At 34.1% G+C, this 70,235-nt stretch overlaps 1 protein-coding gene and 1 long non-coding RNA gene across 2 annotated transcripts; both read left to right on the top strand.

The window, feature by feature from the left end:
- The first annotated feature begins 20,600 nt into the window (after window positions 1-20,600).
- LOC111509478 (hydroxyacyl-coenzyme A dehydrogenase, mitochondrial) lies at window positions 20,601-24,937 on the top strand. Its single transcript, XM_023165237.2, has 3 exons — window positions 20,601-20,788; window positions 22,650-23,226; window positions 24,627-24,937. The coding sequence occupies exons 1-3, from the start codon at window positions 20,675-20,677 to the stop codon at window positions 24,863-24,865; spliced, it is 930 nt and encodes a 309-aa protein (XP_023021005.1). The 5' UTR covers window positions 20,601-20,674; the 3' UTR covers window positions 24,866-24,937.
- A 30,186-nt stretch (window positions 24,938-55,123) lies between these two features.
- On the top strand, window positions 55,124-58,121 carry LOC111509481 (uncharacterized). Its single transcript, XR_002722645.2, has 3 exons — window positions 55,124-56,084; window positions 56,600-56,679; window positions 57,963-58,121. It is a non-coding gene; the product is annotated as an uncharacterized lncRNA (long non-coding RNA).
- Window positions 58,122-70,235: the final 12,114 nt, after the last annotated feature.

Below are 70,235 nucleotides of genomic sequence, written 5' to 3'. Positions count from 1 at the left end.
AAATCACGTCTACATTCTCATTGAGATATGCAACCTTCTGCTGCCGGTGAAGATAGGCATCCACAGTCAATGTCTTGGAGCCTAAATGAAATGACAAGACAAGTGTGGTGTCGTCAGCAAAACAATATATTGGATTATCCGTTTTTTTCAATGAGTCGATGATATACAATGAAAAATAGGTTGAAGAGAATGTGGATCCCTGGGTTATACCAGCATTGATGGTGAAATTATTCGAGTGGTATCTATTGACGTCCACTTGCAGGAAACGTTCTTTCAGGAAGCTGGACAGCCATATACAAAAATGATCCGACAAGTAATAGCATCGAAGTTTGGCCAGCAAACCATCACGTCACATATGGGCAAATGCTTTAGAAATATCAAGCGCAACAGCTCCTGATTTTCCATTTTTCCTGATTCCGTTATCGGGTGACATACGCGCACTTTCCAAGTAAGGTGATGGCACTTGCCTTTCAGTGGAAGCTGCAGTTTTACATCGAAAAAGAATATCGTTGGACAGTTGATGTAGAAGCTGGATTCTGGAACGGACGGCCTTTGGGAGCCTTGTTTGTTATAGGCATTTGTTGACTCAGCAAAAAAATATATAAAATAAAATAATTAAAAATGTTTTCATGTCAAACAGTTTTATTGAAAAAAAAAGATAACAATGATGTAGATAATGTACTGAAAACTAAAAAATAATTCGGACGATCCTAGGTAGCCCACATCACACCACTCTCCTCAGCAATTCACAGTATTGATCAGATAAAATCGTTGGGCGAAGCGTAACCAGAGTAAATAGCTAAATACTGCGCTCAGCGATTTTATTATTTTTTCATCTGATTAATACCAAAGATTGCTGAAGGGGGTGGTGTTTTGACTGCTACCTAGAACCTTACGGATTATTTATTGGTATTTAGTACATTATCTCATTATTATCTTTGTTTTTTCAATAAATCCGTTTTACTTAAAAAATGTTTTACTTATATTATTTTCAAGTTTCTAGTTTCTAATTTTGCTACTCAATTCTTCTCATACTCGGTTCTTTTAGTGCCTCAATATTACAAGGTAATATGTAGTTCTCCATTTTGTAGCTGTGTCCGTCTTGAATTTGTATACTTTTCAAAGTGTACTACTCTTCTACTAGTCGAGTCCTTTCATCTGATACCTATATTGGGGTAGTTGTGAAACAATATGTAATCCGCCGGTTAGTAGCTGCATCCAACTTAGATTAACGATGATACAGAATTCGTATTGTCATCAAAACTGAATGTGTGTACGAGTACCAAATATAATATCAATGTCAGCAGGAAGGGAGTCAAACTTCAATTACTAAATTTGACCCAAACAAACAGGACAAACTATATAAAACCGTTTAATTAACAAGTAACTGGGTGCTAACCATCCATCCAATTTTCATCAAAACATATTTTAATATAGATTTCAACATACTATTTGAATGTTGAGGGTTCTATCCGGAATTCATACATATTCGAAATTGTTTTACATGTGAGTCATCATGGCAGTTTCGCATTTTTGTTATTAAAGAATAGTGTTATGAATCATTATTACTGAGACACGAAGCGGAGAGAGGATTATGAATTCAATGGATTCATGTAGTTATTCACGAAATAAACTTTCATATTATTTATTTGATACAGTTTTAAGTACCATACTAGGGTTTATACGAGGACTGTTACGAAAAAAACACGAACATTTTGAAAAAGTGGCAATTTGTTTCTTACCAATTGACCCAGTGATTCTCTAACTTCTTCAACTAGTCTGAAAAATATGTCTTCTGGAGGTCTCCTGTGGCGGAGCAAACCTCCTTATTCAACCCAAATTTCTGGCCAGCGAGTGACTTTTTCGAATTCAGAAACAAAGTGAAGTCGCACAGGACAAAATCTGGAGAATACGCTCAATGGAGCATCTGTTCGTAGCGACGGCGAAGGTGTGAGTTGGTGCATTGTCTTGGTGAGAGTGCCCTTTTTTCTTCGTCAAAAAATGTGGCCGTTTTTTTGCAACGTCGAATGGGTCAAATGATTCGACATCGTAGAGTCTTCTGGCCATTTTATTCTTTTACAGGTAGCCGATGTAGATCACACACACTGTTTCGACCGTTCTTTGGACTCTGGTGGACTCCAGTGGTTCCATGTTTTGTTAACGGTTACGCTTAGCACCTAAACAGTGCAAACATTCCTCTGAATTGGTCTCACTGTTGCATTTGTTGTCAAGAGTGTGCAAACACGGCACCTATCGTGCCAATAGCTTTGTCATTCTCAAAATTCAGTACAGTATATGTCCCAAGGGGTCTCCAGAGGTGCCTATTGTCTCAGCTATCACGCGCACATTCCATCTGCCAATGCAAGATCGAGGATTTTTGTTACGTTATCATTCGTGGTAGCCGTTATCGGGGTACCTGGGTATGTCTCATCAAAAATCGACGTGCGACGGCTTCGAAAATCTTTAAACCTTTTTTTGATAGTAGCCATGAAAGAGAAACTTTTACCGTCCACAGTTTCTGAGTTTTCTTTGAATTCGCTGCGCGGTTTTCCTTTCAAAAACAAGAATCGAATCACCGACCGATATTGCTCTTTTTCCATTTTTTGAAATCCGCGGACACGCCTGCTTTCACACACGATCAACACGAAACAAGCCCGATTCAGCTGAAATTTTGACAGTAGCCATCAACAAGAATGTATTACACACGGGAGGTGAGACAAAGTTCTAATTGGACCGCTTTGATATAAAAATATTACGTCAAAAAACTGATAACGATAGGGAAGACAAACGATTAGATTGACTTGTTCTAAATCTGGTTTTTCTTTAATCAGCTGTCGCCCACATACGAACGACAACTCTCAGAAGTTGAGAAATTTGTGCGAGCTGAGGAATAACGAGGTCTTACCTTTAAACGTGTGATTCTTAACACGGTTGCAGAATCATTCCAGCTTCAACCAGATAAATTCTCTCGAGAAAAATATCTGGTCGAGGCGGCAATCGAACCCACGGCCTTCCGATCGTGAGTCGGGCGCACTACCACCGCGGCCAATTCCACAACATAAGAAAGCACTAAGTTGAAATGTATTTCAGGAATGCGAAAAAAAATCTGTGAAATATTTTGGAATAATTTAAAATATTTAGAGTTTTTTATCTAGAAGATTTTTTCTTGTTGCCAATTTTCATGCTGCACTTTCAAGAAATATTTATCTAACTACATCAGAATCATTCGAAAATATAATAGAGATATGTTGGTATGTGACCCTCGGTTATATTATAAAAAGGGAACAGAAATTGAGAAGTGTGGCATTTATGAACTGAGATGAAGTGACTTCTTCAATAAATGAGCTATTGAAACTTGTGTATCAGATTTCATGAACCAAAAAATTTCAGAATCACTTTAGAGACCATGCAATGAAGGACAATCTTTTGAAATTGATCATTACATTAACATTCTCTGAAACAGTTATGGAGTTTGTGTTATGTTCTCGTTCATTTTGGTGTTTGGTCATACAGTTCTATTCCTTTTTTTTTTTAAATTCTTTGTTTTCCGCAATTTTAGAACTATTCTAACAAAACTTTGTTATTCGTCTCAGTTCGATAGAGCTTCGCTCTTCGAGTATTTTTTACAGCAGTATTCTGGATTTATACTGAACTCTGACAAAAACGAAGAAACAGAAATATTCAGAGAATCCATTATTATTGGATTTCCTTTCGTATTAAACTTCCATTAAAAAGAAGCAGTGGGTTCGGTTTCGCGTAATTCCAGATTTTATATTTAATATTCTCCGAGAGTAACAGTAACTGAATGTCGGATTCTGCAGAGAAATCTGAAACAAAGAAAAGAAAATCAAGAAGCCATTGTAATCTGGCGAATATCAGTGCTCGGTGGTTTAATAACCAATTACAGTCAATTTACTTGAGCTTTGTGACAATCCAACCGCAAGATCTTGTTAGGGTTTCTCCGTAAATAGTGGCTTTAGAGATTTTCCTCTCACATGCACTATTTGAGTGATTTTTGCGACAAGTTCTGTTTCTGATAGTTTGTTATATAAAGAGTACTGAAAATTAAAATTTTTATATTCAAGAAATAGTCTATAGCACAAAGTGGAGGTAATTAATCAGAATAAGAGCGACATTGTTTTGATTCTGATTTGAATTATTTTTTCATTTTTTTATCTGATAATTAATTCCATAAGGTAGTATCGCCACATCCGTCGGTGAAATTTAAAGTAAGTAAAAACAATATTCAGTTAACTAGTCGTTATTACTTAGAAACCTCTTGCTATTTTTAATCATAGGGTATGCTTTCGAATTGTATTTAAAATCAAAAGAGGGTTCCAAATGCCAAAAGGACATAGCAAAAGTAATTGAAGCATATTTAGAAAAGAAAAAGAAGTATGAAGCGATCATAATTTAGTAAATCTTCAACAGTAAGTGAATGAAATGGTGACAAATCACTCCAAAGTAAATTCCCCTTATTGATCCTCCAGTTTCGTATGGATTATTTCACGCAGCTTCACCAAATTCAATACTATAATCTGAAAGTCTCTTATTTTTTTCTTTTTGTTATATACGGAAACATAAAGATCACGAGTTGCCACACTCTTAGTCAAAATTGATGATGATTCAGCCGAAATATCTGAGTCAGTTGTATCTTTTCTCTTCGAAGTTGTAGGGGACTAGGATAACTAGTTGTCTGTTGGATGCGTAGTTGTTATGTTACAGTCGTTTGAGTGGGTTGATGTGAGTTTTTTTATGAAAATGGACAAAATCGAGTATACAGCTGTTATTAAATATTTGTTTTCCAAAGACAATATGTCTGCGCGAATCAAAAAAGAGTTCGATTCTGTTTATGGGGATTCTGCACTATCACTTAACACAATTGAATTTTGGGCATTGCCGTAAGAGCTTGGGGGACGATGAACGGTCAAGACGTCAAAAACTGCATCTGTCAACGTAAACAATGCCAAAGTTCACCAAATGGTGCTAAACGTCCGCCGAATTGAAGTAAGAGAGATAGCAAAGATAATGAACATGTCAAAGAAACGTGTGTGTCACATATAAAATCAAAATCAAGGCATGAGAAAGTTGTCAGCGCGTTGGATGCCCCGTTTGCTTACGTTAGATCAAAAACGTATACGAATGAATATTTCCAATGCTTTGTTGGTACAGTTTAGGCGGAATAAACCCATGTTTTGGAACCGATTAATCACTGTAGATGAAACTTGGATACACTCTTATACGCCCGAAACCAAAATGCAGTCCAAATAGTGGATTGCAAAGATGGAATCGGCTCCAAAAATGCAAAATTTGTTTTTTTTTTGGCTTAAAAAGTGATGGCTACTTCCATGAAGTTATTTCAATTGATTATCTTCAATAAGAAAAAACCATCACAGGGGCATACTACGCACTTGCGGAAAAACGGCAACATTTTCAGAAAAAGAAAATCCTGTTTCACCAAGACAACGCACCGTGACATTCCATCATGTGGAAGTGGCATTCAGACCACCTGCCAGGATATCTGATTTCATTTTCAATGCCAAAGATAAGGTGGACAAGTTGGAGAAATCTGAAGTTTATAAGCTCAAGTGTCCGGAGTGTAATAGTGTTTATGTGGGACAATGTGGTCGAAATTTCCAAAAACGGTATGCTGAACATGAAAGGTCCTTCAGACTAGGAAAAAATGATTCGACGTTTTTAAACCATTCCTTGGCATGCAACCACAAGTTTCCGAATCTAAACGATACGGAAATTTTGCACTATGCATTAGAAACCTTGGAAATTCGCAAGCATAAACATTGAGGGTGCAACCTGTTAAATGATTAAATTGATTTAGTTTACTCACCGGTTTTCAAATTGGCACATTCGCTGTAAATTGAGGTACTCAAGCACTTAAGCCAAGTACCTCTATTAGTACCTACAGGGGTGGATTATAAGAGATAATGTAATGAACCATTGTTAGTTTATTGTATAAGTTTGAAAATGTCCTTGAAGGATGAAACTGCAGTAGCGTTAGTTATAAATAAAAGTGGTAAAAAACATAGACAGTTTCAACTTTCTTTTCTTCATTATGATTTCCTACCACGTAGTGACGGCTACATCCATCAATTTACTATTAGGATATATATTAAAATCATGTGGTTACCAAAATTTGATAAAATATACTGAAAAACTGAAATGTAATGCAAAACGTAATGAAATGAAGAATACAAAAAAGCACTACGGATGTTGACAAAGTAGATGTTCAAAATATTCACCGCGAACGTCTTGGCTACATCCTAATCTCAAATCTGTTTAAAAATCAGATCTGTTTATCCGTTAACCAGCTGTCGCACCCCCATGAACAACAACTCTCAGAAGTCGAAACTTGTGCGAGCTATAGATTAACTAGGTCTTACCTTTAACGTGTGATTCCTAACACGGGTTGGATGATAGCAAGTGAAGATCGATCGTTCAGACTAGTGCTTGAACTACCGACCAACACGGCAATCAATTCGAGGGAGTGAACAAAGCACCCACACCGAACCGCTTGGCTACTGACCGACCTAATGAAACTGTGTTCTAACATTATTTAACATATCAGGCGTGACCTACCTAATGGCAAGAGTTATTTGTTCTTTAAAGTCATTCATATCTGAAGGTTTAGTTTTGTACACATTGCTCTCTACATATCTCCATAAAAAATCTAATGATGAAAGATTAGGCGATCACGCTGGCCATTCATTGGATCCTCGCCTCCCTATCCACCGATAGGGAAATGTATCTAGGTATTGCCGGACATTAACTTGGTAATATAGTGGTGCTCTATCCTGCTGAAACCTTATCGTATTCACTGGAACTTGAGGATTTCCTGTACCAGGATATAAATTTGCTAAACTTGAAATAACATCATTTTGAAATAGTGTCAAATTATTATCGCTATTCTAGTTGCCCTCAATGAAAAAGGGACCGATGATATGGTTTCCTACAATCCCTGCTCACACACGCATTACCCTTTTGAGAGTATTGCGTGTGTTCATCTCTCATCCAGTGAGGATTTTCCGTTGATCAGTAGCGGCAATTTTGCCGATTAGCATGACCGTTAAGAGACGAAGTATACTCATCGGAAAACATAACGTCTTCTAATTGGATGATATTGATATCCAACATGCCGAACATATTTTAAACATATATGTCCATCATTTGCTCACAAAAATAAGTTCTTTTATGAAAATTGTCTTCCATGAGCTCATGAGTAGTATTATTTTATAGGTATGCATTTTCTCTTTTAATGTTTACTATCGATGTATGGCTAACATTGAATGTAGTGAATGCCTGTTTACTCGATGTATGTGGGTTTTCCTCAAACTCATCTAATTTGAGGTCATTACTCATTGCATTGGCAGCTGTTTTTTTTATCTGCCCCACATGACCAGGCTCGTGAAACTGCTTTTCTATTTTGCTTATTGTTCCTTGAGATATGAGCGGTAAATTAGGAAATTTCTCATGAAATAGGCGAGCTACTTCCTGTTGTGTTCGGGTTTTATCTCCATAACAAATCATTTGTACAACTGTTATTTTATGCATTTTCGTTTATCTGACCATTTGTAAGGCTTGAAGTTAACGAACTTTGATCTTAAATTAAAATAATGACAACTAACGTTGTAACCTAAAAAACAAGCTGACAAATCGTTCAAAACTAACGTTGCCACGGCAAATATTTATAGTTTTTTAAAGGATACCATTCAAAAAGAACATTGCTATAGTTTTTGCTTACTTTCTTAATATCAATACCTCAACATGAATTAAGTTTTGAGTATATTGCAATAAGTTTTGAGTGACTTTATCGAATTTCCTTAACCACATGATTTTAATTTATTTTATCCTTGTTGTTGCAATGAACTTGAAAGCGATAACATTTTTTAATAGAAAATGAAGAGACCTTTTGAACAATATATCACAAGCCTATACTTCCCTTTGAAAAATTGTGGTTTGTACCAGTAATTCCACGGGGGTTGAAGGTAGGGGTGGCATTTTTACGTTGAAGAATGTCAACACTACACACTGTACGTAGTACGTCGTAGATAGTGTTGAAATCGTAATTATTCTCCAAAAGGTGGCATGCATAGGTGAAATTGATCTTCTTCAGTTCAAAATTTTTTTATGTTTGGAGATTCTCGTTTTCAAATTCCTTGAACTCCTCCCTATATAAATTTTTGGGCATGACTGACTTGATGTTTTTATATGTCTACTCAAGAAGTTATTAGGCTTGAATGCTATGTTAATATTTTGTTCATTTAGTAGTATTTTTACTATATCTGATGTTTTTCCAGTATATGTGAGTGTCTCGCAGGTGCCAGCATTATATATTATTATGAGGATATACCTGGTTAATAGCTTGTTTGAGAAGTTTTATCAAGGATGTGATGAATTACATACGGGTTGGAGTTGTTATTCACTGAAATTTGTTTTCTCAGATATGATGATACATCATTGAAAAGGTGAAATCTGGTGAAAGTGTAATTTATTTTCGAATTCTTCCAAAAATGAAGCCAGAAAAAAATAAGAACCATTTTTCGATATTTATGTTTTTTCCGGATATCTCCGGATATACTCGCAATATCAGAACTTTCTGAACGGCATATTGTATAAGTCAGGCAAATGCGCAAGTTTGCCCCAAATTATCCATCTTCGTATCTCTCATAGTTTCCGAGATCCCAATGGTGAGGATAGAATTTGAAACACCCGGTATGTATTGAATTTTCTGGAGATAGGTAGGTAGGTGGGTCTATAGTGAGTGGGTCTATTCGACCCTCCACCGCACACCTATTCACACCCGGCCAAATAAACCTAGCTTCTTAACGAAGCCGATTAGTTTGTATGGTGAGTGGTCTTTCAGGTCAGATGGTGAGAGTGCGGATCTGCCGAACTCAAAGAACCCGATTCGGTCCCCAGTGGGGCAGGCACAAAGTATATGCTCTGCAGTTTCATCATTTTCCTGACAGAGGCGACACACACTGTCTTCTAACAGTCCAAGTCTCTGCATGTGATGATTCAAATGACAGTGACCTGTAAGAAGGCCTATTAGACATCGTAGTTCATCTCTACTGTAGTCCAACAACTGTTCGGAATCAAGCTTCGGAGAGTGAATAAACGCATTGGAGTGACCCAATCCTGGAAGATTCTGCCAGAAGTCCATAACTCTTCTTGCCATCCAGGTTCTGGTCCAACGAAGCCGCTTGCAGCACCCTCCTTTGCAAGAGAGTCAGAAGCTTCATTGCCTTCCAGGCCAGTATGCCCAGGAATCCAAACCAGAGACAATCTGTTCAGTCTTCCTACCAATTTAGACGTTCCTCGATAGGAGCCAAGAGCTAGATATAGGTGTGAGTTTTGTTTTGACATTTTATTCGACCACCTACTTGATTGAGGCATTGTACTCTGTTTGGAATGACAAAGTGTTGAATTTCAAAGTTCGTGCGAGCATTGGTTCACCTAATAATTTTTGAAAATCACCCTTTTACTTCACTATGAACGTATTTTCAAAAACAGTAACATAACAGGATAAGTGGGTGATTGTCTCTAATAATGGTACACTCTAAAATGGTCGTTATCAAAATCAATAATCTGTCATCTGTCAATAATATGTGAGACGATTAGATTTACATAGTCGATAGAAAGGGAAATCGAGTCACTTATTAGTGATTACACAAACCGAAATTGCCGAAAATATTGAACAGGCAATTTATTTGTGTAGAAAATAAAACTGTTTTTGACAAAATCGATATTTATGTACTGATTGTACTGAATATCATGCTTCAGTTGGTGTTCTATGAATTATTCTTTGATAAAACTGATTCCTACACCAACTTATATTCGTTCACGAAAATATCAGATCATTGAACTGATAGATTTTATTATTATTATAATTATGCGCCAAATGAACGCCTGGAACATCGCTGCGGTCATTGGATCAGACTACGTAAACATCTTGATCTTCCCAAACCTACCGAACTCATTAATCTCACTGGCAACAAAGGGAATCTGTTTAACTTCAACAAAAAGCACATCTGCGATATGTACTTGGACGGTCTCCAAACAGGCGAATAGTCCGATTCCCGTATTTTCCTTTGCCCTCCTACTGAAATAAGCTCCTGCTATTTCTGCTATAACGTTCAGGATATAGGCGAAGCGCCAACGAGGCGGGAACGCATAACTTTGAATGTGTTTTATGTTCGGGAACACCGAGATTTCTAACTGACTATCTTTGATCGTCTTTGAAGTTTATTTCCGGTATAATGTATGAACGAAGATTTGCGTGTTACATGTAGGTAGGTGAAAACATAGGATGATGTATCGGAGGGATTTTTTTTCAATATGCACGAATAATTTACACGGTTTCCAAAATTAATTGACGATATCAAATAATCAATTTGTTTGAAGGTGATTGACAATGTTTCATGATGGATTTCATTAGTTTGGACTTCCATTGTCATCACTCGAATTCGATTTTGGATCTAACAATTGAATCGCTGTGAATTAACCTGGCCTGAAATCTTTTAAATTTTTAATTTAATTTTATTTATTTCTTGTTCAATTTGTTTCATTTTCAATTGTATTATATTTCACTATTATTTCATTTCAGGTTTTCTGCTTAATATAATTGTTTTTTTCTCAGCTATTCATTTTTATTCTTCTTCTTTAATTTTTAATTTCTTCTTTTTCAGTTCTTTCAGGGATTTCGAATCATTTTATATAATATCAGACAATGGAAGTCCGAGCTAATGAAATTCTAATAATAAATTAATATTTTAAGCTCTCAACCAATATAAGAAAAGAAATGGAAAAAGTTATACTTGATTTCTATTATTATGTAGACATTCAATTTAGCAGGGGAGCCCACGATGCAAAATGGGGATTTACTTGAGCGTCATTGAGAAATATTAGGTTGCAAAGCTTATATGATAAATAATATATACCTTTCCATCGGTGAGGGAAGAGGCTATAGATTTTTATTGAGTTATTTCCTTCAAAACAAAAAAAAATTAGCTACGCTCGAGAATGTCGAAATGACGTTATTTTTTCACAACTTTGCTGCCCTCCCCTCTCAAATTGTCAGATTACTGGAATATACACTTTTTAGCAGGTAATTAACTCACTCTACCTTAATCTGACGCGCTCGAGAATTTCTGATAATCAATTTTTTCTACTAATATGATCCTTTATCCCTCACAGGCGGCCTTATATATGGGGCTCATAATTGGTGGAGGTACTTAACCGGTTACCCTGTATATAATTCTGTCGCGCTTCAGTAAATTCAGAAATCCCCGCTTGGGCTACCCTATTAATTAATGCAGAAAAATTATGTGACGCTCTTAACAGAGAGCGTCATTGGCATTTGTGCCAATTTACGTTGGATTATAATCGCTAGACTTCAAATTCATCTGGAAAGATGATCGTGAGAAGCTAATTATATTTATTATTCATTTTTAAAACGCTTAATATTCAGACATTCACTAGATCCAATAAATCATGTATAATTTTATGTTAGCTCCTAAATACTAGTCACTTCTATTTATTCTGTAGTTACATATAGTGTGGTGTATCACATCAAACTTTGGAGTCTAGTATGAAGGAGCGAAATCATCAAATATGCAATATATAACACATGGGCTTTTTTTGAATATTATTTATGCAGTTATGCATAATGATATTCAGATTCCGTAAAATAAATACTTTCTAATAATATATGAATATATGGGTATATTTTGAGCTGTACGGAAGTTCACAAACAAGGTCAAAAAGGTGATCTTTCCATTTTGTTATGAAAAAGAATGAAACATATATATTTTCTTAAATTGGATAATCACTTGAAAACAATCTTCTTTTCTAACACTGAGTGAAACGAAATTAATCAAAAAACTTTTCGTCATATTTCTCACTGAATGAAGTGATTTCTCCTTGAGAAACTTTTTTTCTAAAATATTGGACTGTCTAAGTAACAATTCGGAAGTGATATCAAAATAGTTTAAAAAAATATATCATTTTCTATACTGAAGTAGTCTACCAAAATCTTCAAAATTGAAATTTTGGAGTAAAAAGAACCAGTACTAGTCCTTTGATTGGTACAGAATATCATCTTGACCAACTTTTACTACAAGATTATTTTCACCGATATATGACAAGGTCAATGAAATGACTCCTTCCGTAAGGAAACATTTTTCGATAAGTGGGAAAGTCCAGGTCAGTCTATATCACCTGTGAATAGGCGACACTTGTCTCTCATGTATATCTCGAGACTAATGATACCCATACTGTGTGTGAAGTGTGTGATACTTTCTCAATTGTCACTTATATTTCAAAAAAGTTTTTTCTATTTTCCAAACAGGGAATAACGCATGATATCCTATCTCCAATTTACAATTCATTAGGACCTAACAGTCCTAACAACACTGAAAAAAACATAGACATTCCGAATATTATTCTAGGAAAGAACTTATCAATACAATCATGTTCAAATAACTAAATATAACCACCAGGTATATAGATACCCATGCATTTCCATATTTGAGAAAGAGCTTTTCACGGAAAAATCAAATATATAATAAAATATTGGGTGATACTTTAAAAAAATCAAGATAGTAATGTTTTGATTTTCAAAGTATTGGTGAACATTTTTTTGTGAAGTTATTATATACAATTTCAAAACATTTTGGACGGTTGAAGTAATCCATTATTAGTTGTTAAATTTGAAAAAACTTCTCAGCCTTTCTTAAAAATGGCAAAAATAAAATTTGATTGCAATATTTCGATCAAATTATTGACTTTATTACAATATGCTTGTACTGGGTATTTTATTCAGGACAAATATTTAATAACCACACATCTTGATCTCAAAGCTCGATGTGACACACACTCTCCTTGTCGGAAGATTGCTCGCGTTCAGCCTTTTTCCAAATAAGGCAACAAAAACCTTTCAAATAACTATAGACCAGTCGCTTTGCTATCAGTGATATGGAAAATCATGGAGAAAGTCGTAAACCAGCATATCCTCAAATATTTGGAAGGCTCCAACATCTTGAGCGATCATCAATATGACTTTCGGAAACAAAGATCAACAGGCGACCTTCTATCGTATGTCACCCATATTTGGAATAACGCAATTGAGAAACATGGAGAATCAAGATCTGTTGAGCTTGATATTTCTAAGACCTTTGGCCGTGTGTGGCATGAGGGTTTGCTGGCCAAACTTCGATGCTATGGCTTGTCGGATTATTTTTGTGTATGGCTCTTCACATTCCTCAAAGAACTTCTTCTGCAAGTGGGCGTCGATGAATATCTCTCAAATATTTTCACCATTAATGCTAGTGTTCCCCAGGAATCCATATTGTCTCCAACCTTTTAATTATTATATATCAACGACTCATTGAAAACAATCAAGAATCCAATATGTCGTTTTGCTGACTCAGCACACTTGTCTCCTATTTCCGTTTGGATTTCAGGATATCGGTTACGGAGGCACATCTTCACCTACAGCAGGAAGTTGCATATCTTGATGATGACCTAGAAGTGATTTTGAATTGGGGTGAAAATAACCAAGTTCAAATCAATGCCACGAAAACCCAGCCATCAGTTTTCTCCAAGAAGATAAATGTTTCCGAATCGGATATAATAATGTCAGGTGAAACAATTCCGCTATCTGCTCGATAAGTTTTTTGGGGGTTAAAATGGGCACCAATATGATTTGGCACAATCATGCTGTTGGAATTGCAAAGGCTGCTTCTCGAAAGCTTGGAACACTGTTCCGAACCAGAAACATGTACACACCTCAGCAACTTTTGATGCTTTATAAAACTCAGATCAGACCTTCTATGGAGTATTGTTCTCATGTATAGAGCTCTGCTCCCAAACATGCCCTGAAGTTGCTGGATTCCATCCAGAAAACCTGATTTAAGACGCGAACATCACGTAAAACTTTGATAACCTGGAACATCGAAAAAAGGTTGGAGATTTGTCTATCTTCTATAGATACTTTCACGGAAAGTGTTCAAGTACTTGGCACATTCGATTCCACCAAGAGCGGTACAAATCAGAAATACGCGACGGACTGTGGCTGCTCATCGTTTTGAGGTTCAACTCAGTACGCCTCGAGCTTCAGTGTTCAAGAACTCTTTGATCTGGAGAACTACGTTTATGTGAAATGAACTTTCTGAGCAAACAACTCATAATACGAATTTAAGCATGTTATCGGTATGAAATTCTTAGAAATCGACAAATCTTAGCTTTTGGTGATGAAAATGGAGAATTGTTCGCCCGTCGACAAACCAATCTGGAATCGGATGGTCTCCATCCAGCAATGAGTTGGAAACATTGCTGGATGAGATGAGAACATTTTCCAGAATGGATATGATTTCCAGCGATTCAAATCCAATGTGAATCGCTACTTTCGCACAGGCACCGCTCCGAGAGCGCCTTAAGTATTTTCCTAGAGTGCTTGTGTTCTGTCCTTAAAAAAACTCCATTTGAAATGATTTGTGAATATTGGTATAACCGCTGGTAAAGTATTTAATGTTATACCGAACATGTTAATTGAAAAAGGTAGAATAATTTGTGCTTTGACATCATTTAGGCGACGACTTAGTACTTTCACCTATTTGGGAAACTTCTTCAGCAGTAGATTCTGCCAGGTTATTAGTTGTTCACATAAGATTTTTGTCGTACGCGTGGTCAAGTCGTAACATCAGAAAATAGTGAGATTCAAAGTAATGTGATAATGACGATTTCTTAAATGTCCACGAACATATCGAAGGTTTTTTAAAAAGTATGGCAAGTGTTTCGAACATCTTTCGCCTTATGAAAAATGCCATGAAATCCAAAAGACCGAAGATATGATAATCAAGGGATAAAAATTCCTTATATCAAACGTATGTCTACAATTTTTCAATTTACTAACATACCCAAGAACTGAAAAATATAGATTGACGTGTCCTTTACTCAAAAAAATTGTTACTTACCCAATAATTTTCAAAAATGTCATGAATGTCATTATGTACTCTGTCACCGATAACACGAGTAGATTGAACTCATTCGTGACGTAAAGTCGTGATTTTATGAATGGATCGAGTGTTTCATCATAATATCATACAGATTTGGTGCTGAAGAGGTGATAAGGCAAGTGCCTGATGCCGAAACATCGGATGTCCACCGGTGAGGATGACAGTATCCATGTAAGTGAAATTTACCTCTTTTATTTTCTATATTGTGCAGCAATCCTGTGAATGTTATCTTATTCAATTCCATAACGAATGTTTGGAATACAAACTTAATAGAGAAAAGTGTTTTTTGTATAATTCAGTGTTCATATGAAAGTAGTTGTTTCGGATGAAATTTTTCATCCGTGTAATTCAATGTTTATATGAAAGTAGCTGTTTCGAGTGACATTTTCTTCTTGTGCTTGAAAGTTACTTTTTTGCATGATCTACATACACAACTTTGTATAGAGTTGATTTTTCTTAAATGAATTGCATCCTTTCTTTCTTTGGAAGATTTCCACATTTTTTTATATCAAGATGAAGAAGTATGAAGTCAAACCGTTTCTTTCCCAAAAATTATTCTCTCCGAAAAATAAAATCTTTTCAATTGAATCCATAATTAATATTTGTAGTGCTACACTAATGTTGAAAGCAAGTGGAAGGAAAATAATGATACATTTTTAAAAGTGCACAAGCAATTATTGAAATGAATTCAATATGTTCCGACCTAATCAATACCCGAACTTTGTGTGGTACAATTCGGACTGATTGAATTGAATTTCGTGATAGGCAGATTTTAAAAACTTCAGATTGAAAGATCATGAAATTAAGATATTCCCTAATTTCTTCACCAAATACGAATCGTTACTCTAACTAGGGTGATAAAAATCATACCGATCAAAGTTCGAACATGTAATCACATTTTTGTAGTATAAGCATGACAATATAATCGAAGGTTATGAGATATATTTCGCTAAGGTTAACTTTATTGGGATATCCAAAAACAGTGTTGTCAGTGTAGTCTGCGATGCATTCACTTGGCGTGAATGTAACTAGAATGTTAGTCATGAAATGAAATACAATAGAACAAAAATCCTGATAATACGAATAAAAAAAGGGACACTGAAAATCTAAGTATAATGTGTAAATAGAAATCACTTCAATATATATATATATATATATATATATATATATATATATATATATATATATATATATATATATATATTGGATCTGTCATTGGCTCGTATTTCACATGTACGAATTAATCAATTGTGAACCTCATTTTTTATATTTCCACATGATCGGCGTTTTACCTCATCGAGCAACATCTGTTTTTTTGAAAATGAAATATCGTTTTATTACGTGAAATTTTGTTTGTTCTCATTAACTACCTGAGATTGAATAATAACAGGGGATGCCTGCAGCTAATCTGATTTTCGGCTTCTTCCCACCATGATGACTTTTTTGTATTTTATTTCATTTGAGTTCATTATGATGGTAAATAAAGACCTTCATTATTATATTTTTTTTACCGTAGTATACGCTGGTCAGGCCCTATCCCTCGATGCATTCGGGAGGTCGCGCCAGCATTATCAACCAACAACCAATACCAGCCGTGGGGAAAGTGATCATTGGGTCTGAGAATCATATACCCTTAGCAAGCAAGCGCAGTGAGCCAAGAGTGACAGCCTTCTGCATCTGTCCGACTAAGATTTCTGCCTCAGTGCGGCAAGCCGGTATGATTTTAAGATTCGAGGCAAGAGATGGCATCATTCCACTAAGGACACCAATAATCAAACGAACCATCTTGACCTCTTTTCGAACGATATTTGTCTCTCCAAGAGCTGAAAACTCTTGCTCTGGTGGTCGAGAAGGACAACGTCAGGCTTATTGGCTGGTATGAGCCCGAGGGTGCGGAACGAATAGTTCCAATAAATTTGGTTCTTCTCGTTCCCCACAACGAATATGATATCTCTCGGAGCATAGGGGAATTCCGGTGTCTCGGCAATACCGTAAGCGTACCGTAGATGGTAATAAATCACTCTTTGGGAAGCGTTATGTCAATGGATATAGGCCGAGACCGTATATGGTGAACATGCTGACATCAACTACATCATGATCTAGGACACCTCACGGCAGGCCCTGCTCCTTGCGTCAGGAATCTCTATACCCATCACGCCACTGCGGTGGACGACTGAGGTGTTGAAGAAACCATCCTGGCATGACATGATGAACTCCTCAGTTTCCGACTTCAGCCCACTCGACTTGCGGAAAGCGAAAGTCAGGCGCTTTAATAAGCAAAGGTCTTCAATGTTATTGAAGAAAACCACATGCATTGGCTTATCGTTGTATTGCCGCAGAAGTATGGTGATCTCTGCGGCTTTCATGTGAGCCTTTTGCTGAATGGGTTTCAACTCGGTGACAGAGTTGTGACCACCTTGTTCAGTGTCGAAAACTGAACCAAGTGCATCAGCTGCTCGGACAGCTGCCCTAATGTGAAATCCTCCAACTCCTGCTAACTCATGGTCGTGAACCATGCAGAGAAGGGGACCCGAACTTCTGACGATTTTACAGGCTACATCCAGTACCATTCTGTCATGTAGACACTCCAAACTCAAAAGTTCACGGCCATCGTGAAATGGACGATTTGAGATGCAAATACATGTGCAGATTCATCATTTTTCGGGTTTTTACGTCAAGTTAACACATCTGCTCCCGAGTCCACTTCACTAATCCAAACGAGTAGAGTTGAATTGGAAAAGCGAGCATATTTGTTGCAGCAACTTTATTCCTTGACAGTTCCGATGACTAGGTATGTCGGAATTTGTGCTAATACTTGCCGCGGAGAGAGTTCTTCACAGTTGTTGCCTCTTGTAAGTGGCGTTGTTCCACCCTAAGGATAAGTATACGTCTGTCCGACATATAAGTGGTGTAGGATGCTCACATCTACGAGCTGCACATCTTCTTCATAGTCCCCGCATCGTCCTCTTTTGATGTGGACCATTGCACAGTCGTCAATCCCGAATTTCATACCAATAGTATGCGTGTACTCTTCCCCCACCCTCAAGGACTGTTGGGGATCCTTCTCTCCAGAGGCATAAAGTTCAAGAACATCCATATAAAACAAATGGGTGACCTCCAGGGATGCCACAGATATATCCTTGAGTATTTCTGAGCGCAACGGATAACGGCAATTGCAGAAGGGAAGGGGATTGAGGGAATCTCCCTGAAATACACCCCTTCTAAAAGTGACCCACCCTATTTGGACTCCGGCGTTACCGGATGTTACGGTAAAGCGAGTCCGCCAGAGTGGTATCAGTTGTTCAAGGCAAGCTATTTAGTCGGATACCGCAAGGCATCACAGCAATTGCAAGATTAGCTCATGCGATGTCATATCAAAAGCCTTGCGGTAATTCATCCAGGTCATAGAAAGGTTACGCGTATACTGTATCGAGTCCTACGTTACACATCTATCGAAGAGCAGGTTCTCTTCACATCCAACCACTCCTCTCCTCGACAAATCTTAGCTTTTGGTGATGAGAATGGAGAACTGTTCGCCCGTCGACAAACCAATCTGGAATCGGATGCTCTCCATCCAGCAATGAGTTGGAAACTCCGGCCAGATGGCAGTGGATGCTGGGCAGTTTTTTCCACCGATAAGTGTTTAGCCATCTAAGACTTGAGCAGCAAAGTTCTTTGAACCCACAAGAGCTTTTCGAACGTCATCCGGGATTATCTGGTTGCGCAGTTCATTGAGCTCAGGCTGTCGAAACCCTCTGCTGAAAGCTCTGCGTTAGGACTGGAGTGTCTAAGTTGAGTGGCTGCGGGTGTTCATAGATTATCGACAACACGTGGAGGCTCTTGGAATGAGTGAAAAGGTTTCTTACGGAACCTAAGGTTTTCCGCGATACTTCTCGCTCGCCTCACAAGGGACTTCTTAGCAGCCACTAGCATTCGTATCCTATCATCGAATGAGTTTCAGTTTTAGGATATTATATCACTATTACCAATGAAATTAATACGAAATACAGGTACGTATTTGAAATTTCAAAGTTGGGTGTGCTTCAAATAAGACGATAAATATTTTATGATCATATTCTGATTGGATCATATTTTTGTGTCAAAGTGTGAATAGATTCCTAATTTAAATTGAAAGGGGTATAGTTTTTACGAGAGAGTAATTTTTGGAAAAAAAAAAGAATTTGGCTTTCTACTTCTCCATCTTCATACAAAAAATTTGGGAATCTTCCAAAAGAATGAAGAAAGTAATCTATATAAAAAAATATAAAAAGATGTGTACTTCATGCAAAGAAGTAACTTTATGAGACAATCTTGTAGAGAAAGCTTTTTCAGAACAATTACTTTTATATGAGCATTGAATTACACGAAAGAAAGAACTCTTTATATAAACATGGAATTATATATAAAAAAATCATTTCTCATATTCAGTTTGTATAGTCAAAACATTCATTATGGCTTTGAATCAGATATCGTTCATAGGATTGCTACATAATATAGTATTTGAAAGTGGTAAAATTTCATTTACAAGAAATACTGTCACCTTATTGGCGAACATCCGATGTTTCGGAGTAAAACATTTGCTTTCAGTAGCAATCTAGATAACATTACAAGATTAAGCACTCAATTATTCATTCATAAAATTGAGACTTCATGTCACGAATGAGTTAAATCTACTTATGTCCTTGATGGTAGTACGTACTGACATTCATTCACTCATCTTATTCAATCCCAGCCATAGGAATCTTGTTCAAATTGAAAGGGGTTCGTTTTTAACAGAAATTTATTTTTGGGAAAGAAAGGTTCTAGCTCTCTACTTCCCATCTTAATACACAAGATATGGGAATCTTTCGAAGAAAGGAAGAATTCAATTAATTTCAAAATAAACTGTATACAAAGATGTGAAGTTACTGCAAAGAAGTAAATTTCAGACACGAATTAGAAAAAAAAGGTCCCTCAAAATAATTACTTTCATATCAACATTAAAATACACATTTTTTTATATAAGATGGATAAGGTGACAACTAAAACTTTCCTTCCCCATCTATTCTCAACAGTTCTGCAAATAAAAAAGATACAGCAGAAAATAGGATTTATAAATTTTCTGGTTTCCACGTGCCTCTGCGTATATACATAATATATACCACTGAATTAGAAATACACTTTCGCGAAGTTAACTTCTTCATTGAATATATCCTTGAGGTTTTACATTTTTCAAAATATGTTTTTCCGTTAACCAGCTGTTGCACCCCTACGAACGATAACCCTCAAAAGTCGAAACTTGTGCGAGCTAAGGACTAACCAGGTCTTACCTTTTAACGTGTGATTCCTAACACGGTTATATCAAATGTCTCTCGAGTAAAACAACGAACATTTATACTCTTATTATATTATATGTTTACTGTTATTTTCAAAAGTTTATAAACCTTTTTCATTTCAAAAATCAAATCACTTTTTTTATAAATAAACGAAGCATTTTCAATTACACATGTCTAATCTAAAAAATATCAGCAAATCTGACAACGTTGAGGTATTTTTAGTTGTTTTCACATTGATAACGCGGAGTGACCTCGACATTACATAACTTGAATGTAGTCGGTATTCGATTATTAGTAAGTTCTGTCATACCGTTTATATATTTCAAAATGTCTGTGTTTCATTGTATAATTAAGAGAAGTCTTTCAACTACGCAGAGTTTGAATGTTATAAAAAATGTAACTGTCATAGGCGGAGGTTTGATGGGCTCAGGAATAGCACAGGTCAGTAAACTTATCCTTGTTCCACACTCACTTTCATCGGGGTCAGTTTAAATGATTTCATGGACTACTGATATATTTATCATTCAAGTTTTGAGTTATGGTCAACATTACACTTATATGTAATCGGATGCAATAGAATAGGTACATATATTACATATTCAATTAACATTTGTTCTATATTCTGTTTATATGATGGAATTTTGATGAAAATCCATAACTAACGTATTGAAAAACACTTGTGAGATTTTCAGTAAACATTTTTAGTAAAATACCTCACTATGGAGGATTCAGTTTTGATTTAATTTCGATATACCGTCTTACAGCCTGATGACTATCGAAAAATGAATTCACAATTGCAAAATATAAATGAATTGGAAACTCTTGAAGTACACGTTGATTGGTTGAGACTTTAAAAAATCTGTTTTAAAATCTGTTTTTCCGTTAACCAGCTGTCGCACCCCTACGAACGACAACCGTCAGAAGGCGAAACTTGTGCGAGCTAAGGATTAACGAGGTCTTACCTTTTAACGTGTGATTCCTAACACGGGTTGGACGATAGCAAGTGAAGATCGATCGTTCAGACTAGGACTTAAACCACCGACCAACACGGCAGTCAATTCGAGTGAGTGAAAAAATCACCCACGCCGAACCGCTTAGCTACCGACCGACCAAAACGACTTTAGAAAGAATATTTGAAAATCTTTCAATCAATAATGAAATTGTAGATTGCTGTCACTTCAGTTATAAACTCATCAAAATGATGAGGCCGACTGAATTATTCACAAAATAGGATATGCAATAAAATTATGGGTGTTTAAATTGAAAGGAGCATATTTTTAGAACATATTAAAACTCGTGTGAAGAAGGCAAAGTATGAAGCTGAAACTCTTTTCCCAAGTTCCAATGTATTTGAGCCTGAATTAAAATTGTTCAGATGAAGCCGACAAGATAAACGCTAAAAATATTTTGAAAAACATTCGTCACATCATCAATACCTCTCAGATAATCGTGTAACTCACATCTTCATATTAAAAAAGTAGGAAACTCCGAAGGACGGAAGAAAGCTATTTAGTTCAGAAGAAACTCATAACAAAGATGTGTAGATCACGTATTGAAATTACATTTAGATACAAATTGTAAGGAAATATCCTCCCGAAACAACTAGTTTCACGAAAACATTGGATTACTTGAAAAAAGTACTTTCGAAACAAATATTTTTATATGAACATTGAATTATACGGAAATCACTTTTTCTATTCAGTTGGTTCTTCAAACATTCGCTATGGAATTGAAATAGATATCATTCATAGAAAAGCTATCCAGAAGAAACTCATAACAAAGATGTGTAGATCACGTATTGAAATTACATTTAGATACAAACTGTAAGAAAATATCCTCCCGAAACAACTACTTTCACGAAAACATTGGATTACATAAAAAAAAAGTACTTTCGAAACAAATATTTTTATATGAACATTGAATTATACGGCAATCACTTTTTCTATTCAGTTTGTTCTTTAAACATTCGCTATGGAATTGAAATAGATATCATTCATAGAAAAGCTATCCAATATAATAAATGAAAGAGTTACAATATTGGAGTTCAGATATTGAATTACTAGATGAAGATAAAAGAATGAGGTTGAACAATATTGTGTACATCAAGAACAACATTAAATTTCCACACATCCCGAAGAGAGAAACTGACTTTTCATGCTCTCTTTCATGTATCACAGATGTTTCATTGACAGATATACATTAAAACGATAATACTTAATCATAGGTCAGAGATGTGGGATAAAGCAATTCATATTCCTCAACAACCACCTACTTTCGAGATAATTTACCTTGATATTTTCAGGTGGCAGCGCAAAGTGGACATAACGTCATTCTGGTAGATGTGAGTTCAGACATACTGAAAAAATCTGAGGCTGGCATTTTAAACAATATCAAGAGAGTAGCTAAAAAATTGTACAAGGAAAATGCGGATGATGCTAAAAAATTCATTGAAGGCGCTACATCTCACTTGAAATATTCTACAGACATAAATACGGGGGTCGAAGATGCAGACTTGGTTGTGGAAGCCATAGTAGAGAATATAGAAGTGAAACATAAACTGTTCAAAAATATTGATGATGCTGCTCCTCAGAAAACACTTTTTGCTTCGAATACCAGCTCGTTATCCATCGCAGAGATTGCTTCAGTGACGAAACGTTTAGATCGATTCGGTGGTCTACATTTCTTCAACCCTGTGCCGGTTATGAAACTGCTGGAAGTTATTAGGACTCCTGAAACAACAGATGACACGTACCAAGCAATGATGGCCTGGGGTAAAGCCATAGGAAAAACTTGCATTACGTGTAAAGATACTCCTGGATTTGTTGTGAATAGGCTTCTGGTCCCTTACGTTGCGGAGGCCGTACGTATGTTGGAAAGAGGTAAGTAAACTAAACATATCATTTTCATGTATATTTACGAATATCTGCATGGGAGTTACTTTCCTATACCTGCTTCGAATTCTCAAAAACTAGATTTTCACATAAACAATGATCGTATTTCAAGCCATGGTGACAGTTCCTGCGAAACACCTGCTTTAATTGATTATTTCGCAGATGTGGTTTGGTCTACTCTTACGCGAAAAGTTCGTTAGGTCAGGTAGGATTCAAGTATCCTAATCGCAAATAAGGATATGTCTGCCAAACACATCTTGGCGACAAATCTTGGTATTCAAACTCTATCGAAAACTTTTTAGATGTCCAACAAGACCATTACGGTATTCATCCCCAGGTTGAAAGACACCTTCACCCCGTGAACAACCTTGATCAGTTGGCAAGTCGTATTCCAAACTCGCCGGAACCCGAATTGCTCCTTGGGAATGAGATTTATTCTATCTTCCAGGCGAAAAAGTGTACTCAAGATAATTTTATTGATAACCTTCGCCATCGCACTGAGTAGCGAGATCGACCGATAGCTAGCTATCTATAAGAGATATAAGTTTTCCAGTCATATGCATGGGCATCACCTCCGCATGCTTCAGATAATCCTGATAATGATGGTGTCTGATAATTGCAATAATCCCCTTCTGCTCTCTTGGCTTACTCACATTAGCTGCTGCTGACATTTGGGGTCTGTCTCGATAGCAGAGTTACTCAAAAACTGATACGTATTCTTCATGTTCACCTTTGGCTTCCTCTAGGGCGTGATTTTTTTTGCGGTCCGCTTGGGATCACAAATCCATCTATTAGGAGTTCAAGGGAAGGACTGGCTCCGGCTTTCTTCTTGCTTTGTCCTCTGGTACACTTGAGTCGTGGTAGTATTTTCCTATCACCTCCATCTAATTCTCATTTTAGAAAAAAGTTTTTCCTTTTCCTCAATTACTTTCTTAGTGTTTTTCTCTTTGTTTGAGAAAATGGTTGTATATGCACACATTTCTATTGAGATCATATTGGTGAAATCTTCAATATAGATGCCTTCATTGTCACCAATTCTGGGCAAGTAAGCTTGATTACTTTCGGAAACTTTTTCGTTTCCTCCTGAAAAAAAAAATTACCTCCTTTTGTGTTTTCCACAATTCACCAATGAACTAATTTCACAATATTATGAAAGACAATCTTTGGTTTTCCACATCTTCCTTATTCTTTTCCCAGTTTTTGAGAGTTTCTTTTTCCAACTATAAGATGAATCCATTCCATCCAAAACTCTGTTCAATAAAAGTAAATTAATTTGTTAACTTCATTCTTTAGTGGAATATTTTTGGAATATAGTTGTTTGCATCTAAAAGCGATTCAATTGAATTTCGTGATTTAAAATACTTTGTCTCACCCGTTTATCATTCCAGGTGATGCATCTGCGGAAGACATCGATATAGCTATGAAGTTAGGTGCTTCTTATCCTATGGGACCTTTTGAGCTGGCAGACTTCACAGGCCTTGATACTGGCCACTTCATTTTGGAAGGATGGCATAAAAAGTATCCAGACAATCCGCTATTCAAACCTACTGAGATTCAAGGAAAGTTGGTGAGAGAAGGCAAGTTGGGTCGAAAAACAGGGGAAGGATTCTACAAGTATACTAAATGAAACGGATGAATATCCAAAGAATAAAGAGATATTTTTTATACTCATTGTAATAAATAAATGTATTTTATCGAAGGAGTTTTCATCAGGATTTTTACAGTTTCAAATTTCTCGCATCAAACAGAAATCTTCAAACTTCAAATCTTATGCCACTTTTGTTTTTTATGAATACAGCAGTTTGTGAATGATAAGTTCCGATGTACTATCTTAAAATACTCTTCAGATGAAGTTTTTGAAAGGAGTACTTGAACTTTTGCCTAAATGAACACGTTCCTAAGATGTAGGGCAGTGCTGTTGTGAAAGTGAAACCAAAAAATCTATTGCCACTGAGTTCAAAGACTTACGACCCATAAGTGTACTTCCGGTTGTATCTAAAATATTAGAGAAAGTCATAGAAGTACAACTCCAGGAGCACATTTCAGAATTCAACATTTTACCATCAGTTCTGTCTGGGTTTCAAAAGGATTTCAGTTGCACTACAGCATTGCTGCAGGTTGTAGATCACATTGTCAAAGTTTCAGATAGGGGACACTGTACAGGTCTAGTTCTTCTTGATTTCAGCAGAGCCTTTGACAGTATGAACTATGATTTATTGAAACCAATTTTACATCACGTTCGTTGGTCTCTCAACTTCAGCTATTACCTTGCTTACAACTATCCTAATGGAAGAAACCAAAGAGTTACGTTTGATAAACCTTTTCCATCTTTCCTATCTTTAGAGCATATTCGGCATTGTTCTGGAACCATATAATGAGGGAGAACTATAAGTAGGTATACCCAATGATCAGATTTCAAAAAGACTGGCCTTTATGCGATTGGCATGAACCCTCCAGCCTTTTCGGAATGCCTGACATCCAAAATTTGATATGGAGAAATCTGCATCTGGTAACAGCAGCTGCCAAATTTCATTCAAATCAAAAAAACAAGGCAATAGCGAGAGGGTTTCTAAGGATTAATAAACGGTTGAATATTATTTCACTGGTGACCCGATAAACCCGTAGGTGTTACAGAATGCAAAATGAATTTTTGATGAAAACATAGAGTAATCCACTTCTGTTTTGAGACCTACCATCTAGTCACAAACTCATAGGTTATTGGCATATATTTTATCTCTGTATTACCAGAAGAGGCCAATGATGAAAAGTAGAATGATGAATATATAAGGAAGACCAACGAATGAACACTATTCACATGAATTAGCAGATGCCGTATTTTAGATGGCGTTATTCGATATGATACCCTTTTCATTAGCTCAGACTTCTATTGTCTAATATCTAATATGATACAGTATAATTTGAAATCCCTGAAAGAGCAAATAAAATTGGAAAATGAAAATGAATAGCAGAAAATAACAATTATATTAAGCGAAAACCCTGAAATGAGATTACAATGAAATAAAAATTAGTCAAAAAATTGAAAATTGAAATGAAATTCAATGGATTTCAAACCAAGTTGGTGAAGTTACTTGTTCAATTTTCAATTTTTTGACAAATTTTCATTTTATTATAATTTCATTCGAGGATTTTTTGCTGAATATAATTGTTACTTTCAGCTATTTTTCTATTTTCATTTTCATTTGTTATTTCAGAAATTTAAAATCATATTATATCAGACAATGGAATTCCGAACTGATAAAATGCATGGTTAAAATATCAGTTGTCAGTCTACCTTGGTATTGACTAAGAAGGTGACCAGTTCATTATTATCATTTGTTTTCGAAACGAACAGTTCAAGTGATTTATTGGAACCAGAATATGACGAAAAGGGGTATTTTTCAATGTCTCCCACATTGAATACTTCATCTAATGAACAAAGACAAGTCGATTTTTTAAAACAACAAGGAAGCAAGATATACTGAGAGGTACTTACAACTATCTCAACTAACAGTCGGTTCAAATTTCTCTCATTTCAAGTTCGGCTTCGAAATCAACATTACATTCTCTACGGAAAAACAGATCTCACCGGAATCAGGCTAATAATAATAAGAAAGCAATAAATATTGTTTGAGGGGTTAATCAATGGGAAATCAAGATTGGAGTTATTTCCGGAGAAGTAATTTTCTTTATTTTTCACAATGCACAACTCGGTCTCATAAAAGCAATTATAAAATTTCGTTCCGAATGATAACAATTAGAACCACCCCTTCACCGAAGCAGAAAATCAAAATCCCCAACACTTGTTCCGCTTCTATTCCACAATGTATTTCGAAAAATGGAAGATAAACATAAACGAGCGTCTACATCACAAGAATTTACTTACCACATACGGGCCAAATTAAATTATTTTTCCGCATACCTGTAAAAGACAAAACAGAATGTCAGAAAACTGAAATAACGGTTGGTTGAGAATATAAGACAGGATATATTTCAGGTTTTCGCAATTTCAGTTCAAAAGAATAACGTGGAGCACAAAGTTTTTCAACTGAGCTTTATTTTCTGCACATTTCTAGATGCACATTCAACTCTATTATTATTTTTCTTCTGCATCTTTAAATCATGGATTTCGAATTGTAGGTATATCTAACATTGCTACACAGTATAAAGAACAGTGTCCCAAAAATATTTTTCTATTTATTGAAAGTATACAGTGCGTCCTTAACTGAAAGAACAATAATATTGACACCCATTGAAATAGATTGATTTCGATAGGTATATTGTTTTTAAAAACCATAATTGGATATCCAGGTGAACTGACTTTGAGTAATGGCGTCATACCTGCTTTCTTGAATGGAACTGTTTTCTTGAATTTCCGGAGGAAGCTTAATTGGCTGATTTCAAAAATCGATTTTGAGTTTTCCCATACAAGGTCTATAAGACTCGCCTTTCGCTAAAATGACAATCCCAAATGTCAAGTTCAAATATCCATCCAAGTTCAGCAATCCCTACCCCACTACCCTAACAATTCGATGAACAGACAGACCACCCAGAAGCTTTCCTTCCTTATATGTATGGAGTTACTGACAAAGTGGTACGAATTCTGAAGAGGCACGATATAAGACCAGTATTCACAGCCAACAATCGAATTTCTACTTTTTCACGAACACCTAAGGACACGGTACCCAATGAGGCATAGGGCATGTACGAAATACCATGTTCTCCTGTTTCAGAACTTATACTGGCGATACTCACAGATAAGTCTCTAACAGAGCTTATGAACAACAGATCCAGTCTTAGATTTAGTTATAAATATATAGGTATAAATTACTAGTGTCGCACAGACATAACTAGAAATTAAGTTTCGCAAGTGATGGATATTAGACAGTGAAACTATGGAAATATAGCAAACATTTCGAAATTACACTAACCAAAGGAAAGATATAGTACGTACATAAAATGAACTCGGATATTATACTCGTAACTTTGACGTAAGTGTTTTATTGTCTAATTCAATAATTATGTTTTTTTTTTCGTCTGTCTTCTTTCAATGTTCTAATTGAACGCTGATAGAAATGATTTCAATACACCTCTCAACAAGGTCATAACTCTAGCAGATAATCTATTATTTTTGAATTAATGAATCGAAGAGGTTTTGTATTAAAGTGTATAATATTTTAAAATTCTTGCAAAGCGCTTTCGACTTTCGTCATCATCAGTGCTCACCTGAAAGTAAGTGATCAGGTTGAAAAGGGAATTTAGTGATAATTGAAGTTGTAAAATTTTTTAAGGTTAAGAAATTTGGAAAAATTGTTTGAGATTACTTACTTGTCAGGCAACAGGAAGTATCAAAATAAGTGAATTGTACATTTGTAATATTTGAATTATATAAAACAAAATAGGCTTATAGCCAAGAAAATACACTTTTGGATTGAGGCCATGTGGTTCGGTCAAAGTATCATATGAAGAAGGACAACTTGAGATAGAATGTGTCAAGTGTCATGTTAAAATAATGGTACCAACTTGAGGAGTGATCCATTATGGATTTGATTGAATATGTAGAGTATGTATATGTATTATTAATATAATTTATTCAATATATAGGTTATAAGCCTATTTTGTTTTATATAATTCAAATATTACAAATGTACAATTCACTTATTTTGATACTTCCTGTTGCCTGACAAGTAAGTTATCCCAAACAATTTTTCCAAATTTCTTAAGCTTAAAAAATTTTACAACTTCAATTATCACTAAATTCCCTTTTCAACCAGATCACTTACTTTCAGGTGAGCACTGATGATGACGAAAGTCGAAAGTGCTTTGCAAGAATTTTAAAATATTATACACTTTAATACAAAACCTCTTCGATTCATTAATTCAAATAAGTGTATTCAGCTTTTCCAAATCCTTTTATTATTTTTGACTCCAACTCTATAACAATATTTTGTTTTTTAATTTGTTTGACTTTTGAATTGAATGCAATCTTTTACCAGCATTTGATTTCGTTGATCACTAGATGAGTATTTGATTTGATTGTAGTGTATATTTAATGTCTTTTCGTACCAACAGACTGACCTGGGTGGAGGTCGTACATATCTATGGATTTTTGAATATACGACAAAATTTTTTATAACATTTCTGAGAGAGTGAAATAAAGGTTGATATTGAATGAGAATGGGGAATTTGAGAGGGTCACCCAGGTACATACAGATGCTTTTAGGGCTGTCCCTATAAAACTGAACATATGTGGTTCAAATAATTTAACGACACCAACGAAAGTTTCGCATTTTACTGATGCAAAGTGGAATGAGCTGTCACAAAAGAGATAAACTGACTGAAGTAGAATTAGTTAAAGCTTTCATCCTCTGAAGCCACAGTTTTGCGGGGTTTTCACAGACATGAATGAAGTGAGTGTGAATCCATGTAGGTGAAAAGGTTCTTTCAAACTCTACTATGACATATGCAACGACAAGATCAAATGAACGCAAATGATTCTGTTCTTTCTGACACACAGACTGAACATTTTAAAAATTTTCCTTATTGCGTTTGTTAATTTCAAAATTGACATTTACCTTTCCTAAAGACTGAATGAAAATAAACATATACATACTCATTATGTGTGTTATTAATTATCAGGGAGATTGCATACAAAAACATCTAAGATAAGGTTTGGCTAAACAAAAAATGTTGAGAGAAATTGCTTCAATATTTTATATGAACGCTTAGATCTGCCGATATCATCAAGATACTCTTATGTGGTATTTGGAGGTAGAGTAAAACGTTTTGAACTGAAAGTCTTACTTCTTCCTTCACCTTGGGAATTTATCTGTTTGGACTACTTAATTTTCAAAATGTAGGCAAATGCTATTGCACTCTCTCATTCGAAGGTATGTTATATTTCCCATTATATTTCAGTGAAAAACACTCTGGGTTTAATTTGTTAATTTTGTCGATTTTTTCCTGATTGTAATGATCAAAAAATAACCACACTTGATTTGCCAATTGGAATAGTAGGCAAATTTTTAATAAATTCCCAAAAAGTACTCTAGGTTATCTTCAGTTAAGATGTTCCACGGCTCATCGGTACTTTGTTGTATTTGAACCCTTGGTACGAAGTATGCAGATATAAATGACGAATAATATCTGAGATATTTAGATCAGTTGGTGCTGACTAACATAATCAAAATGAAGTTTCCAAAAGTTGGGATGGATTAGTGGAAAAAAATCATATTGTTGAATTATTTAACCAGATATGAGCCTGAAAAAGGAATCAAATATCAGACAGAACTTTTTGGTTTTTCAATCTTCGGATCTTTTGTAATGTTACGTTTCTCCCCGTGGGTTGACCAATAATTCATTACACTTAACAATAATCAAACTTAACTTCATTTCACTTTGAATACATCAAACACTCCAACTATTATTCGAATGTCTATCGCCTTACTAAATAGCTTCGCGTACCGCACTGTAACTTTCACGTGACTGTTTTTATGGGCGAGTGGATGGCGCTTATATTCCTTGAAATTCCATCGAAGCTGGTAGCATTATTCTCGAAGCAATGCCACGTCTGGAACGGCGGCGAACATCGAACATTCGCGAACTCTTAGCTACGTCACAATTGGTTTATGGCTACCAGTGACGGCTGGCGCTATTTTCTTTAGGGCATGATTTACCCAAAAGATACTGTTTTTGGGTATTGATTCTTGAAAAAATCAGAACTTCTTTGAAAGAAAGTTTCGTCAACCAAGTTGAGTTGGAATCATCAGTTTAGGTCAAAGTAAACACCGTTGAGAGCGTGAAAAAGTGGTTTACCGATAGGTCATCCGAATCTGCAGTTTAACATTGCTTATAATTGACTCATTGAATAGAACTGGCCGATACTTGAAGAAAATCTATATTAAAACTCATTAATACAGTTTATTGTAAGCGTAAAATTATTTCACTCTTGAGAAAGCTATTGTATAGCGAAAACGTGTCGCTGTTTTTGTAAAACCATTATAGTAAAAATCATACAATAAACTGTATTAATTGAGTCGTGTCTACCTAGTTTATGTTCCAGTACCCGAAACGAATTTTTGTTTTAACGAAGCTTGCCATGGATTTGACTATAGGAGAGGAGGGGTCAAAAGAAGGTCATATCATCTTCTTAACAATTGCAAAAATCGATACATATAAAAAAAGTGTAACTGATCACTGTCTGTTTGTGCGTATGTGAGCACTAATCTCAACACGATTTTCTTATAAATGTTGTCTTCGAGTAAACAGATACTTTTCCAAAAGTGCAACCGAATAAAATTTTTTTCATGAGAAAGGTTCATCAAAGGTCATTATTTTTAGTAACAAGCTGGTGTGAAACAATGAAAACATCAATCTCTACTTGTAAATGCGAAAGTCACGCACTCATTCATCTCTGTTTCTCCGCACTGGCAAGTCCTAGAAAGCTAAAATTTCGTACATATGTACTTTTCAGATCGTAGATACGCACATTTCCCTATATTCCAACTTTAGCTCCCCCCGAGGGAGTAAAAGGGGCGCGTTTACATATGAAAATTACATTTCCATCACTGTTTCTCCGTATCGCTATATTGTCGGAGGCTGAAATTTTTCAGTTAGGTTTGTTATATGTTATAGATGTGCAAAGAGGATGGATTTTGGATTATTTATTTTGGGACAACGGCCGCGAAGGAAAAGGTGCGTTCATAAAATGGAGTTACTTATTTTCGGAGGCTGAAATTTTGTATGTAGGTTCGTTTTATGTTGTAGATGTGCAATGAGAAATGATTCTCACATATTCCAACTGGAGCGTCCCACTGGGATAAAAGGGGATCCCCCATTCGGAATAAAAAGGGGCGCGTTAACATATGAAAATTACCTTTTCATCACTGTTTCTCCGTACCGCTATCATTTCAGAGGCTGAATTTTTGTATATAGGTTCTTTTTTATTGTGTAGATGTGCAACAAAAAATGATTTTTGAAAATTCCAACTGGGGAGCCAGCCGCAGAGGAAAATGACGCGTCGATAGGACAAAATTGTCTATTCATCACTGTTTCTTTGTGTTCTTAAATTTCTGGTAGGTGAATTTATATTTAGTATCAGCATTGCACCTGTGCGGAGCCAGGGCGGGTCGCTAGTATAGGCATATATGTTCAGCAACCCTTGAAAAACCGGGTTGTGTCGCTAGTTATTTCCAAAAAGTATAAATAGTTATGAGACTTTATCGCATAAAAGTGTATGTTTAATTTAAACTTTTGTCTTTACAGATTTGTCCAAATATTTCAGTAATGATTTCAGTTACGGAAAAAAAATTTTTAGATAGAAAAATCGAACAAATTTGCTAGAGATGAGAATTATTATTTTACTTCAATGTTTCTAGTCCTGTTTCAATCATTTCGGAGGTATTGGACATCAAACATTTCGGGAAATGTGCTTCAAAATCGAATACCTTGGTCGTTCCTCTATAGATACGATGGTCAAAAAGGCGGCAGAATGTAACAAGAATTCTTATTTTTGGTATCAGTACTTTTCATCTTGCCAAGATTCTGATCTGAGCATCCTTGAATACATCTCCTATAGCTCGTATAAAAAGAATTATGATCTTTATTTAATCTTCCATACTTTCTCAATCATATACTGCAAAAACCGTCCAAAATAAAAAAACAAAACGAGTGAAACTTTTCTAAAAGTTGTCACTACACTAGATATGGTCAAATAAAACACAATACAACATGTGAGTTACATTTTTGTTGAAAGTCTTGCATCTATATTGACTTTCATTAAACACACCCAATTGAGGTGTATCTACCTCAACCGGAGGTTGACTACACGTTAATTCGCTGTTATTTATATGGGTCTAAATAATTGAAAAATTGTTTCCAATATTTCTTTCGTCTTTCTATTGTCTCGTTCTTTGATTGATTATTCATTCACTTTCATTTTTATTGAAATTTATCCCATTCGTTCTGAATTATTCGTTGGCTATATTCGCCAAATATATCACCTGAAATTTTCGCCTGATACTAGATATTTCCTTCGAAAAGTTAAATACTTCATATCATTCGTAAGCAACAAGCTTTTTTATACAAATCACATATCAGGGTATGCTATGTACGAGATGAATTTCACCACGTACACAATGAATATTATTTACACTCTTTGCTCACATAAATATGATGCTGTCAGGTTCACTCATACATAGCCACAGAAATGTATAAATATGTATAATGCAGCACTTGTAACAATACCACTCTCGGTATATGAAGTCATATTTGGAAAGCAGAACAATTCATTTCCAAATATGACAGATAGCTGGCGTTATGCTGGCAACGGATCCTTCACAATGAATCGTACGTATCAAAAGCCGAATGAATGAGTGAGGCAAAGTGTAAGATTGAATGTTTGTTTCTCTCGACTTTAGAACAGCTACCAATTGGGGGCAACATACACTCATAGTTGAGGTTGATACTTCCAAAATGGTCTCAATGAATATGTGTTTTCCACTGAAAATTATAATAGATAATTAGCTTCAGAAGCAAAATTTCTGAACAATTAAAAATCCAAAACAAATCTAGTTTTTCATAAACGTTCCGTTCTGTTATAGACAATTGAATCGAGAAGCACAAAACCAGTAGGTAGTCAAATCATTTGTAATGTTTTTTCGATTCAGATAGTAGTGTAAAACAAGTTAATTTTTACATTCAAGCACAGTAAAAAGTATTTCTTTTGAAGAAGGATCATAGGTTACTTTGAAATTTTTATCTTTATTGGAGAAACTATTACTTTATGCCAACAGCGCCATGTTCCACAAGACAATCACACTTTTTTAACGAAGAAATCAAATTTGTTGGCTTTTCAACGACATTATTCGTTTGATCATATTATTGTGAAGATGAACTATTTTGAATCAAGAAAATATAATATCATCTCAAAATCTACCACCTATTTGAAGAGAAAAATGAACTGTTTCAAATGGAGAACACATATTGTTTGTTTGAATTTAAATCTGTATCTTTTCAAATAACTCAATTCGTTGAAAACAACAGTTTTGTGAAGCTATATACAAAACTATATTATGATCGACTAAAAATAACAGGAAATGTGTATAGAATGAACAGGGTTTCTTTTAAAGAAGTATTTCATTCATTTCAGTTTGAAAAAACTTTTTTATTTGAACATAGATATTATTGAAAATAATTTAAATTTACTATTATAAGAAACGAACAATGTAGTACAGTGTTGCAAGTTTTATAAAGTAAATTTAGATCTTATGCTTTCATTCAATCAACTTCCAACTAAAAATATTATCAGAAAAATTATTTAGGTTTAGTGAAAAGTCACAATTCAAAAGTCGATTGGTGAAAGTGCAAGTAAAATTAATCTTAATTGTTCAGAAACTCATCAACTCCAAATATCAGAAGAGCCCGTCACATTTTCAAGTTCCCATTAGTTTAACAGGCCATAATTTTGAATTTCGTAATAAATTGAATCCTTTACTATTATTAATAATATATAACTTGATCAAAACATTCTCCCCATTTGTATTCTACATAAAATGATGTGGCAACTCTGGTCTTCCTATGACCCTGTTAAGTGAGAGGGGAGCGGATATTCCGTTTTAAACATCGCGTACGCGCCATTATGTATATCAGTAAGTACTGCGTTGTATAAGTAGTACCGAAGAGAAGATGGTAAGCTTTAATAACTCTTAATTTTGCCCTCATTTGCGAGAATTATATCAATGCTTCGTAATTCTTCACACATGCATTATTACATTTGCCGAGCTCTGCAAGTGTATTTTAATTTGAACCGAAAAATCCTCCACGTTGATTCAAATTCGCCAATCTCTTGCTTTGAAGATATCTTTTATCTTGTTTCGACAATAAATTATAATACAAAAAATACCAAAATAGGCACCAGTAGGTATAAAAAAAGCACCTACATATGACAGCCGCTTTATGATTTCAACGTGTAAATGTTTGATGAGTTCTGAAACGTCTTTGCTTTCTGTAATTACTTCAGAAATGCTTTCATGGTATTCATTGGGAACAAATTGAATATACCCTACTCAGCTTGAAATTATTTAATATATTTACTTTAGGAATGTAAGAAAAGGGTAGAAACATTACCATACTTACTTGGGGTGAAATAAGAATTTTCAAAAACGTGAAAACAGTGAATGTTGTTATTTAAATAGCGAACCATATACCTTAAAGTATGTTTGTATGATGATGAGTTACATTGTTTCAATGAAACATTTCATATTTTTCATTGATTTTCTAATAATACACAACACTTTGAATTCCTATAACGGTTCCAAAATTATTATTTTGAAAAACAATTTTTCTGTGAAGACTTCTGTCCACTTCAAAGGGATTTAATGTACGTCTTTTGAATTGATTATTCATTTCCTATCAAGAAATGTTCAAGAACCTTTAAACTTGCTAGGAATCGTATGTTAAAGAATAAGACCTCAGACAAGTTTAAAATTTTAAAATTTTGAGGGTTATCGTTCGTATGCGGACACCAATTGGGTTGGTTATAACGGAATAAACCCACTTAAACAGTGTTTTTCCTTAAACAAAGATTTTTTTGATTAAGTGGCAGCTGTTTCCATATTTTTACGTTTCTATATATTTGAAATGGTGGTTAAGGATCATGTGCTGATTTTTTCATTCGTTTCAGAACCCAAGTGATGTTTCAGCAATTGTGGATAAACAAATGCAGAATGCTGAATTCGATAGACAATAGTGATTTTAATGTTATTTACCCGAATGGCATCTAGTTTTAAAAACTTCATTTGTGTAAAATTACTAACAGATAAATCCATTTTCTTATCTGAGTTGTGATGTTATTTATAGGCTTCGATTTTATTTTATTTGTTAATTTGAAATTTGTCAAGAATATGTCACTTTTTTTATACAAGTTTTCTGATTGAATATTTATTTCTGTTATTTATATAACTGTATAATCTCTCAATAGTGTGCGATTGGAATATGACATTTAAGCAAAGAAAATGTGGTACTTCATTATGTTTTGTTTTCATCATATGTTTTTTTCAGGATGATATTTATGACTTGCAATTGTTTCAAGTAAACCAATCCCAATATATAATGTATTATTTAATTTCTTCCCTTACCACTTATAGCTGTTCATATTACAGATGAGATACTTTGGATTCAAGTAACTAAAGACATCCACATGAGGGGGACAGTTTATAAACAGAATTATAAGTTCATCTGTGATGAAGTGAATGAGTTTAATTGATTTATAGTAATAGAAACGTTTGAATGAAAAATGCTTCTCTTCACAGGAAAACAATATATCCTAGGGAGATATTTAAATAGTGTTCCAAGTTAACATATTCTTACAAAATCCAAAACACTTTTGCTTCGAGATTAATTGTGTATAATTCCGGATTTGTCAGGTTCGGGACATTTGCATAATTTTGAGCAACTTCGTACATTCCCACATGCTTTGAACAGTATATATATTCTGTGACGATAACACATGAAAAATTTGTGGAATGTTTTCAGGACACAACGTACTTTCCTATAACTCACATCAGAATTTTAGTTAGTGATGCAGATTGATACAGATTCTTCGTTTTCGTATCAATTCATCTAACAACTATTACTGAATTTCTATCATATAAGTACATCTTACCTGATCGGCATGCTCCGTACAGGCTCATTATTTCCACACCCTAAAACTATTTACCCATGCTATTACTTTCCGATCTGTTGAATTATCTTATCTTGACTTTTCTAACTGAACTTTTGCATGGGGTCACCAAAAACTAACCGGAGACTAGTGTCGTTTTAATCGCGTACGAGTGTTGGTTCTCAGTGAGTCTAAAAGAGAGATTAATTTGAACTAGTTGAGAAATTTTTATACTTACCGGAGCCGCCTGACAGCGACTCTCGGGGGTGGTCTTTGGTTCTGCTTCGTTGGCCTCTTGTGTTTGTCCCTCTTTCGGAATCTGGGGTCATCCCTGTTCAATGCATTGTGTAAGTCGCTTAGCGCTGGGTTAACGTACGCTCGAATTCTGTCGAACGTGTCTTCTACGTGTTTCCTCATGTATGCGTCCACGTAGTGTATGTTCAGGTCTGGGTCTAGGCCGCGTTTACGGCGGCCCTTACATACGCGTTCATAAACGACTGGATCTGTCTTCTGTATGTCGCTGCACACTGGCCCCAGGCAGTGTAGTCATACAGGATTATCGGCAGTATTACGGTCTTTATCATTAGCAGCTTCACTTCCAGTCCCACGTTGCTTTTTCGTCCTATTATTGGTAATAGGTTTAGTCGGGCAGATCTCGCCATTCCTATTCTCTGCCGTACATGAGACCTGAACGTTAGTCTTCTGTCTAGGTTGATCCCCAAGTATCTAGCTCCGTTAGTCCATGGAATCTCTTGTCCGTTATCGATGACGTTTCCTTCTGGGTGTCAGGGTTTATACTGATCTTCCACAGGTTGGCCCATTTCTCTAATCTATCTGCCTGTTGCTGCAAGTATCTCGTGACGCGCGCTTGGCTTGTTGATCTCGCTAGCAGAGCTGTGTCGTCCGCGTAGAGCGCCAACTTGTTAAAGTTGTTCTCCGGCTTGGGCACGACTGTTGTGTATACCGTGAAGAGATGTGGCGAAAGGGCTGCACCTTTTGGGACCCCTGCTTCCAGTAATCGCATCGTTGTTAATCATACTCACAAACCTATCCCTTCTTATACTATTTATACTGTTTCAGCTACCTGCGTCTTGAGTGTCTTAAATTAATTTTACAATTTACCTTATTTACTTGTCTTAAATTAATTTTACAATTTGTCCTTATGTAATAATCAGGTAAATCTAATAATTGAAGTATAAAATTAATTTCACATGTTGCCTTATCTACACTGATAAAAATAATTACACAATCTATTATGTAATCATATAACGATACTAATTACGTAATTTTTTTTCAGTATAGAAGATGTAAAAGTCACACAATTTATTTAGTAAAATTTCATAGTAAAAAAGATTTGCGATTTGAAATTACACCACAAATAAGGTTATTTTAAACGATATATTGTGAAAATTTTCAGTAATAATAGCATGGTTTTATCATCAAATCTGTAATCTTACTGTACCCTTCATATAATTGTACATTACTCGAATTGGATTTTTTTTCTGAACATGAGTAATAATACAATATGGGAACTGTATCTTTACCATGCGAAATTTCGAATTCCTTTGTAAATTTCTATTATACAAAGGGTAGGCATATGTAAAAATACATGGTAATATTAGAATGTAGAATTACAAGGTATTATTACGTTTTTGTTGTAAAACTACAAGGTATTTCATGGTTATTACATATTAAAATCCAAAACCATTACAAAAATATTTATTAAAACAAAGAATTAACATAAAATAAATATTTCAAATAAACGAATAAAAATAAATAGGTACTCATTTTTAAACTGAATAAGTAAGGAATGATAAAAACTTACACAATAATGTTACAAATATTAAATGCTATAAAAAGGGGAACTGAAAATGTATTCAAGGGAAGAACCAGTTATTTAATTTGTTGACATATCTAATAAGAATTCGAAACTAAAAATTGTAACTACCGTACTAGTAAATGGGCTTAATTATAAAAATTAATTTTCAAGATTGTCAACAAAAGATGATACGATTCTAGTGTTAATAGCAAATAGCCATTCAATTATCATTTTTATGTATCACAAGAAAGATTTCAATTCCATTTATTAATGTTGCTTGAAACATACTAAAAGATAAATTTATTCAACAAGCATATATTATCGAAAGTTTATATTACATTTAAATTGGCTATAAATTTTGATCCTAAGTTCGAATTCCTCAAATTATTATTTTTTTTTCATTCACTTGGTACATAAAGATGATAATTTTACAATTAATTGCTTTTCAGTAAGTAGACATAGTTTCTAGATCTTCATTTTATTTGCAATGAATGATTATTAAATTTCAACATATAATTCAAAACTTTCTTCTTTGTCTGAGTAACCTTTCCTCTACTCTTGGAACCAGCATCAGGATGAATTTTGAGATACATCCTCTGTAGGAGCTCGAAGGTTGCTTGGAGTTTTGGAGGATATTTCAAATTAAGAATGAAATATAATGAAAACGCAACATTTAGAGCTTCCATAAATGTTCCATATCCTTGCAAATCAATGTTCTCTCTCTCCACAAAAACAAAGAAGATTTCATTTTCTTGTGCATCACCTTAAATGAAAAAATAAATAGGTTTCACATGAATAATTATATGAATAATGATATGTATGTACTGAAATAGAACTTTATTTTCTCAAAGAGTAATATCGAGAACTATTTTTAGGATTTTTTATTGGCTGATGATTGAGTAGTTGAAGAGTATGAATGTGCAGTGTGTGTATGGAAAGGAAAGTATTTTTCATTTCATTGAAATTATGTATCATATAATTTGTATTTAGCTGATCTATATCAGAAAATCCATCAATTAATGTTTGTAATGATTTATCACATAAAAAAATCACTCTGTAATATGACATACATGTTCGCCAGCAACTGCACTCCTAATTTTTCAATTTCAACTCTGGAGCAATTTAAGTCTTCTGAGTTATTAGTAGGTGCCGGCAATTCTTGTATATCAGTCTGATTTATATCACTTCTTTCAATTTGTGAATCAATGCTGAAAACGGTTCTGTTTCGATTCCTATGATTACGGAAAACATGTGATCAGAAGCTTCTGATATTAAAAAAAATCGTATTTATATTACATATTACAGAAAGAGGACAGCTTACTCTAATATTAGGTTCTTTGAAATGACTGTATAAATGGAGAAATAAATGTTTTTTGTTCAATGTAGCAAAATTACAACCAGCAACATTACAATTATTATTATTGTGTGAATTTCCCTCTCGAATTCCAACACTACTACTTTTCTTATAATTATGTGACCTGTGTACATGTTGCCTGTAATCTGTATACGATTTTAAAATGAAGCCACAGCCATTTCGGCGACAAATAAATTCAACACTTGGCCAATTTCTATGAACATAATAGTGAATATCTGATAGTGTGGCAATGGAATGTACACAAATTACATTTGAACATCTTTGTTGTTTTCATATAAACAAAATATATGTACTTACTGAGACATTCGATGAAATCAATAACTAGCAACAAACTTTATGATAAATTCTTAAATTCTAACCTATACGCAACAACCACAACGTAACTGCTGACCATTATAATCAAAAATCGAGTGTGGCCTGGCAAATAGGGGATGCGCGCGCACTAGAATAACGACTTTTTTCCGAGTTCATTATGGAATTCTCCACAACAAATTCTTCAATATTACACGATTAGTAATGACTTTTATTAAGACTTATATTTTTACGTTGAAAAATTCAAGCGTTGAAAATTCCTGTATTGATGTTGGAAATAAATAATTACAAAATATTTACTGGTTATTTACAATGTACTACTACAGAACTAATAAAGTGTGTTAACATAATACAATATTATAAACGGAAACTACGGAAACGGAAAGTACTATGACTTTTTCCAGGATAAATATCGAATCAATATTTTTACAAAATAGAACATGCAAAATTGAAGAATAATTTGTGAAAAGTACATAGCATATGTAAACTTACCATATCAAAATAGAAATAATACTGGGCTTTAGGATTTATGCGTTAAACATCACGAAAAATAATGATTCCTTAATATATACCGTGAAATTTACAGAATGCATCACGAAATTTCACTCACATTTTTTGCAGTGTACTAACATAAATTTCACAATGTGTCCTTACGTAATTTCATAAATGAAATATTTTTTTAAAAAGGTATATAGTATACTATTAGGTGTTGGTCCACCATTGTTATTCATAATATTATTATGTTTAATTATTTCTACACTCTCATATGCATCCAGATGCCTGTTGTCATTAACTTGTCTAACTAATTTTAATGAACTGAAATCCTTTCTAAAAAGTCGAGATTTCATTTGGTGTTGGGAAAAAACTCCAGTAATATTCATTACCTTGCAATGCCAGAATTTTGAAAAAAGAAAAATTAGATTCTTGTTTTAGCTGAAAAAATTGGTGATATGACATTGAAAACGGAAAATACCATTTCTGTTTATCTATCAATATTATATTGGAAATTAGAATGCAGTCTATTAGCACACATTTACAAAAGTTTGGAAAAAAAAGATGCGAAACGCATTATTCCATAGACTGTTGGAGGCGTCAGCTTGATGAAAATTCTAATCTAACTCTACCTAAATGAAGAACAGTTTTCCTTCAACTTAAGAGGATGCGCTTTCAGACCAAATAAATTTCGGATTTTACAAAGTTTTTTTACGCGTTTAACTGAATATTGTCGGGTCGTCCGGTGTCATTCTCAATATTATGATGAATAACCGTGAACGCAAAATTTTCACAATTTTTATAATGATTTTTGGCGTTCAGGTTACATCCATAATAGTCAGTATTAAAAATGTATGACTGACCTGCAAAAATAAAAATGTCAACTTTTCGAAATGGTTGCATTTATGTCGCTCAACACACGGAATTCATACCATGAGAGATATGAGTTCAGAAATGTTTTTGTAATTATTAACGAACGATTGAATAACTTCTTTAACTGACAAACATATTCAAATCTTCTCTGAATAAATATTGATTTCTTTCACTCTTAAAGTGAAACAAAGGGATCTGAACTAAATATTCGCCAACGATATTCTAAAGAATAGCACAGTATATCATTGACTTACATTATAAGAATAGAATAGCATGGAAGATCACGACTTTCTTTGCCATTCAACTAAATTTACGACTGAAAACAATGGCATTATCCCTTTCATATTTCGGAAGAGTACTCTAATAAAAACAAAAGGCCTAAAATAAACGATCCCCGACTTGTTTTCGGTTCAGAGAACGAAACTGAATTTCTTAATTGCCAGTATTTTGAGTGTGTTTTTGGCTGAGTTTGATTTACTGAGATGAAACTATCACCACAGTATGTATACGAGAAGAGGTGGAAATATAAAGGTTTGTCAGTGAAATATATTTCAAGCAGAAATTATTTTCTAGTTATCAGTGTTAGATTTCGCAAATAAACAAAAATAACAGGATGGTCCTAAAGTAACCGGCCTGAACTGAAGATGGCAGTAGGTGTTTGGAAAATATCACGGTTTCAGACAGTATACAATATATTGAGCATATGTTTCAAATTTGAAGACGCTGCATTAAAATCTGTTTCACTCGCTGTCGCACCCCTACAAACGACTACCCTCAGAAGTTGAAACTTGTTTAGTATTTGTTTGGCAGCCATCAATAGTGAACGTTTTCGGTGAATTATATGTCGAAATGTAGAAAATGGGTCATCGATGTGGTACAATACTTCTATTTGAAAGGCTTCAGCCCAACCAATATGAAAGCTGAACTGGATTGTACTCTGGGTGAGTCTGCTTCTTCGTTTACAACAATAAAATATCAGGTAGCAGATTTTTAACGAGGTTATACAATCGGCCACGACGAGCATCGCAGTGGTCGACTAAATGAGACGGTGAAGAAAATCTACAAAGCGGTACTAAATGATATCGATTGAAAGAGCGCGAGCTAGCAGACGTAGAAGGAATTTCAAAAAGTGCGGTATATCGTATATTATCTGGAAATTTGCACACGAGAAAGCTGTGTGCAAGATGATTGCCACGTTTTCTCACACTCGAGCAAAAAAAGTGTCGTGAAGATGTTTCAATTGAGTCTTTAGCGAAGGTTCACAGTAACAGAGCAGAATTCTTGCGCCGTTCTGTAACCATGGAGGAAACATGGATCCATCACTCTACACCCAAGACAAAAAAACAATCAAAACAGTGGACTCAAAGGGAGAACCGGGTCCAAAGAAGGCGAAAACCGTTTCATCTGCAGGCAAGGTCATGGCATCTGTTTTTTGACAAGTGCGTGGAATCATGTTCATTGACTATCTTTAAAAAAAGTAAAACGATCAATGACGAGTATTATCTAAACATTTGACTGGAAAAACGGACGCCATTAGTTGATAGAAAAGTCTTGTTGCATCAAGACAATGCACCAACTCATAAATCTATTCTCGCAATGACCAAAATTAACGAATTGAAGTTCGAATTTTCTTTTTTCATGAGTTTTTTTTTTTTCTATTTGAACTGTAAGTTTATATTAGTTCCAACGAAATCAAATATACATATAACATTAAAAATTGAACAATACCTATCACTAATGAAAGAATAAAATAATTCATTAAAACCAAAAAAAATATCAATTTCAATAAAAATTTAAACGAGAAATTCCGTAAGATTCCAGACGCTGAACTCTACTTAACTCTACGCAACCTTATTTAGATAGGAAAATATCGCTTTTCCTGTAGAACAGCAAATAAGGAACTCGCGTTCCCTGGGGTTTCAATACGTCTTCATTTTGCACGGTCTTGACCGAAGAATCGTCGTACCTAATCCAGCAATTGTAGCCGACGTGTAAGGCATCGGTCACGTAGTGTCCAATGTTGGCATTTTTGCCTTCATGGTAAACGACAGCGAATAGCTTGTATTGTCTCTCTGTTGGAGACTGTGTTTCCGACGATATCAAAGTCGAATCAAACTTCAAGTCGAATTCAAAATCAAAAGCAATGATAATCTTCGTGCAACGGTAGTTAATGTATTTGAAAAACTTCAGATGCAAAATAAGGATAACGGGAAGTTTGCAGAGTTTGAATTGCTACCTCATGCACATTATTCGCCAGATTTAGCCCCCTTGGATTATTTTCTGTTCCTGAACTTGAGAAAATGGCTCGATGGTCAAAAATTTTTCCAATAATGAAGAAGTGATGTCAGTTAATGGTTATTCTGACAGTTTTAATTAGAAAAACGGTATCGAACTTATGGAACGTCACTGGAAAAAGTGTATGAAGCCCCAAGAAGATTATGTTGAAAACTAAGTACATTTTTCCTAAATTTTTTGTGTTTTCTCTGTTGGATCGGGTACTTCTGGAACCACTTCGTAATAAGAAGAATCGATGCTAACATTTTCTACCATAAAAAACTGAAATAAGCTGTCGCAGTAGATTTTCAGTTTTGAGATCAGTTGGTGATAACTCATATAACAATTGAAGATATTTTTTGGTGTGATCCGAAGAATCTTGATGTTTTATATATGAATAACTGAATCCTATAAATTTACCTGCCATTAAATATGAAATATTCATGTCACTTACAGACTCACTTCAAGGATTTCCTGGATGCAATTTGATGGGAAATTTCAACATGAAAGTTCCCGCTGATTTCTGACAGAATGATTCATATAAAAGTAAACAATGGGTTTTTGGATAAACGATATTTACCTTTATCTGTCTTTTAGAAATAAGCCAGATCTTTCACGAGGAATTTTCCCGCCAACTTGTAACCAAGAAATGATTGACGAGTGTCCAGTATGGGTTAGGCTCCTGAAGACGCCAATTTGGTAGGTGAAACGCGCGTCGAAAAGAATACTTAGGAGGAGCGCGTGTTTTGGATTTGTTTTACGTTAAACGTTTCGATTTGTTTTCAGTTCCGTTGCAGAATTATTGTTTAGGAAACAATAAAGTTCTACTGAAACAAAATTTAAAAAATTATGTTTATTACATTTTTTTTGTAATCCGCTTGTATTGAAAAATTGGTATGATAACATGTAGATATATATTCAGGGTTATTCATTTCGCAAAGTCAGTGAAAGATATTCAGTGGAAATCACAATATAGTGTTTATGGATTTTCATTAAGTATCGACGAATTCCATCAAATATCCAAGATTTTTCATTTGTATGAGAAAAAAGTTTTTCTCTATAATACCTATAAAATTTCCATTATTTATCAGCTGGTCTATCACCTAGAAAAAAATACATTAACCACTTGTGTTTCGGATTAGAAGTTATTGGGCAAATGACTTCTTTCCAGAAAAAACTGATACTTTTGAAGTAACAAATTGTTATGAACAAATATGTTTGAGTAAAATATCAAAAAAATATGTGTTGTGAACAAAAAAATCAGATACATTGTACCACTATACCATATAAAGGGTATAATATCATATGAATGTTTTCATTTTGAGGAGTATGTGTAGAATATATTGTTTTTAATTTTCTTTGTTCAGAAAATGAATTTAGCATTGAAACTAGTCAACAGCTGAAAAAATGGAATGACTGACTATTTCGAAATGTTGTTAATCTTTGACTGAAAATATAATCAGAGAATTAAACGGTATATCTGATCAACACCGTGAAGCTTTTATAGTGTATCGAAAATCTACCTTGTATTGAAACGGCAATTTGCCGTAATACAGTTCGACCATATAATAATTTTTTGTTTGAATAAACTCCGTATGTAACGAGTATTTTTTAACAATGCGTACATCATGGATAAAAGTTACTTTTAAATACAGCCTGGAAGAAAAAGCTACAGTGTCCTACACTTCAGAAACCTTTCCAAAAAAATTAACTCATCCTGAAAGTATACCTCTTCCAATTTAAATAAGATTCCTTTGGCTGAGATTGAATCAAATAAGCGAATGAGTGGCATTACGTACTGTCATCGATGACATGAGTAGATTGTACTTATTCTGTGATATGAAGTCGTAATTTTATAAACGAATTGTGTTTTTTCCTATAATGTTATTTAGATTCGATACTAAAGAGCTGATAAGGCGTCTTCCGGCGAAACATCGGATGTTTACCACTGAGGATGACAGTGTTCCATGTGAGTGAAATCTTACCTCTTTCATTCAATATATTTTATGTGTATCCTGTGAATATCTGATTCACATTTGTTTCGAAAGTTTTTCCTTTCATGTAATTCAATGTTTATATGAAAGTAGCTGTTTCGAGAGGTCTTTTTCTCCCAGTTTTTGTCTAAAAAAGTCACTTCTTTGCATGACATACTCATCTTCATAAGAAAGATTTCCACATTTCTTCATATCAAGATGGAGAAGTAGAAACCAAAACCTTTCTTTACCAAAATATTAACCTCTCCTAAAAAAAATTCTCCTCCAATTCGAAGAAGATTCCTTCGACTTGTACCGGGAAGGTGGGACAGTAGCCTGGTGGGTTGACATAGGTGGTTAGCTACACTCACTCAATCGTTCGCTGTGTGAACCGGTGGTTCGAGCCGCAAGGTTGGACGCTTGATTTTCACTCCCTATCGTCCACCCGTGTTAGAAATCACACGTTGAAAGGTGAGACTTTGTTAGACCATCGGATGTTCGAATGTTCACCAGTGTTCCGTGTAAGTGAAATTTCACCTCTTCCATTCACTATATTCTGTAGCAATTCTGTGAACGATATCTGATTCAATTCCATAAAGAATGTTTGAAATACAAACTAAATAGGGAAACGTGTTTTTCATATACTTCAGCGTTCATATAAAAGTATTTGTTTCGAAAGAACTTCTCTTTCATGTATTTCAGTGTTTGTATGAAAGTAGCTGTTTCTAAAGAATGTTTCTTCTAGCTTGTGTCTGAAAGTTACTTCTTTGCATGTATATAAATACTTTTTTGAAATTGATTGCTTCCTTCTTTCCTTTGGAAAATTCCCACATTTTTTGTATCAAGATGGGGAAGTAGAAAGCCAAAAGCTTTCTTTCCCAAAAAATTAATCTCTCATTTCAATTCAAACTTTTCCTAACCTAACCTAACTCAGCCTAACCTAATGTGTTAGGAATCACACGTTAAAAAGTCAGACCTCGTTAATCTTAAGCTCGCACAAGTTTCGACTTCTGAGAGTTGTCGTTCATAGGGGTGCGACAGCTAGTTAACGGAAAAACAGATTTTTAAACAGATTTTTTGTTTAAGTTCCATACAAACTTAAAAGATGAGGGGTTGGACTGTATATATGTTCATCCTAGCTCACACATCAAATTTCAACTCCTATTGACTTCTTTCAGTGAGTGAGTGACTGACTGGAATCTGAAACAGCTGAGAATTTCTCGACATTCTAGGTAGGTAGGAGGAGTAGGTAGTACCTACACTGTGTCTTACACTTCAAGATAAGCTTCTTCAACAGGTTGGCGTTCATAGGGGGCGACCGCTGGTTAACGGAAATAAAACATTTTTTTTATCTGTCGAAACAAGTAAGTGGCAACTTTTTAGGTCGCATTTTTGGTCGCATTAAAGGGGAAATAGCTGATCATAGCTGATTTATAGCATGTATTAAATTTGTTCAAAACCTAATTGAAATAATTCTTTTGAATATCTCCATATAATACTGGATGAAGTTAGTTTCGGTTTCTCAAAAATTATCATAATATGTGCTTCATTCAGTCATTTATCAAAGCATTTGTGATGCGATGATCTACTTGGAGAAGTGGTCCTTATTTTTGCAGTCATCTGTTTTCCCTTGGAGGAAATAAATCTTTTCACTGCGTGGTGTTAAGAGTTCATTATCGTATTTATGTTGGTCCTCCGGGTAGATAAACAGTTGGACGTCATGCGACAGTGGCGCCCCGCTGGCATAAGATGAACATCTTCACCAAGCGGTGTAAAAATGTCTTATTGTGGATATTTACGATCTCATTTTTTCGTCTATTTCCGACAAGTTCATTGCGGTAGTAATTACAATTTCCCTCAGAGGGAGATTGTAATGGACCCAATTGAGAGAATTTTATATAAAATTGTCATATAAATTGAACGTTTGAAAAAAAATCTAAAGATAGATGGACATTGAGGCAAAAAAAAACAAAAAAATGTGTGCGTTTCAATACGGCCATCAGAAGTGATAACTTAAACTAATCTGATAATATTGAAATTGTTCAACTTGGGATATATATATATATATATATATATATATATATATATATATATATATATATATATATATATATATATATATGTTAACTCGAAGATTCTCACGGATAAAGTATGATGAGCTGTTTTCTCGGGTTTCGCTCCGTGTTCTGTGTATTTTCTCCCCATAAGGATTATTTTCACAACGTTTCGGCAAAGTCTCATTTGCCATCTTCTGGTGATGTCTGGTTTTCTAGTTATATATATGTCTAGTTATATATATATATATATATATATATATATATATATATATATATATATATATATATATATATATAGTTTATGTAACGATTGTCTTGTGAGTCAAAAGATGAAAAAGTACATGAGAACAATTAGCTGTTAGTACATCTGAGAAAACCCAAAAACCGAAGTCCTCACGAATGAACTTACGGGCAACAGCTAGTCTTCATTAAATGCATTTTGGTGAGTTTTCAAGTGTCAACATTCATATTGAAAATCAAAATCTTGAATTTGTATTTGCATTGAATAGATATTTCCCATACATAAGTTGTGTTAATTACACTCTTTTAATATCACACAAACTTTCTCCATCAAAACTTCACCATTGGTATGAAATTTTGACTACAGGCAATTTCCAGTTTCGAATAGCAAGTTTCAAGAAACTGTAGTATAATAGAAAAGTAATGAAATCATTTTTCAATGACGTATTGAACTATATAAAATGTTACCTTAACAACAACAACATACCTTAACAACAAACCAAGAAATTATTATGAGGAATGACACTTCAAATGCTCATTAAACCATAGTTAACTCACTTTTATATGGGATAGTATACTCATTATTTTTCATGCATGTATGCCTCATTATGCAATGCAATTCATTTCAATTATTTCGCGCGGAAGAAAATGCCCATTTGACTAATTGCTGCGATACATAAACATTAAGTTTCATAAGGTCTTTTACAAATTATTATTACAGTTGGTTTGAAAACAGCTATTCTCTTCTGCAATATTGATTTGGAGTTAAAACACACGAATTCTAAACATTACCAACTTCTTTTGTATTTTGTTGTACCTATTACTAACTAGCTGACCCGACCTCTGAATTGAACACAGTGTAAAAGTTCAATAACTGAAATTTGGCAGGAATCCAAAAAAATACACAAAAATATTTCTACAAAAAATACATATCATTGTATCTGTCATTATTTTGTTGAATTATTTACAAAAACTATTACGATATTATACCTTGGAAGTGGTCATGAGGTGGTCCAGTACAATATGCGTTTAGAATTGTAACCGTTGTATTTTAACGCCTCCCAACAATTTATTGACAATTTATTGTCAATATCATTTTCAATGCGGTTGGCACGTGACTTGCTCCTCGTACATACTCGCTTGACTTAAAGGACCTGTCAGGTAGCCTCCTTGATTTAGTGAATTTAAAAAGTTCTCGCGCACTAACTACCGAACATTCCACTAATTACACTACAAAGAATGGTAAATGGCAGTACTTTCACGGAGTCACAAAGAAAATGAGTGACATATTTGCTCGTTGTCAAATATTCATGGTGCGTTTTTACTTAGAAATATTTATTAAGATACACAAAAAATACATTAAGATACACAAAAAATCATTTTATATAGTAGACAATGGAAGTCCGAACTAGTGAAATTCTACACAAAAAATATGTTTGTCTCGATAATAAACTAAAATATAAGAAAAGGAGTATATGACAGACCAATCAATTGAATCAGAGTGGCTACAAACCCGACATCAGATTTTCTCAGACGATAACATTTGTCTAATTTGTAGAGTCAACACTTTTGTTAAGAGCTGAACCGAGTTAACTAAATATATAAATCAAAACTTCGACGAGTAATAAGTGGCGAAAACTTTAGAATCGTGACTTTAGGATGGAAGTGACAAAACGTCTCAAAGATAGGGGGCGGATCCAATGAAACGTTTAGTTTTTCTGGTCCAGGCACAGCAACGAACAACTAGAAGTGACAAGACTCCGGTAGTTACACTTTTGATATACTAGCCCTGAAAAGATGTTGAATAAACATTTATTTCTATTTGATAATAGGAAGAGAGTTGCAATTTCTGCCATTTGATCGTATTTCGCTAAGTACCATACGGTAGGTACCATAAGCAATGTATCAACGTAACAACTATACCTACTTTTAGTTTTCAATTCTTTATGATTTCGATAGTTGTGGCATCTAATGGATTAAGCAAAGCAGCATTTTTTTTATCTTCGAAGTTAAGATCTGAAAAAATCACTTCTCATTGTTTTTTATTATATCATAGGTATTTTGCTGTTCGCCCAAACAACCATTTATATCATGATAGCTTGATTATGAAAATATAATGCTTTCGAGCACATATTACATAACAGGTGAATAATTTTTGCTTGGCTTTTATTATTTTTTATATTCGTTTATATTATCCATCTATGTTATTCGATTGTTTTATTGTTTGACGTAATAGTGATAAAGAGAAAGACGACTAAAATCCGTATATAGTCTCTAGTTCTAGACCCTAAAAAAAGTCTGCTGAACAAAGTAGTTACTTTAGTAACCATATTACAAAAGACCCATCTCTTGCGATGAGTACAAGTTCATCCTATTTAGACAGCGTCAGTTATAACTTTGAAGAAGCATCTTTTTTGGGGCGTCTCTAGTGGTGGAAACTTCAAGCTCACCAAAGTTTAGTTTTGCTTTAAAGTCATAATCGGAAAGTAAATAATAATAATAATGGCTTTTATTGATGGTTCGTTACAATTACAACCATTCAAATGGCAGGATTCAATACTTGTATCTGCGTATGATAAATCATCGCAGAGACTACTCTTCCATCCAAAAGTAAGAAGAAAAGAAAAATAAATAGAAAAAAAAACAGTATATACAGTGAAATTGAAATACAAAACATATATATTTTTTGAGCATGGAGAAATGTTGATTGATTTCGACATAATTCGATTAGTTAAATCTATTTATTGTAAGAAGATATTTTTCATCTTTCATTTGAAACTTCCTATTGGCAGATGTTTATATTCAATAGGTATCCGATTATATGAGTAGGCAATATGATAAGTGAAAGATCCGCGAAATAGAGTAGTTTTATGGTGTGATATTGTTAAATGTATCGTGAATCTCAAGTTGAGATGGTGTACATCAGTTCTAAAGGATTTTTTTCGAAAAGATAATGGGGTTTTTTCAAAGGAGTTTTCGAAAAAATGTTGCAGAATAAAATGTTCGTTTGGATTCCTTATTCAACCAACCCACATTCCCGAACAGATATAAAATATGTTCTCGTTTCCTCTTTCCTGTAAAAGGCCTAAGTCATCCATTTTGAAGCTTCTGGATTCTAGAAGTGTCACTCTTCAAAATTCCTGGACCATACACCACGTCTGCGTAGTTGGCATCTGAAAGAACTGTAGCATCAATTTTTTTCATTCAGAAATGCTCTAGTAGAATATTTTAAAACGAAGACTGTTGTCAATATAGAGGCCCAAGTTTTTTGTAACTCCTCTCAAAGGAAGTTCTGTTCCATGTATTATTGGATGCATCAACAGATAGGCAATATTTAGTTGACAAGGATAATAACACATTGAGATCGGAATAAATTTGCCATAGGGCCTCGTTGATTGAATTGTCGTCGAATTCCGTGTACAGTGTCGTCGGCATAACAATGCATAGTTGCAAATTGCACTGACCTATAAAGTTGAGTTGTGAATAAACCGAACAAAAGGGGGCCCATTATTGAACCTTGTGGAACATCGTTTTTAATTTGCATTGAAACAGATTTTTCGTTATTACACACAACTCTTCAAAAACGATTGCGATAGTAACTTTTAAGTAGTGCTACTGCATGCATTGACAACCCTAGGTAGCCCAAAATAGCAACAAGAAGATCTTGGTGTATACGATCCAACGCTTCTGAATAGTCCAATGATATCAGAAGACAGAGTTTGTTGATATCAACAGAGGTTGGGATTGTTTATATTATTACCCGAAAAATTCCATAATTCCATCATCAGGGGAACACTTGTAATATACTTTCAAAAAATTTGTTGAAAGAAACCTTCAACTTTCAGTTGGAATGGAATGGATTTAAAATTTCTTTTATTGTGAATATTCAAATCGAATAAATCTTTCCCTATCTATAATAATAATCTGTTTGAAAAATCTGTCTAAAATCTGTTTTTCCGTTAATCAGCTGTCGCCCCCATACGAACGACAACTCTCAGAAGTTGAGAAACTTGTGCGAGCTAAGGACTAACGAGGTCTTACCTTTTAACGTGTAATTCCTAACACGGTTGCAGAATCATCTCTCGAGAAAAATATCTGGTCGAGGCAGGAATCGAACCCACGGACTTCCGATCGTGAGTCGGGTACATTACCACCGCGACCAATTCCCCAACAATAATAATAATAATAATAATAGTTTTATTTCCTTAAGACAATTACAAACCATATGGAAAAAGTCACTTGTTTATATTTAAAATACAATAATACTAATACTAATACTAAAAAATTGTTTTCACCGCAAATTGCCACGACAAATATTCATCCAGTTTATAAAAACACTGTTCTGTCAAAAAGGATTTTAAATTATATTTGAATGTTTGTTTTGTCATGCATTTTATGGAAGAGCATTGTATATTCTAGGAGCCATATGACTGGGAGATTGGTGAGTTATTTTGAATTTTCCGAATGGAATTGAAAAACCATTCTTTTGTCTTGTATTGAAACTATGATTTTGTTTGTTTCTCATAAAAATTTCATCATTATTGTCGAATACTAGCATACTCAACTCTGATATGACTAGACATGGTAATGTTAATATTTTCAGTCTCTTGAATATATCTTTGCATGAATCAGTCTGTGAAAGCCCGGTCATTGATCGTAAAATTCGTTTTTGTGCCACGAAGATATCTTTTGCTAGAAGATATCTGTTTACTTCTTGCAAGCCGATGATTGAGATATGCTCTTTTCTTCATGTTCACAGTGTGATTGGCAATATTCCTCAACTGTTTGCAATAATCCCAGTGATGATGTAACTTTGTCTTGCTAAATCTCGCAAGAGCTCTATCCCTTAGTTTGAACAAGGGCGAGAGGCCCTTTTCTTGGAAATATTGACAGTTTCAATAGGCGAATGTTTTTCAAAAATATCGATTGATATCCCATTGAAAAGAACCAATTTGTCATTGATACTTTCGATTGGTGAAGAGAACGAAAATGCTCTCCGAGTAAATCAAACGAAAAAATCTAAATTGAATTTGCTGTTATCATAAATACTATATAATACATTCACATTACATTATAATACACTCGAGACGGTACATTTGGGCGCAAAAGTTAACATTGGAACATAACTTCTCACGAACTTCACAATTCAGTGACAAATTACATCACAAGTCGATATTTATCTAGCCGCCATCTTCTACTCACGTACTATGAAAAATCAATCAACTAACCCATAAATTTTCGACATCTTTGGTGTGAAAGAGCCGTCCCAAAAATCCGAATCAAACCCATTTCCACTGTCGACGCCTCAATCCTGAAATGTATAACATTTTATATGCGACATAAAGTTTAGGGTAATAAAACCGGGTTAAAATAGGAAACGCTAGTACATACATACGCGGATTTGGCATTTCATCAGGCTGTACGGAGATGTCAACACGTTCACCCGGAATAGAATCGACAGCTTCGGAATATGTGAAAACCTTTCAAAATAAAATATATGTGCTATATTCCATCGAATGGAGAAGTTGTAGTGTTTGGAATATTGAAAAATGCATAGATATCGTCAAGAGTTCCTTCGAATGCTTGATTTTTATTCGAGGCAAAATTTACATGTCTTCTTTGTAAATACTTGTGCACGATTGAGTGGCAGATGAAAACGTAATAATACTACCGGTGGAAAAATATTCCAGGAAAATAGATGTGTAGCAAATCGTAGTAATAGAATGATAATTGTGCCAGAAAAAACAAAGAAACACATGAAGTAGTTCAAGCTCCTCACTCGCAAACTAATAAAAAGAAATGGAAATGAAATGTCGCCAAGTTTTCTACTCTTCTTAATTGATATTAACAATTGTCGCAATTGATGAGAGTTCGAATAATCTCCTTTTTTCTGTTGCATCGCAAGCAACTAGTAACACGGCCAATTACTTTTTGAACGTGACGTTTATCAATATTAATAAATTGTATATCAAACAATTATTATACACAGTTTCAAAATCTGTTTAGGTGTTATGAATTAGGTCACTTTCAAAAAGTGTATTGGTATTTTGCTATCCGTGGTTCCTAAAAAAACTCATAAGTGACACATTTATTTTATATTGATGACTTCATGTATATATTTTTCAAATTCATTAATCGTTGATGGTGGTTGGAGGAAGGTGGTGGCTTTTATATTTCGAACTACGCCACCCTTGAAAGAAAAATGTTTCATTGAAAATAAGTACGGGAATATATAATATATTGGCTAATTGAGTCTAAGCAACTTTCTATAAAGCTTTTGGTGAAAGTGAATATTTTTCGACTTATTCGCAAGTGAATGGGTCAGTTTTGAAAACGATAAACTCAAGTTTTCAGATGGTTTTTTTTTTCAAATAACTCTTTAATAACTATTTTACTGAAAATATCATTTTTAGCAAAAAAATAGCCTATGAAAAAACGAAAAGAATAGGGGATTTATGGTACCGTCAGAAAAAATACAAACCGAATAGTAGCTTGTTGAATGTTGGTTATTATTTTATTATTTGTCAAACGCAAAAATTGAAAATATCAACGTGAAGTTAACAAAAAACACATTTTTTTAAATTGCCTGAAAAATTTTTTGTTTTTCATAAAATTTCCTTGCATCAAAACTAGATAAGTTATGATAAAATTATTGTTGGTTCAATGTTTGGCGATACAAAATGAAAAGTGTATAATATTGTGTGAAATCATAATTGTCCACTACTACTTAGGCAACCAGTGGTACACGATGCTTATTGAAAATTAAACGGCATACTATGAATAGACACATAAATAGTGACGTGCTCTGGAAATTGTGATGGTTGTCATAGTTGATTGTCTGGATTAGCTGTGCAATAAATTATCATGATTCCAAAAGTTGTATCATTAGTCTTATTTGTAACAAGTTACTTGTAACAATGTGGTGTCAGGTTACTGAGGAACTTTCGCAAGTTGGTGGGTGTGGAAGAGAAATAATGCTATTTCAAGATTGTTTTTTGATTCTCGATTGGACCTTGTTTGCTGATTGAAAAAAAGCGTGCCGCTAGTACTGTCAAAAATTGAAAGCTGTTTCAAACCACTCAAACCGCTTGTAATACATGGGAATGTTTCAGAAGACTGTAGATTTTCCCAAAAAATTGAAGTGTTTTTGTTGCTAGTTGGAGACGACGACCAAGACCACTGTGGTTGGCAAAGAAATGTCATATTTGAGAGAGTTAGGTTCAATATGATTGAACAGAAAAAAAGACAAACATTTGATAAATTTTTGACTGAACTCAGAAACTGACCGATTACCTTAACCAGAAAAAGATGATTCGTGTCAGAATAGTCATAGGGTTAAGATATAGTTCCAGCAAATTCGAAAAGTGAGTTTGAAGTTGATGGCCTGAGAGCAAGTACATCCGTTGCACAGTCAAGAATGCAGAATTACAAAAATCAGACTTGTAACAATAGTGGAATATACATAAGTATGTGAAGAATTATCCTACTGACGGAAAAACTTGTGTCAGATATCAACGCCATAATCATTTTAGCAGACTTTGTGCTGGTAAAAGTAGAAGGGAGTCACACACATAACAATCAGTAACAGAGAAAAAAAATCTATTTATTGTCATAAGAAGATAGTCACAGTTAAGTAGTTAATCTGAAAGTGATTACGAGTTGAATGGGAGTGTCGTTGATTCCTTGAATAAATCCAAATATGTTAACACGGAAACGATATGAACCAAGGATGTGTTAATTGATAGTTATTTTCAAACTTGATACTGGAGCTGAGGTGAGGACTACAAAAAGTATCTTCTAATCACCATCCCAATTGAGAATAATCACTACATTTTTAGTACATGATATGTATTATGCTTTACAACTTTGACCAATTTAAAGGGTTCAGTTTTGAAAAAGAAGAGCGTGAAGTGGAAGTTTACTTTTTGCATAGTTACAAAATGCTTTTTCAAGCACTTAAAAAAATTCTATGATTTTCACTCGAAAATTGCTACAATTCTTTAGTTACTGAACGTCGAAACTTTCAATTTTGGCGTTTGACAAATAAGAACCAACCTTCAACTAGCGATTTCTCCATTTGTATTGAATCTACAGGCACCATGAACCCAACAATTTTTTTAATTTTTCATGAGACACATTTCTACAAGGAATACTTTTTTTCGTTGAACCGTCTGAAAATGAGGATTTATTTGTTTGAAAATTAATTCTTTCACTCGTGAATAGGTTGAAAATTTCAAACTTTCAGAAACAAACTTCATAGAACAGATTCACTTGATGATTTATTTTCAGTGAAACATTTTTCAACTCGGATGTCATCAAACCCCAGGATAGAAACAAACCCCGGTGAAGAGTCAACTTTGAAATGGAAGGTGGGTAGAATTCATATTCAAATTTTTGTGGAAATCGGTGCTGTTTGGCTAAACTATCGCCCTATTTTATCATTGATGATTGAACTTAAATAGAAGCATTGTTAATCCATGGACGGCAAGAAAAAGTCCTACTAGTCATTCAGATTCGAATTCCACACTTTTTCTTATCAAAAACCGTCTAAAAAATCTCATTTCGATAACATTGTTTCAACACTAAGGGCTATTTTCACAAGCATCAAGAATGGACTTACCAACTGATTATCAATATTCACCAGGAGTATCATGATATGAAATTGAATATTACCGTCTTTAGAAATATTGTACCAGAATGATTGTGATCACACATTGATAGATGAGTCACCTACCTCTTTCGGCTCAAACGCATTCATCAGAAAAGTTTTCGAACTACCTTCAGAATCAGGATTCGCATAGAGATCATCTATATTTTGATGGGTAGAATCGGAGAACCTCCGACTCGAAATGAATCTATGAAAAACTTGTTTCCCACAACTGAACAAAAGTAGGTTAGTACTGACTCTCAAAGTGCTCTTCTCTTTCCGAATTATCATCATCAGGAGATTACTAAAACTATTATAGATATCTCGTGATGATGCAAACTTCGTTAACGAAACTTTCATCAATTGAATTGTTCTGATGTATTAAAGGTATTTTCATTAGAATCAAACATATTCATATATTAGGTATTATCATGATTAGGATATATCAGCAAGAGATATTTTGATTATCTCAAACTGCTGTTGGGCTACATTTCTTTACAAATATTATCAAGTCGGACCTGGAATGAAAGGAATACAAAAGGAACAACAGTCGCATATATATTTTCCTTCTGAATACTCAGAGGAGGGTGTTTTACTTTATAGACCATGTATCAATTTTGAAAGATTTAGGGGATTGCAATTCAAATTACTGATTATTCTTTTATGCGGTGTAAAAATGCAAAACCCAAAGAAATACATTTCTTGAGTGACTATGCAAATGTGCGGCTTTCCTCAAGATAAGTTGCTTTGGGAGTTATAAACCGATGTTTCTCGGATTTTATCTTGATAACGTTATTTTGATTCCAAACACGATTTCTCCATGAGATGAAAATCATATTTGCCTTAGGGAAGTTGACAGAGAGAAAGTTCAAATTCAAACATAACATATATTTTTAGGTATTTTCATCTGAATCCTGAAGGAACATAAAGGAATAATGTGGCTTCAATATTATTTTGCGATTCCAGGAGGAGTTCCGCAATTTTTTACTAAATATTTTATTTCAGGTTATTTTACTGAATCACTGATGGGGGATCTTATGACAATTGCGAATTAGTATTTTAGAAAACGAGAAATACCAAGTGATTCACGGTGGATGGCACATTAAACGTTTCTGGTGAACTGGATAAGGAATCACTTTTGAAATTCAATGGAGAGCATACTAAGATATTCTCTACCCAACAAAATATTTTCGACGAATAGTAGTTGCCACTTCCATTAGAAAGTAGCAGCAACTTTGATTTCTCAAATGGAACATCCTTTATATAATATTATTATCAAAATCGATAACAATTACACGACAACTTTTTCCGGTACTTCCCAAATGCTGATATTTTTAAGTGAAGAAGTGGTGCTGAAATTTGGTTTGAAGTTGGGTGACACTTGGAGGCTTCCCACACTACAGCGTAATCTTTGTTACTTCAATACAGGATGGTAAAAAATACAGTATTTACGTTTGCAAATTACTAATTCAGAAAGTTGTTAAAATATGCTTTCTTCTTATGTATATCATACCTATACCGAACTAGTCAAGTTTCGGACTTATGAACATTTATTTGTGAAAATGTCCCTTCAGAATGATATTCCCATTCGGTATTTTGTAAGCAGGCCCTGATTATACTTTCACATTCTCCTAATAATATTGACATTCTCGTTACTTCAGAAGTTTCAAATACCTTTAAAACAATGGAACCAAATGAGTCGAAAGAAGTTCTTATGAATTTGTTTATTATTTTTGGACAGTGTGATAAAATTATCAGCTGAACATGTAGAAAGTTCAACGAAAGGTATCCGAATCTGTCGCTGATGAAACTTAATGAATTTTTGCGAGTTTAGATCAATTTCAATAATATGTTTGGGTAAATTTAAAATAAACATCTTGCCAAACCGTTAGTGTTGAATAGTAATCATGGCCTTCTTACAAAATACCAATTGAGAATACTATTCTGAAGGGACATTTTCACAAATAAGTCCGAAACTTGACTATTTGCGTATAAGCACGATATACATAAAAACAAAGCAAATTTCAACAGCTTTCTGAATTTGTAATGATACACAGCGTGTTTTTTTAAATTATCAACTTTCAGTCACTTTTTCAACTAAACGAAAAAAATTATTTATTACCACCTTGTATTAAAGTTACAGAGATTACGTTAAAGTGTGGGAAGCCTCCATGTGTCACTTAACTGCAAATCAAATTTTGGTACCATGTTATTCCGTAACTCAAAATTATCAGTATTTTTAGAGGACACGATTTCCGAAGAAAAAAATTGAAATTAATTAATATTTAGAAAACGATAACAGATAGAGATGTGAAAATATCAGGAGAAGTTATCAAGTAATTGTTGTAGACTCCAAAAATAATATGAATATGTGAATCAATTGAAAGTCGCCAATACAATGAACAGATACTGCATAACCTTACCTTATGATTTACATAACCTCATGATAATAAGACAACAAGTCTTCATAAAAATTCCTCCTTGAACACCAATAATTTATATATGATATCCAGAAATCTCGGGATCATAATCGGAACTGATTCGTGTAATAAAGTATTTTCAATTCGAATGGAAACGTTTTTCTTAATTTCAATGAAATCGAAAAGAATACGCGTCGTGTTAGTGATCCGACTAGATGCGTCAAGGTGTTGAAATAACGGTTTGGTGTTGGCAAAAACTCCAGTAATATTTAAATACGACTATAATCACTCACGTACATATTCTGTTAATATATTCAAACATTGTATTTTCAAAGAAATATTCTTGATGAAACTTCTCGTTATTCAGGTGATACAATTTGTTTAATTTGAAAATTGATATTTTAATCTCACATCGATACATTCAACTGAGAATTGGTGTGAACTCAAGAGTTTGCTCATTCAGATTTTGGAAGCTGAAAACAGTTTTCTTACGCTCTTCATTGTAATTTCTTGCTGATGGTCTGGCCCATTTCAAATGTTTCCAAATTCTACAGCTACACGCATAGTTTTATGAACAGTACCTCTACAAATCAATACTATCAGACTAATGATCCTTTGTGTGCTCATTTTGTTTCTTCTAATGAAAACTGTTTACACCAGGATAAATGTATTCTCTGTTTATACGAGCTTTCCTAACCGAGTATAACCAGCTGATGTTTTTTTTTATCTCTTGCTGACTTTAAGCCAGCGCCAGCGCTTTAAATTTTACCTATCGTCTTTTGTTTAGGTTTAGGATTTGGAATACTGATTTCATAGTTTGATTCAGAGTTTTTATTTGCACACCATCAATTCAACAAATGTTTTAATGATGTTAAGTACTATTAGATAAAGAATCAATATTCTTTCTGGTAGGCCGTGGTTGAATGAAACTGATTGACAGTCGTTGCGGAGACTTCGAGATAAAACTTTCGTTCTCGCGGTCAACGCTCATACCACTAATAATTATTAAAGTAGCAGACGAAACGCATGATGGTACGTCATATTCGATTCGACCACGACCTATCAGCACGGATTTTATTTTCCAAATCGTGACTCCGGCCGTGAAAGCTTATGTTCTTAAATGCTGTTAAATACTAATGCAACAAACATGAAGTTGAAGGTTATCTAGTTTCAAGTGAATTGTACTGACATGCTTCAGTTTGGAAGAAATTGGTTACGCTGTTGCAAGTCCATGGACATGCAATGATTCAGAATATTGCAAAAGTCATATGGAATTAGGTCATGACCATGACTTTGAATTTCAGTATAACTTTAAATTCCGAATATCTTTTCCAAACAACATTTTGTTTTAGTTCCGAAATAAATGTACCTACTTCATTACTGAACAAATTCAAGGTTTTTTATCGACTCTGTATGCTGTTATTGCTGTTTGATTTGAAGTTTGTTCATTTGCATCCAATATAGTTATCAAACATGCACCAGCATTCAAATTTCTAAGACACTTAATGGAAAAATCATATTTATTGCAAATAAAATGGAAGACACTGTATACAGTGCGGAAGTAGAAAATTCCCAATCTTAACTCTTGAACACGACAAGGTATCAAGGTCGAATGAAGTTTACGAATAATATAACAAGGATTGCTTGCAGCTGATCTGATCTTCGGCTTTTTCATATCATGTGAATAATTTTTGTATTGTATAACTCATTTGGGTATTTCAGTTGTCCATCCCGCATTTTTTTATTTTTAGAAATTAAATTAGCCTTAGCCGTTTCCGTTGATCAACAGGTTAATATTCATTTTGAAAATCTGCAAACAAACGATAAATATCATATCGAAAAAAAGTATCAAAAAATTATTTTTTTTTCATTCACTAGTTCTGAAATGAACTGGGTTGTGTATAGTACTTTTGTGAATCATACCCGAAAGAAAATAACGCCGGCTGCCGTAGCCATAAACCAGGCTAAAAACGCGCGAGTGCACGATGATACCCTGCCAATCGAGAAGCAGGGAGAATAATGCTACCGACTTCGACAGAACTTCGGAAAAATTTTGACAACATTCGATTACGATACTCAAGGCTAGCCACGAGGATATCGTGACAGTCAAGTGGATGTTACAGTGCGGTACACGAAGTGATCTAGGAAGGCGATAGACATTCAAATGATAGTTGAAATTCAGTTGAAGTGTTCGTTGTATTCAAAGTGAAATAAAGTTGAGTTCGATTATTCAGTGTAGTCAATTAGTGGTCAACCCACGGGGAAAGGAGTGTCGATTACGACGAGATAGAAGAGTTCAAGTTCGAAGCTTTGCAAGCGAGCTTGGCGGAGAATGAAAAACGCAGAAGAGAGGAAGATAAACGCAAGAGAGAGGAAGATGAACGAAGTAGAGAGGAAGAACAATTACGCCGAAATGAAGAAGATGAACGACGGTGGAGAAAAACTGGCCACGAGGATATCGGGACATTCAAGTGTCAAGAAAGGCGATGGACACTCAAATGATAGTTGAAGTTTAGTTGAAGTGTTTGTTGTATTTATAGTGAAGTAAAGGTAAGTTTGTGTAGTTCAATGTAGTCAACTATTGGTCAACCCACGGGTAAATGTAACAGTACACTTCATATATCACGTATTAAAACACCTAGGGACGTTATATCAGGTGATCTAGTGGGCTCTTCTACATCTGCCTGTCTACCTGTTAATTGAAAAATTCACCAATCCAAATAAGTTTGTAACCGATGTTTCATTTCAGCAAGATGATATTTCTCTTTATTACAGCAGGCTGGTTAGAAAGTCGGTAGAAAACAATCATCCAAACTGTTGGATAGGCAAACGTTGTCTATTAGAAAGACTCGCTAGATTACCTGATATGACGTCCTCACATTTTTGTGAGGATTCCTGGAATCTAAAGTGTACGTTACACAACCGCAGTATATTCCAGAGCTCATGAAAAAGAATAAGAGGTGCTCCTAACGAAATTACTTCAGAAACATTCCATAATGTAAGAAATGAATTTGAAAAAAACTCAATTTTTGTCAGGGAGTGAAAGGTAAACATTTTTTTAAATGAACTGAAGTGAGTTTTGAACACATTTTTTCTTGAGATTTTGATATTTATCGTTTGTTTGCAGATCCGTCAAATGAAAATAAAACTGCTAATTACTTAAGCTGATTCTATTTCCATAAACAAAAGTCGGATATAGAATTGAAAAACACCCTTTCTGTTTGAAAACAAAAGTTGATAGCGATGAGTGATGCAACACTGTGGTCTATTTTTACCAAAAAGTACTGAAAATGATACCTTTCTACGTAAATTTTTTCCGACCTCGATAATTCGTTCGGTCGGTAGGCGAGCGGTTCGACGTGGATGCTTTGTTCACTCAGTCAATCGGCCGTTGTGTGAGTCGATGGTTCAAGCCCCAAGCTGAACGCTCGATTTCCACTTACTATCGTCCAGCCCGTGTTAGGAATCACACGTTAAAAGGTAATACCTGTTTAGTCCGTAGCTCGCACAAGTTTTGACTTCTAAGGGTTGTCGTTCGTAGGGGTACGATAGCTGGTTAACGAAAAAAACATATTTTGAACATATTCAGAAGTTGCTGTATAAATAAAGTATAAAGTAAAGTATAAATGAACTGTATAAATGAGATCTGCAGATAGTTGCACGGTAAAACAAATTCATTTATACTCACTAAAATACAAAATTTCGATAAACCACTGGCAACTTCATTGGTTGAAAGTTATGCCGTATAATGTTAATATCATAAACATAAACATAAACAAATGGCGTTGAAGAAAATGAATGCTACTAGTTTGTATTACCATTTTTCAAATTCAAAACAGTAATATCAATTTACTTGAATGAATATATTCTTAAATTTTGTTTATTCTATTTGAGAATATATTTGTGCAATCAATAATTACTGGTGAATGAACATAGAAAAATCCAAATTCAATTTATTCGAAAAAAAATTAAAAATTAACTATAGTAGCTGTACCATATAGTATTGCATAAACTCATTGAAAACACATCTCTTTATTTACATCGAACTAAACAGTTATATACATTTTCATATATTCCATGAAAATCAGCGACACTAAGATAAAACGCAATGCAGATGCATCTTTCGATTTCAATCAAAACTTTTCCCTTTAATCATTGAGACTTTTGTAATTTTTAGAAGCTCTTAAAATTCACTTTGTTAGGAGTCTAATAGGATTTGGCTGATAAAAGGATTATGTCCGCCTGCATTAGGTTCATAAAAACAAAATAAAAATTTTGTTCACTTTGAAATCACTCTCTTCCGTTGGCGTTGTGAGAAAATTTCGATATAATTTTCACTTGGCGAGGTCGACAATGTAATTAGTTTACGGAGCCTTTGTGCTCTTTTATAGCAAAATTAAAAAAACTCAAATCAGCAAATAACTGAGAAACGGAGACTGAACAAAGCATTCACTGTATAACAGATAATTTGAAGAAGGACATTCAGTAGTTAATATTTCCATATATAATTATGTCTTACATGACTTGAACTATGTGAACGACAATTTCATGTAAAGAAAGTTCTATAGCATGTTTTTCCACTTCCCTGAATTCAATAGAATCAGATGAAAGTAGATCCCAAAAAACAAGATGAAATCTAGAGCTTTTGAGATTCGGACTCATTCAGTTAAGATCGCTTTGTTGGCGTTTCAAGAAAAGGATTTGTCATGCTCAATAAAATGGAATACGAAACAAAATTTTGGAATAAAGTTGTGCTGGACAAAATATATTGATGAAATATTTCACATTATTCCCTAATTTCATCTTCAAAATTTTCAAAAAAACATCTACTCTACTATCAGTGCACCTTGATGTTCATAATAAATTCAAAATTTTCAAAAATTGAAACTGACTCCAAATAAATATTACTCTTCAACGCTTCAGTATATTGAGCGATGATTTTATATGTCACCCATTTTTGAAATAATGAAATCGCGAAACATTAAAGTCTACTGAGTGATTTTCGATTTTGAGGCTTACCTGATCATTTTTGTTTGTGGTTTATCAACTTTCTCAAAAACCCCTTATTACAAGTACCCACTGATTGTATTCTCTAGGATATTTTGATTATCATCGCTGGTGGGATTTATATTGTTTTTTCACCAGTATACACCAATGACATAATGAAAAACACTAGCAGTGATATGCTCATTCAACATTCAACTTTGTTGAAAGTTTGGAAAAACAGTGATCGATTTATATTTGATAGTGAGAAATAAAAAATATCTCCTTTTTTTCTATATGGTACCTTGACACCGAAGCAATAGCTTCTGTTTGAAAAAAATCTGTTCAAAATCTGTTTTCCCGTTAACCAGCTGTTGCCCCCTTACTAACGACAACTCTCAAAAGTCGAAACTTATGCGAGCTAAGTACTAACAAAGTCTTACCTTTTAACGTATGATTATTAACATGGGTTGGACGATAGAAAATGAAAATTGATCGTCCGGCCTCGCGGTTTGAACTACCGATTCACACAGCGGTCGACTGAGTGAGTGGAGCAAACCACCCACGTCAACGCAAACGGCTACCGTCCTACCTAGCAAACGTAGCTTTTCAGGAAGTGCAAACTTCACAATGTACAAATCGGCCGTCGTTTGCGATATTACTCACATAAATGAAGTTGAATCTCTGAATATACACTGATATTGAATTTAATCCAGTGAAGAGGCATTTACCTGGTTGGGTATTGATATATTAGAAGTAACCTTGAAAATCTGAAACAAAGGAGAAAGATGATGACATGTCTTTTCATTGTGAATCATTTTACGCGAAGTTTTCAACTGACTTAGCTTCCTTGACTCCTGAAAGCGGTCTGAAATATACAGTAAACTATAGTTGCATACCGCTCGAGATTTCTTCTAGATATATTTCAAACCACATCTACTGAAAACTCTTCCATGTCAGTGATAAACTCTCCGTGACATACTTTCCAGATAATATAACGGTGAGTTGAATCCAACGGAAATAATCACTTTTGCACCGATCATCTGAAATAATTTTCTGTAATGTTGTGCATCAAAACATCTCAGCAGATTTATAATTTTCGTTCCACAGAAATTATTCTGAAACAAATGAATTTTGTTCAGCCTCATTCATCGAATTCAGAAAGTTTGTTGTTTCATTAATGTAACATTAAATAGTTATAATTTGACTTTTTCAGTTACCAAATTGAGATAGTTGCTGAAGTTTCCCGAAGTTTCCGAAAAAAAAGCCGTTACAAATTACTCTACAAGGCACAGGGTCGATCATGATACTTTTGTCATGTCATCTCATTATAAACACAGTGGAGTATTTGTTGTTGTCTTCCAGTATGAAAGTATACGAATCAGGATTTTTGTGGCTACTTTGATATAAAAAACCGTGTAAGTAATGAATATTATATTTATGATACTTCAATTCCAGTACATCTTTCCAAAGCTTTCACTTCCAAGTGACATATCTGTTTTACATGTGTGAAAGTACAGATTTCAAACATTGATGGTTGATTTTTGTTCTTTTTTCAAGTGAATTGGTGCCATTCAGCTTGAAGCCAGGTTTTCCTTTATGTGACATGTTGAGATGATGAGATTCCTCACCTAATTTTTCAACTCCTCATCTACTAGCACATAAATATACCATCACAGGAATTATGTATAAAATATCAAAAACTTAATTTTCAAACGTATTCCAAAAACACTTTATTGTGAGATTTTCACTAAATTGTTTTACAAAAACGCAACACGTGTTTCGCCATACAATGGCTTCATCTGGCGTGTCTTTCAACTAATTCTACTAATTTTCAACTAATTAGTTGAAAAATTTGTTACAAACAAATATTGACCAACGTTATATTTTTTTTTCTGAAGCAGAAAAGAATTATGAAAACAGCTATATATAAAAAAGTGCCATACATTTTTTTATTAATTAGAAAGTATTATAATGAATAAAAAAAATTTATGGCACTTTTTAATATATAGCTGCTTTTATAATTATTTCTGCTTCGAAAAAATATAACGTTGGTCAGTATTTGTTCATAACCAATTGTTAAACCAATAAACAATTGAATAATAAATGAAAAAAATCATTTTTCATGCCAAACTACCTATTCAAAAGTGTAAATTATGATTTTCAAAAGAAAAATTATTTCTTTACTAATTATTTAAACAATCGAAAAATGAAAAACTCGATTTTTAACAATTACAAAATAAAATTAAGGGAAAAACTTTTTAAAAAAATCATAATTATCTGTAGAAAACAAGATTAAAAAAATTTTCAAAAATATTGAATTTTTCTATTTGTTTTTAACAAATTACCTACAAAATTCATATCCTATGTTAATAACTGCCATTGTTTAATGTGAAAACAGACATAGCTGAATATCAATTGAAAAAAAAATTTTATCAACAATTTTCAGATATTTTATTTTGCAATAGTAATAAAATTGATAATTAACAAATCAATAAATTTTCATGAACTTTTATCGCAGGATCGTATGAAGTATATATCAAAAGGGTTCCACGAAGTTCAAAATTTATAGGCCAATCATTTATACCTTTTATCACATTATTTATGCCAACGGATATTGGGAAAAAATTTGTTACTTAACAATTGAATAACTTTTTGAGAAATGGTGATAAAACAATTTTTCTACGGGACTCGATTCATTCAAGTGTTAGAAAGATACTAGAATTTTTTCAAATTTTTAAAATGACATTCTATGTTATAAAAAAATAATGTTTTTTGAGAAACTCTCTTTAGCGGCAGCGCGCGCATGCCGTAACAGCCGCGCGGAACCCTATTTTCAAAGTCAAATTAAAATTATAAATAGTTGAGATAGAGTTTCGGGAGTCAGGACATTTTTATCGGAACTTTCCTCCTCTTCAACGAGTTTTTTTCAAATTTGCTTAAATATTGATATTTTTTGAGTTAATAACGAAAAACTAAATACCATTTTTTTAACTTATTTTGTTAATAACAATTGCAATTTTTTACCTGCACCAAAATCCTTCAAAAACATTTTTCTAGAGGTGATTTCGAATCGAATGAGCTATCGCTCATATTTTTAGGACCTTTATCTCTATTTTGAATGTTTTTGAACTTGTTGATTAGACTATATGTTCTGGTTTCAATTTCTTATTTAGCACTGAACGCTGCAGAGGAAGACAGAGAATGTATCTGTTTCGGCTGTCGATGTCGAAGTAGCGGACCGGTTTTGAGTTATATTTATCATTGATATTTATGGAATGAGTATTTTTTGGTCACACTATTATATTTTCGATTTTTGTTTCAGGGCAAGTCAGGGCAATCAAGATGCGCCAGACCCAGATGCGCAACAATCTAAGGGAGCCAAACTGACTGAAAACAGCCAAATTAAATGTTTTGTTGAAACATGGGACACATTCTCAGTATTTTTTTATAAAAAGAACAACAGTGACACAACTTGGCGTTGAGAAGTCACTATAAATTTTTTTTATGGAGAGGGGGGTCTTGTGATTGTAACGAGAATTGAAAGGTATTTCAATTCTCTATACAATGATCTTCACTATTTATAATTTCGATAACCAGTTGCGGAGTAATTGATGTTTGAATTTGAGTAAACAATACTGTTTGTTGGTAACCACGTGATTTAGCGTCACTTATCACGGCCATTTCACAGCAAGTGTGATAACATGAAAATAATTAACTGACAAGGGATGTCAAAATGTGTTTTTATAGAAATATTAAATTTATCTATTTTATTTGGAAAACAGGACAGGACAGGACAGGACAAAAAACTTTGTATATTTGTGTTAAAACAACTTTTATTTTGTTCGTGAAATTGCTCTACTCGCTACGCTCGTTTCGAACTTTTTCACTCACAAAATAAAACCTTACTTTTAATACTCATATCATAAATAGCTATTTCAATGCCTAGCCATTGAAAAATCATCTGTCACCTCTATGATCGATATATGTAGCTGAAACTGACGTTTATTGTCAATCGGAAAAAATATATTTGTGTTGCTGTTAGAAGTATAGGAACAATATTTTTGGTCCAATATTTTTGGCGGTATTCGTTGGTACCCTGTTACATTATTCACAGTACAGCTTGAGATCGCAAAGTTTACCTTTTCTATTCCTTACAAGTATCTTGATGATTTCCGAGATTCGATATTGAATCTATTTCGTATTGTATTTTTCAGGTTGAAAATGATATAATTTCAGTAAATTCATTTCGCCTTCATTATAAACAACGTATTCATCATTCCCTCAGAGATTTCAACAGGGGTAAATTAATAAATGACTAGAGCCGAATTCTAATGAAGAATTATTACCGCTCTAGAATTAGGACCAGTAGTAGGCTAATGTATTAACACTTCTATGTGTACCTTAACACCACCTCCTTCCTACCTAAAGGCATTAATGAAACCCTTTCAAAATACAAACTGTTTATGAGTCTTGGTGAAACATGACACCTAAATCTCAATTCAACTAACACCTCATGGCAAACACAGTTGACGACTAGTTTACTTTGCTGGCATTCAACTTTCCCAGCAAATGTTTAGTTTAGGGCGAAATGGGAAATTTATGTTAAAATACGCTAACAGGATGTTGTTGACCCAAAGTTTTAGCCCTGCCATATATTTTTTCCGGTTTGCAAGTCGACTGAATTCTGAGAGTTTGAGTGATATAGTGAACTACTTCCATAGACGCAAGGATGACAATAAAAATAATTATATAGACAGAGCAGTATACAGTGTGTATACCTAAGATGGAATAGAATCCGTTTTCACACGACCCAATATTTTTTTTAAAACCTTTGGTCGATATTTATATTTTCAAAAATATACTTTTCACATGAAATTTCCCAACCTTCCATACAGATCGAAAGCTTTAAAATTTTATGTGCGAAAAGAGCGTTGGGTTGTACTTTCAAATACTTATAATTTTCATTAAGAAAATTCAGCAAAAAAAAACATGTAGGTACGTCTTATATCGCGAATCTTTATTGAAAAAATACTCTTAGTATTTAGTATTGTAATAAATAAGAGAAGGTGCATTTTGATGTGCTTATTGAACTTTCAGTTCAGTTAAGGCTCTTCCGTAATTGACAAAATGTAATAAAAAATTTAATATTTTCTTCGATTCACGATGAACTGAAAGACTATGTTAAACAAAAAATAACGAAAAAATATTCCGATAGAGATAAATTCGTTGAAGGGTTTGAGGTACCCCAAACTGAAACATTTTTGTTCCATGTTCTACAGATAAAGTGTGAATATTTCCTTAATTTTCGTTTCGTGAAAGATGTTGAAACAGTCTTCAATGATATATCGAATTAATTTTATTTTTCTATTTCAATTCATTGTCAGGACTCTTCCAATTAGTTGTGAACCAGTTTTCAAATAAGTTATCAGAAGTCAGATAATTGTCTAGATGTCGCATTTAACTTTTTTGACGTTCCAAATTAATGCTTTTTTTTATTGGGTATGTTTTTTTCAGGGTGAACGTTATTTCTGTTGAGCGATACGTCCTTCCGAAGGTTCATCGGACACAGGAAGAAAAATCTTCAGACACGGAAATTTGTTACGAAACTAATTTACAATTTCAGTAAGTCGTTGTGCAAATATACAGGGTGTCCCTTATGAAACTTCATTAGCAGATATCTGGAAAATTGAAGAGACTATCCATATTACGTGGAAGCAGATTATTTCGATGTCAAAGAGTCCTCTTATTCACGTAGAGATCCAGCACTAGGCGTTGGGGCGTCGCGAGATCGATGCCAATTTTTTTTAAATGGTAATCCTGTGTTTTCAATTGGTTTTTGAATTCTGCATTAAATTCTGAGTTAAGCCATATA

This window comes from Leptinotarsa decemlineata, unplaced genomic scaffold, assembly GCF_025532065.1.
Source record: "Leptinotarsa decemlineata unplaced genomic scaffold, Ldec_3_MD MMD2_tig00003308_RagTag_RagTag, whole genome shotgun sequence".
NCBI lineage: Eukaryota > Metazoa > Arthropoda > Insecta > Coleoptera > Chrysomelidae > Leptinotarsa > Leptinotarsa decemlineata.
The sequence above is the reverse complement of the archived record's forward strand: the minus strand, read 5'-3'. Positions and strand labels throughout refer to the sequence as shown.

What these genes read in the sequence shown, in the direction of transcription:
- LOC111509478 (XM_023165237.2), top strand. Translation starts at nt 20,675, where the DNA reads ATGTCTGTGTTTCATTGTATAATTAAGAGAAGTCTTTCAACTACGCAG. An exon ending in TGGGCTCAGGAATAGCACAG is followed by an intron (nt 20,789 to 22,649) that starts GTCAGTAAACTT and finishes TGATATTTTCAG; the next exon opens with GTGGCAGCGCAAAGTGGACA. An exon ending in CGTACGTATGTTGGAAAGAG is followed by an intron (nt 23,227 to 24,626) that starts GTAAGTAAACTA and finishes TTATCATTCCAG; the next exon opens with GTGATGCATCTGCGGAAGAC.